Source organism: Rhipicephalus microplus, chromosome 1 (assembly GCF_043290135.1).
Source record: "Rhipicephalus microplus isolate Deutch F79 chromosome 1, USDA_Rmic, whole genome shotgun sequence".
Taxonomy (NCBI): domain Eukaryota; kingdom Metazoa; phylum Arthropoda; class Arachnida; order Ixodida; family Ixodidae; genus Rhipicephalus; species Rhipicephalus microplus.
Genome location: NC_134700.1, coordinates 191,546,485 through 191,618,573, shown reverse-complemented (window position 1 = coordinate 191,618,573; position 72,089 = coordinate 191,546,485). Strand labels below are relative to the sequence as shown.

Sequence of the window (72,089 nt, the reverse complement as noted above, 5' to 3'; positions counted from 1 at the left end):
GTGCGGTCAAAAGCAACTAGAAAAGTTGAGTCTTTTATCACCCACAATGATAAGGCTACTCTTTTGTCTGATGTCACGCCCACTTGACAAGGCGTGATGCCAAACAAGGCGTGATGTTGAGCTTTATCAGGTGTTATAAGCGCCCCAACTTTTTCCGCTACTTTCAACCGTGCATTGCTTGGAAGCCAACTTCTCAGGAGAAGCTTTAGCTCGGAAGAAACGTATTGTATGCCCACGTGACAAGGTGTGACGTCAGACAAAAGTTGACGCTTATCAGAAGTGTTAAAGGCCTCAATTTTTTCGCTGGTTTCAACAGTACATTGTAGGGATGCTAACATATCAGGCGACACTTTGCTCGGAACAAACACACAGTGCGCCCTCGTGACAAGGTGTGACGTCAGACAAAAGTTGAGCCTATCAGGGGTGATAAGGGCCTCAACATTTCTCGCTGGTTTCGACCATGGATTGCGAGGAAGCGCACTTCTCCGGAGAACCTTTAGCTCGGAACAAACGTACAGTATGCCCACGTGAGAAAATGTGACATCGGACGAAAGTTGAGCCTTACCAAGAGTGATGAGGGCCTCAAGTTTTTTCGCTAGTTTCGACCATACATTGAGAGAACGCTAAATTTTCAGGGCACACTTTAGCTCGTTACAAACGTGCAGTAAACCCACGTGACAAGGCGTGACGTCAGACAAAAGTTGAGCCTTATCAGGCGTGATAAGAGCCTCAACTTTTTCCGTTAGTTTCGACCATGCTTTGAGGAAAAGCCAACGCCTCATGGGACACTTTAGCTCGGAACAAACATACAGCACACCGACATGACAAAAGTTGAGCCTTATCAGGGATGATAAAGGCCTCAGTTTTTGTCGCTAATTTTGGCCATGCATTGCGGGGAATCCAGCACATCAGGGCAGCCCTTGCATCATGTTTCGCCCATCGTAAACACCATTGCCCCAATCGCTACACTGAAAACTTTCACTACGCTGAAAACCTTGTGTAATGGTCTATCGTTCGACATCGATGATGTGTAGGGCGTCAGCACCCAACGCAATCAACGACTTAAATTGCGTGTCCGTCCGTGTTTATGTCACCTAGAACAGATTTAAACAATAGAAAAATTAGAAAACATACTGTCTATTGTTTAATATAAAAAAGTAAACTCTCATGCAGTGTTGGGAGTCGAACCTAGCCCCTCCGCTCTGAAGGCGGGCATCTTAAGCATTAGGCTATGCGCCGGCATCTGCAGTGTGCGAACGCCTGTAAGCCAGGTAACTGCACTGTACCGGTGATAGAAATAATACCGATACTAATATTATAATGATAATGATACTTCCTGTGGTGCCTTTGTGCGTCTTGTGTTATGTACGGGCGACGGGACTGGGCCGGACAGGATGCACCGTGGTTTCTGCCGCTGTTTTTCGTTGCAGTAGACTTGCTGTCGCTTAAGCGTGCCGCGCCTTTACTCATGACTCGAAACATCGAGATGAAGAGGTACAAGTTTATGGCCCATTCACAGCGTGTAAATGGCCGTACACCAAAGCTGTCCGTGATGGTCCCTTTGCGGTATTCCTTGCATCGACCCTTAGTGCCTTTTGTAGTACCATGAACCCTTTCCTACCGTGCTGCCCCGGCTTCGTGACCATGCATTTCGGAACCTCCGCTTGCCCTCGGCCTCCACTTCAGGCAACACTACGTTTTTGGCACGGTTGCGAGCTCGGTGTGGTGTCTGGAATACGCTGCTATACATTTAAAAGAAGGAATGAAATTCTTTACTAGTGAGCTCTCAGGTGAACGCGCTAGAAGGAAGTGGTCGGTCTCCCCTTCACGGAAATCCCAATGCGTTTCTCGCCGTCTGGCCCTTCGTAACGAGCATCAGCTGGTCTTTTAGGGCGGGGCTTCAAAGCAAGATCTTCCATGGCTCTCTAAGAGAAGGGACAGCATGGGGGGGGGGGGTCGCCGTGTTGGTCTAGTGGCTAAGGTACTCGGCTGCTGACCCGCAGGTCGCAGGATGGAATCCCGGCTGCGGCGACTGCATTTCCGATGAAAGCGGAAATGTTGTAGGCCCGTGGGCTCAGATTTGGGTGCACGTTAAAGAACCCCAGATGGTCGAAATTTCCGGAGCCCTCCACTACGACGTCTCTCATATTCATATGGTGGTTTAGGGGCGTTAAACCCCACATATCAATCAATCAATCAAGCATGTTAGGAGTGGAGTGAGAAAGGAGGGGTGGCGGGTGATTTCGGTTGAATTTGCGTACCCGTATCATGAGATCTAGTGTTTCTGGTTCTTGGCACACGGGCCATTCCTGCCCGTTGTGGCTCAGCTGCGTTATTTAAAGTATTCGGGAGCGCAAGATGTTTCTGTTTCCATCTCTCTATTGCCCCTGCGAAAACTATGAATCTGAAGTGCGCGCGCTTACACCCGAACGGTCACAGCGAGATCGCCTGCCCTGCTGGATCAGCCAGTGTACTTGCTTGGAATATTTGGCGTACTCCGACTACTATATGGCTCAGGCTGGGCTCACGTGCCCGTTACGACGCTTTAGCGCATGCAAGCTTCCCACGTGCGCCCTCTCCCAACGCCTCCTAGAAAAATTATGCCTGGAACGTCGCTCTCTCTTCAATTGGGAGGCTCCTGCCAGCATGCGATCTCGGAGGCCATGCCTCCTGTCCGGTGTTGCGACCGGCCGCCGCATCAGACCGCTTGCATCCGTACCGCTTAGTCACGTGTCATAAGTACCGCTCTCACGTGACATCATGGCTGCTCGGAGGCAACTATGAGAGCATTGCTGTGTTCGCAGGGGGCGGCCGTCGGAGACGCTCGTTGCAATCCGGACTACGTATGGGAATATTGCAATAGAACAGAAGGCAGCAAAAAGGGGGGTGGGATTGGTGCATTCATACATAAGAACATGGTTTGGCGAAGAGTCAAGTAGGTATGCATGGAACATTTATGGTTAAGAGGGAAAGTAGCTTGGCAGATGACACTCCTTGGTTTGGTGTACTTGTGTACAGGAGCAGAGGCCAGAGAGGAAAAGCAGGCAATGGTAGAGTATATAACAAAGGACATTGAGGAGTTAGGAGGAGAGTGCGAAATAATTATACTAGGAGATATGAATGCGCACATAGAAGATATAGATGGGTATACCGACCCAACAGGCAAAATGATCATGGATATGTGTGAAAGGTATGATTTGATCATTTGCAACAGTACCGAGAAGTGTGAAGGGCAAATAACATGGGAGGTAGGAAGGCTGCAGTCAACAATAGATTATGCACTAATGTCACATAAGATGTATGAAAAGCTCGGGGGAATGCACGATCGTAGATGAAGGTGGCTCCAGAAGTGTGAGTAGTGATCAAAAAGTTATCAAGCTAGGTTTTGGAAGAGCAGCGAAAGTGGGAAGGAGACATGATGAGCAACTACAGGAAAATTTTCATTCAGAAAGGCAAATAGAAATTGCTACTAAACAAATTGAGAAAGTAATCACTGAGGATAACAAAACAGTGTGCACATACACAAGTCTAATTAGACTGTTTGGGCTAGAGCTTGCTAAGGCACGTGACAAGTCACCCTGGAAAGAAGAAACAAGCCCAATAGTTGGTGGGATGAGGAAGTTAAGAGAGCCACAGAAAAACGTCCGGAAGCATCTAGGGAACGCAGACATGCTATGCAGCGGGGGTGAACCGACAGATGATGTTGAAAGAAAATGGGACATATTTCTAAGCTCTAGAAGGGAAGCATCCCTCCTGATCAATGAAAAGATTAGAAGAAAGGGTGCTCAGTGGCTGGCAGAAGTACATAAAAAGGACAGAAAGGCAGCTGCGAAATTTTGGAACCCTCTAAACTCCCTAGGAAATAAAACAAGCCTAGAGCAGAGGTTTATAACTACAGCTCAAGGTGCTAGGCTGGAAGGGGACGAAGCTATTGAGTATATAAGAACAAGGGTGACAGAGAGAGAGAGAGATAAATATGCAGGAAAAGGCAGGGAGGTTAACCAGACGCACATCCGGTTTGCTACCCTGCACTGGGGAAGGGATGAAGGGGAGAAAAGAGGTTGTAGAGAGATAAGAAAGCACACACAATCACGAGCACACTCGGGGGAGCACACACAGTATACAGGCGGTCGCTCAGATTTGTTGACTTTAAGTAAAGTAGAAGTGCTTTAGTCGCTTTCCGCGCAACTGAGGCAGATGCCCAAGGTCCTAGAATCTTCTGCACACAAAATTGTCTGGAGTCAAGTTGATTCAAAACCATCCGGAGCTGGCATCGCTGTGTGTCGTAGCAAGCGCAGCTGCACAGGACGTGTTCAATGGTCTCTTCAGCTCCGCAGTAGTCGCATGTAGAGGTGTCTGCCATACCAATGCGAAAGGAGTACATCTTTGTGAATGCAACACCCAACCAAAGGTGGCATAACAGTGTCGCATCGCAGCGAGAAAGTTGTGATGGTAGCTTTATCTTGAGCAAAGGAACCAGTTCATATAATTGACACCTTTGAAAGCTGGTAGACGACCAGAACGTGCGTGTAAGATCACGAGCCAGCAAGTAAAGTTGCCTTGCTGCATCATTCCTTGATAGAGGAATCGGGACCACACGGGCTCCTTCATGGGCTGAGTGGGCTGCATCATCGGCTAATTGATTTCCGGTAGTACTGATATGTCCAGGCAGCCATTGATATATAATATCATGCCCTCGTGCTAGAGCTTCATCATGGCAATGTCTTATTTCATGTACCAATTGTTCATGATTCCTCCCACGCATGGCAGACTGCAAACTCTGAAGCGCTGCCTTCGAATCACAGAATATGACCCATTTTCCTGGATGCTTTTGAACGAGCCTGTAAAGCAGCCCTTATAGCAGCAAGCTCTGATGCCGTAGATGTAGTCATATGCGACAACTTAAATTTGATTCTCATTGCTGTAGCCGGAATTACAACGGCACCTGATGAGCTGCTGGACGAGACGGACCCATCAGTGTATATCTGCGTTTGGTCCAAGTACAACTCATGTAATAATAGCAGTGTTGCTTGCTTCAATGCTACGCTGGAGTGATTGCTTTTATTTTTGATAGCCGGATTTCTAGACGTACTTGCGGCTGGTCGAGGCACCACAAAGGACATGTCATTCTCGTTGCTGGCGTATATCCTGATGAAAGCGTGACAGAAAATTTTCAACAAAGAAGTGCCTTATGCACCACAAGAGACAAGGATGTATCAAGTGGCCCAATGGCTCCATTTTCACAACGAGAGTGGGAAAGAGCTGAGAATAGGGTTCCAAGTAGTACATCAACAGGCCCAGATGGCATTCCAATTATGCTGAGGGTCCGAAGTAGATCTAAACAGGCTTTGAGAGAGGCAGTGAGCAGAAAAATAAACGATGGTGAAGTCCCTGATGGATGGAAATTTAGCAGGATGAGCATGATTTATAAGGGAAAGGGGGTCAAAGCTGACATAAACAACTACCGTCCTATAACAGTGACATCAGTGGTCTACAGGCTGGCGATGCAGATTATAAAGGAAAGACTGCAGGCGTGGATAGAAGATGAGGGGGTGCTGGGGAAACTGCAGAATGGGTTTCGGAAACACAGGAGGTTGGAAGACAATCTGTTCTCACTGACGCAGTGCATCGAAATAGCAGAAAAGGAACACAGGCCTCTGTGACTAGCATTTTTGGATATCAAGGGAGCGTACGATAGCGTGGTTCAAGAGGAATTGTGGGGAATACTGGACACACTAAGCGTGGAACATGTAGTCACTAATCTTTTAAAGGGTATCTATAAAGGTAACAAGGTAGTTATAAAGTGGGAAAAACAGGTATCCAAGCCTGCAGAGGTAAAACTAGGGCTTAGGCAGGGGTGCCCCCTGTCACCCTTATTATTCATGATGTACCTACAAGGATTAGAGGCAAAATTAGAGGGAAGTGGACTGGGCTTCAACCTCTCTTTAGTCAAACAAGGAAAACTTATTGATCAGCCACTACCAGCATTAATGTACGCAGATGATATAGTGCTAATGGCCAACAACAAGGAAGATTTGCAGAGATTGATGGACATCTGCGGTAATGAGGGAGATAGGTTAGATTTTAGATTCAGTAAGAAAAAATCAGCAGTCATGATTTTCAATGCCAACGAAGGTAGTGAGCTTAGAATACAGGAGGTCACGCTAGAGATAACAGATAAATACAAATATCTGGGCGTATGGATAAGCAATGGGACCGAGTGCCTGAGGGAACACGAAATATACGTGACGACTAAAGGTAACAGGAATGCAGCAGTCATGAAAAATAGGGCACTGTGGAATTACAATAGGTATGATGTTGTGAGAGGAATATGGAAAGGGGTCATGGTTCCTGGGCTGACGTTTGGCAATGCGGTCTTGTGCATGAGATCAGAAGTTCAAGCAAGATTAGAAATTAAGCAACGTGGAATAAGTAGGCACCAAATCAGGGAGTACAGGGTGATATGGGATGGACATCATTTGAGGGCAGGGAAGCTAGCAGCAAGATAAAATTTGAGAAGCGATTGAGAGAAATGGGGGAGGAGCGTTGGGCTAGGAAGGTTTTCAGATACTTGTACATGAAGAATGTCGATACAAAATGGAAGAAGCCAACCAGGAAATTCAGTGGTAAATACTTAGAAAACAGCAGGTGGCCAAACCCAAAAGAACTATCGGTTAAGAAGAAAGTGAAGAAAACGGAGACTGACGTGTGGAGAATCGGCATGATTAAGAAGACCGCACTAGAGATCTATCAAACATTTAAGCAGGAAATCGCTAAGGAAAGGATCTATGATAATACTCGGGGTAGTTATATACTGTTTGAGAACAAAACGGGAGTATTGAGAACCAAGACATATCGGGCCAAATACGAAGGGGTAGACACGGTATGCAGTGCATGTGGACAGGAGGAGGAAACTGCCGAACACTTGATAATGTTCTGTAAAGGGCTTCACCCTGTAGTTCAGGATGATGGCGCAGAGTTTTTCAAAGCACTGGGGTTTATGGACAGGGAGGGCAAAATAGACTTTAAGCGGGTAGAATTAACTAGAAGGAGGTTATCTGATTGGTGGCTAAAGTCAAGGCACGAGTGAAAATTAAACCCTTCACTGCAAAGTACCAGTCCTCAACTTCACTGTTTAAAGGGAAAAAAAAGATAAATCTAGTGGTTAGTTCACTAAGTATTACGGCTAGGTGACGTTAGCCGCCGCCCGATCTAAAGGGTACAGCCACATCCATCCATCCGCCTTCGTACCGAAGGAGGAGGGTAAAATCAAAAAGTAGGGCAGCGCGTTTGCGGCTCACGTTCCAGGCATAATTTTTTAGGAGGCGTTGCCTGTCCCTTCATGTATGAACACGACGCGATGCCAAACCCACACGCCACATACGTGGACGCGTTATAACGCGTACGTGTGGCTATGACTTAATACCACTAGGCTATAAACAGGATCCACCTGTCTCTTCCAGGCAATGGAAGAGCTAGATTAACTGCAAATGTGTTAGACTGTACCTTGCTAACAGCGACACTTGAAACTAGCATAAATGAATTTCAGTGCAAATACTTACACTTCACAATTAAGTTAGTGAGGTGCCAGAGTACAGCACATATGTACGACAAAGTGAACCACTATTTCACTTTTTTTTTGTCTACACTCAATTCCGTGCAGACGGAACTTCGCTTTCCGGTTTTCACGGGGGCGGTGCCACTGACTTGATTAGTGTGTGTGTGGGGGGGGGGGGGTGCATCGGCTCTACTAAATATTATTTGCTCAGGACTACACTAAAATTCTTGCCTTGTCATGTTACGGCGAAGGAACAATTATGGGTAATTTGTTAATGCAGCGACAAGATGATACTTTTTTAATGGGTTGGTGGGGAACCCTCTTCAGGCGAGTTCATTAGAGGGGCGGGAGGGGTGCAAACAGGTACGTGGAAACGTATTGTGTTTTGAGCATGGTTTTTTTTTCGGGGCGGAATTAAGGGGAGGAAGGCAGTAAATTAGGAGGGCAGCTACCCCTAATGACGGCGCCCTGATTGGTAGCATCCATTAATTATGAAAGGCGAAGCTGCCTTTGCATAGACTTTTCCAGTGCATTCGACAATAGCTTTGAAATATTCTGGGGCATTTCAGCCCACGAAGTATTAGTTCCAGCACCTTAACTGCTTCTCAACTACTGTAGACACCATTATTGTTGTATCTTTACGAACATCACATCCTTACAAATATGAACCAACCTCAACATTTCCGCAGGTATAAAAAAAGCAGCGGGACTTCAAACATGGCCCGCAATATCTAAGTATTCAGGTACGCCCAGTCCAAAAACAGTTGTTTTTTTTTACTGCTTTGCAAGCAACCATTGTTAGATACCAGTTCTCATCACGGCAGAGATGTCAAAAATAGCGAGATCGCTGTGCATGTCAAGTTGTAAGCTCGCCCACCAAACATGTACAACTATTACTTTAAACAACAGGTGTAGAAATGGACACTTTCACACAAGAGGGTACATAGAACAAAAAAATATCGTCCTTAAACCGACATTTTGGCAGTCTTGTCCAAGTCCCCTCACCTTGCCCCTCTCCCTCCCCCATGAAGGGAAAACCATCTGTCGAAACAACTCCACCAACATGCAGTCTTGAATATTCATCTGTTGATGGCTTTATCTTCCTCCTTGTTTGAGTTGTAATCTTGTGAGCATGTTGAATATGTTGTTCCAGTGTCTAGCAAATTAATTTATGAATAAGTTGCAGAACAACGCTGTGTGCGCCGCAAGGCTTGACTTACCAGTCAACGCTGCCGACAAGCACTTGACTAGGCGAGCACCAATGAACGCTAAGTAAGACAACGTAACACAGAATCTACATTTTATTTTTATGTATTGCAGTAACCACAAAATATAAAACAAATAATGTAAACTAACACAACAGCCCAATCTCTGGACAAGCAATCTGTTCAGAAACCTGCACGTGTTGTCAGGTCTGATATGGAAGCTAAATGAGAACTCTCATTTTAAGGGGTAAGGACGGCATGTGGTGGTACTATGAATTGAATGATCTCAATTGAACAATCCATGTAAGCAGCCATATGCCTTAGCCAAAGGAAGGAAAAAAGTACTGAAATGGTAGATGCCTAAAAGTACTTGTACAATGTCGTTTATCAACTGCAAATGTAAAGAGTAGCATATAACAAGAAATAAACACATTCCTCAATACTTCTGAAAATAAGAATCTTTCACTAATATGCGCATTAAATACATCTTCGCCTTACACTATACCGACGGATGCAAGCCAACGGTATTTCTTACTGAAAGGCGAGTGCACACAAGTCAGCACCAATGGGCATGTACTCCGGCGTTCAACAAGTCAACAACCACTCACTTTTTTTTAGAGAACCGCACATAATGCAAGAGCATGCCGGACTATTTCTTTAGTCACAGGCGACCAGTGGCCGTACTTCACTTACCTTGCTGGTGCCGACACGGTCCTCTCAAGTTGTACCCGACTACATATTGATGAACAGCGTTAAAAATATATTCACCGCGTTTGTTTTTATTACAGAAACAATGGTGGGCATGTATAGCTAGAATGTAACCATCCAGGTGGCACAATTGCCTGAAAATTTCGCAAGGTTAGTTCCGCAGGCAACCTAAAACATCCTAAATCTTAGCTGGCAAAAACAGCCCCTTTCAAGAAAACCTAAATTTCACTAAGTGGCACGTACTTACGATTGCCGAATGACAATCGACATTCTAAAACTTCCCCGGGAAAAACTTCCCGAATAAGTTCACAGCATATCCGTCGAGTGAATGATGATCAGTCGGACGAAGCGTCCGTCCGTGAACTATATACGAAATGGTCAACTATGAAAAAAAACCACTAACGTCATAAAGCGATTCTATTTACAAGGACATACAGACAATGTCATCTAGTGAGCAATTCTTAAAGCTAGAGGTGGCTAAAACTGCAACGAACCACTGCAAGGGACACGACCCACACCCTAAAACCCACGACCCTCTAAAAGTCTATAAGCATTTCACGGTGCTTATTGTCTTCGGGTTCATATATTTCTTTTCTACAAAAGCATACATAGGAACACAATAACAGACTAATTAAAAAGGTTCAAGCATTACGTGTCATAGATGTCGAAACCCACTGTGAAATTTTTTTTTGTTTGTCACGAGTATGGCACGTCCCCGCATACCCTCCAGCCGCATTGTGCGTTTTTAAACATATCGATGCTCTTACTTGTTTACCGGTAAGGCAAAACCAGACGAAAGCTTGCAATGTTCACTGCCGAGTTGGAAAGTCAGTACCAGCAGAAACAGAATGAAGGATGTGGCAGTTGGGTGAATCTCGTGGACCATAACCAGGAAACTAACTGTTAGCAACGGACCATATACGAATGCTGCGAACGCTCTCTAACCAAGATACCAGAAGAAAACCGATTACAGAAAAACTAAGAAAGAAATGAATGCAGACGTCATAATGCTTCAGCTGAATGTTTTCATTGGACAAACGAGAACCGTTGGCGAGCGCCTCCGCACAAAAAGCTCCATTGATTGATATGTGGGGTTTAACGTCCCAAAACCACCATATGATTATGAGAGACGCCGTAGTGGAGGGCTCCGGAAATTTTGACCACCTGGGGTTCTTTAACGTGCACCCAAATCTGAGCACACGGGCCTACAACATTTCCGCCTCCATCGGAAATGCAGCCGCCGCAGCAGGGATTTGAACCCGCGACCTGCGGGTCAGCAGCCGAGTACCTTAGCCACTAGACCACCGCGGCGGGGCACAAAAAGCTCCAGACCGAACCTAAGCAGCACCGAGTTCACTAGTGAATGGCCAAATAGGAAGAGCGTAAGATTCGCAACGAACAGGTGCAAACACACGAAAGCACGGTGGGAACCTCCCAGTAATACAGATTTATTAGATGAATTTAGCCAAGTTGAACAGATTTCCCTGCAGTTTAAAGCAAGAAAGCATCAATATGCCACTAGATGGCACAATATGAAATGATGCCTCTATTATGGCTAGAAAAAAAACATGCAAATAGGTTGACCAATTTCACTGCAGTCGAACATGGGGGTGAAATGCAGGTATGGCAAAACGTTGCACCAAACGTTACGCTTGTGCAACTTAACACTATGAATCCAACGTCATGACAGTCAATAAAAACACTATATTCCCTGTATGGCGGCCGAACAGCGTAACATTTAGAGGTGGGACATGACCTGCAAGCCTTGATATTATCCTTGGAAGAGCACCGTACGATAACACTGACGTACACCGATGTGAGGATGTTTCGCAGCATTTAAGGGTCCCCGGGGTGGAACGGGAGGTCGCTGGCAGGTCCCGCGTGGGCAAGGCGAGATACAGCCCGTTGTCCACTCTTCATCCGTCACTGGTCACCACAGCGCAGTGATGAGCAGCGACACAGAAGGGAGTCCTTTAATTAAGTGAAGGCAGGCGGGCAAGCCACATTGATGGGCTGTGCTGTATGACGCATTCCCCAGAAGGTAAGCAAGAGGCAGGAACCTGAAGGCGACTCGTTGTGGACAAAGGGATGGCATGGGCACAGCTTTCCACAGATAATCCACTGGATGATAGTGGAGGCCGTGAAGCTGTAAGGACGCCAAGAATTCTTGTTTATGTGTTGTGCACATACACAATGTGTGCATGGTAACGCAAGATCACGGGGAACGCAATATTTGAGACAATGTCGAGTTTCTGCTTGCCTAGCCTACCAGCTGCCCAGGAATAGATGAAAGAAGGGCTTCTTTTTTTCTGTAAGTAGTAGAGCATCGGACATTATATGTGGAACGGTGGGGGGGGGGTTGAAAATCACATACAGAAAGGGACATTTTGCGTACTTCGATTCGCATATTTTTTTATTATTGAAATATAAAATAAAAGAAGGAGTTATCACATTTACTTACCGATAGCTACCCCTTTCCGCTTGATTGTTACAAATCAAGTGAAAGACTACATTGTCTTCTATGCTTTCCTTGGGCTGATTATTCAATTTATTCGGCAACATATAATAAAGAAATGAGCTTATGAAAGCAATTCTCCATTTGTTCATTTGAAGCAGGAAGCTCACCATGTGGTAGAGTTATCAACCTTCTCGAGCCAAAGTCGCGTCCCATCCTCGGGTGAAAATGTTCCGCACATGTCACCTTGTCCACAAGTGGCGCTGGCTACCACTTACATGCACAGACGCCCAAGTCATCGAGGACACTCATCCAAGTTCAATTGGTGTAGCGTTAGACGTGTGCTTTGAAGTTTGTGGGGACAGATCTCAAAAATGGAATGAGTGCTTTTTGTCCACTTTAATTCAATTTAGTTTGAATTATTACCCTGCGGTAGAGCAACTATCTTCGCCTATGCTTTCCTTGGCTTAGTTGTCTGTTCATTCATTTAGTAAGGTACACATAAAACAAGTTCACACAAGACACTACTGAAAGCGACATGTATTTAGCAACAGTAACTATTTCCAGCCTTTAAATACGCTCAAATTACAATATTCAACAGTTTAAGTTTAGTTAAGTTCCGTGTTAGAGTCCACGTCCTATAAACATGTCTCCAGGTGCACCAGTCTGATCAACTTCGACGACATAGTTTAGTAATTAAATTGCCAGTTAAACGTATTTCCCATGAAAATTTGCCCCAATGAAACACTAAGTGCAATGATAGTTGCGAGCACATACAGTCTTTGCAACATAATATACAGGAAAAAGCATGAAACATGAATTAGTACGTGACTTGATCACATGTACACAGCAGTATAATTGCTGGAGCAGCGCAAGGTACTAAATTCTTTACTGCAGGTGTAGAAAACGGTCTGTAAAATAGGGAGACTAGGTCTGGTAATGAATTGATTCTATCTTATCAGTACATATAAAGTTCTTCAAATTAGTCTCCTGGGCATAGATGAGCCACTGTGAACACGATTACCACGTTGCAAGGGCTCCCCAAAAGTGAGGTGCCGTGAATGCCATGAGGTGTCGCACAACGACATATGGCGGGAGCGTCGTTGAATCTGGCCTATCCATTAGAGATTCGTCAGCTATTATGCGATCCCGGCAATCTTCTTCCTGAAGCTCAAGTCTGAAAGGTCAGTTTCAATGTTTTCCCAGCATTCCGTGGGCTGTCACTCTGGGATCAGTCACGGCAGCCGACACAAGGAGCCTTTTTTTTTTTTTGCTACGAAATCACACTGCCAAGAGTGTACAATTGTCCAACGATACCATTTAAGAAATTATATATATATACGTGGCAATCCGATGGAAAGATCTGTCACCAGACTCCCTCGCATTATCTTAAGAGCATACCGGGTAGGTATATATGGGACAGCGGGCACTGAAATGCAGGCACATGGACATCTTTCCCCTGACACACGCACATGCTTTCGAAATTGATTACCAGTGTGAGAGTGAACAACTGGGCACCTCCACCCCTTGTCCACTTCAGGGGCGACATGCGCATACCAATGCGTAGGTTTTTAAAACTTCGTGGTTTGAAAGCTGCACTGAGTATGGTTTGAAATAGTAGGCGCAATGAATACTACAAACTAAAATGTAGACATAAATAGGGAGGCGCCCTGCGTGCGTCTTATCAAGCGTCGTTTTGCGTCTACTATATCGAACCATTCTCGGTGCCGCTTTCACACAGCGAAGTTTAAACAACATACCCATCAGCCCTCGCAGGGGCTCCCCCTTCATGAAGGCGAAGGGTCGAGTTGCCCAGCTGTTAACTCACACTGGTAATGTGCATGGGTCAGGAGAAAGATGTTCACGTGTTTGCATGCTTGTGCCCGCTGTTCATGCATATCTACCAGGTATGTCCTTGAATTAATGCGAGTAAGTCTGGTGAGGAATGCCTCGATCAAATCGGCACCTACCAAAATACTTATATGGTTTCGTTGGCCAAGGGTACACTGGTGTAAATGTAATTTCCTTGAAAAACGTTTTATCTAAAACGGTTCGAAGTAGCAGGTGCAAGGACAACGAACGAAAAGGGAGAGACACACGAGGCGCCTCCCTTTCCGAGTGTGTCTCCTATTTAGTCTGTCTTCTTCACGCATACTATTTCGAAGCATTCTTGATGCAGCTTTAACACCGTGAAGGTAGAACAACGTATACTCATAGGCGTACAGAGCGTTCTACTTTGAGGGTGAGGGGGCGTTTTGAAGGTTTGTTGTGACGATCCCTCTCCATTAAGTCAATGCATGGAGGTAGACTGTGCCCCCCCTCCCCCTCTTAGGTGATGAGGGAGGCAACCACCGTTTTGCTACCCACCCATCAGTGTGCAGGCCTATGAACTACCATAATGCTGTGGGTGTCTGGCACAGATTACAAAATTCACCCTACTCTCCTTTAACAGGACCTGCTAAGGCAGAATTCCAAGAGATGTGAGATTTAGCGCCCTAATTGAAACTACCATATGGTCATGAGAGACGCCGTAGTCGAGGACTTCGGAAATTCCGACAGCCTGGCATTCTTTATTATTCTTTAACGTGAGCCAAAATCTGAGCACACGGGCCTAAAGCATTTTCGCCTCCACCGAAAATACAGCCGCCGCCGACGGGATTCGATCCCACGACCATGATTCCAAGAGATGATCATCCGAAATGCTGCCGAATATTTTATTACATGAAGGATGACCAATCATTGGCGATATGTAAACACAGCCTGCGAAAGCAGTCACCAGAAAAAAATATTGCCCATGGCACCACCAAGCAGCGAGATCCAATACTCGTATGAAGAATGTCCGAGGAGGTTCGTGAAGCAAAGGCTGGGTGAAGTATGGCGAGGAAGTTGTCCGTTGGATGCACCAGACGCACAGGTTGGCAATCTAGAAGGGAGAGAAGCCATCCGTTAATCGCGAGGCACCTGTTTTACCAATGCACACTAGTTTTCCGATGGATCCCGCTGGCTAGTTTTGACACCAAGTGATTGTACCAGCACGTGACAGTGAGATCCATAGCAGACGCTGTTACACATTGAAAGGGAGGAAGTCTGCAGCTATACGGAGTATATAATGAACTGGATACGATTGAAATGCAGATGTCATTGTAACATCAGTAATTCATTCATTTATTATAAAATTGTAAGCAATGCTGTGTTTGGTAGTGCATTAAATTGGCAAAGTAATCGCTTACTCTAATGGAAGTGTTGGGCCAACTTCAATATCTACTTCGCCTGATTGAAAAGAACAGGGTTGCTAGTAATGTCAGCGTTGAAGTTAACAGACTTGCACGGACAAATGGGATATCTAGTAATGAACAGATTTTCTCAGCTTTTCCTTCGTTTCAAGAGAAACGGGAACAATTGCTCGAGATAGCCTTGTTCTGTCGCTTCGAATAGGCGTGCACAGGGTTTCACTTTGAGGAGGGAGAGGGGGAAGAGTTTAGAAGGTTTGTTGTGGCGCCTCCGTCACCCATTAAATCAATGCATGGAGGTGAGAACTTTACTTTTATTACTCACGGACACATGCTGTGGAAGTGTACCGGTAACGCGCAGCAGTCCCCTACGAACCCGGTAGACATGGTGGTCTCGAACCGCGAGGCGCGATGGGAGGCGGCTCTGCTCAGCCACGACCTTGCCGATCAACTGTGGGCCGTCCGGCGTTCCCAGGATGCCGCCCGGGTCCAAGGACTCGAGGCCGTCACCTAGGCCGGGGTGCTTGTAGCCCCACCCCGCTCAATGACGCCGGACATGCTCAATAAAGTTTTTACTCACTCACTCAAACGTGGTATAAAAATTCTCTAGCATAGCGTGTTGTATACGAGATTGCTCGAAATAACCACGTCATTTCCAGACGAATTTGACCTCGAAAGATAATCTTGACTTCGTCTTAAGTGTTGGAGTCGTAATGACAGCACGACTGGAACTGACAACCGGAATTGAAAGTGTGCGGTACTTAACCCTAAAATGTCCCGTTTGAAACAACGAGTAGACCACATTGGCTTACGCAGTCATCTCGGATCTTCGAGCAAATAAATGCCCATCAGAACACAGAGGGCGCTTTCAAGAGATTAAACGCTGCCTCCTGGGGAAAGCCGTCTTCAATGGCTAGCAAGGGCTGGATGGCGTAAAAGTTCTCGTGGGACTGTTTCTTGCGTATTCTAGAGGCTATGGTTCTAGGTGCGAAGATTGGCAAGCTAGAAGGAGAGTTCGCCACCTTAACGTTGATTGTTACATTAAGGTTTCAGTGTACATCGATCAAACTGATATAACGAAGTAAATGAAAAAATATTCTGGCAATACCATTATTATTACACCTTTATAAGAACTCTTCGGTTATAGCGGACTTATTTTGGTGCAAGATGCTTTTTGCTTAATGAGGTTTAAGTGTACAATCCTCCTGGGTTTAAGAGACACTGATATTTCTTGTTGCATAACGACTGCCATATGCAACTAGATAACTGCACGATTCCATTGACAATCTTGACAATACAGGAAATGCGGAGTGATGCAAGTGCTCACATCAAAATCTCATCAATGTGGCACAAACTGAGCATTGAAAACGAATGCATGCATTGCTTTGCCCTACATTGTCGCATTTGAATTCTTGTGCACTACCCTTGTAAAACTATAAAAAACAGAGTTTGGTAAGCATTTTGGAAAGTCAGAACGCTCACGGCAAACAAAGGCTTAAGAAAAGGAAACAAACGCTGCCAGAACTGTTTATAGGTGTCTTTGACAAACTCATATATTGTTTGTCAAAGAAACAAATGCTTGAAATAACCGAAGATAATTGCATAAAAAGAAGTGCAAATAACTAAGTGAGCCACTGGAAAAAAAATCAAATAATTCATTTCTGGGTGCCAGTTGATGGTCTTGCAGTTTCTGCAACATAAAGTAGGTATTCTATTGATCTCTTCTCTTTAGTCATTATTTGCGAGTTTTGCAACATCTTGCATGCACGCTCTGTACTTTTCACCAATAAACAAACTGGGAGCATCTGCTCGTCTGTCTTCCGTTGCATATATATATACTCAATGTGGATTTACTTACGCAAGCCGCCGTAGAGAGCAAAGGCAGTGGTTGACCGATGCTAAGGCCCCGCCAAGCAGAAACACCGTCTCCCGAGGGATGATCTACTAGGAACGTCTTCAGTGGAGCAATGGCTGGACGAAATACACGGAACTCTGGGACCGACCATTGCATGCACCCGATGTAGAGCTGCAAGCTAAAGCTGGCATGACTTCACGTGCTTGTTTTACCATATACACAGCGTACTCAAGGCGGTTATAAGCTGCCCATAACCCTTTTCAGCACATCGTCCTCATTTACAGACGACTTTTCTGTGCACCATTCGCAAGGAAACAACCAAAAACTTTCAGCTTACTGTGAATTGAGCATTTCTGGTGCCTAAAGTTCCTTTATAGCAGTTATGTTTAGGATAATTTGCTGCTGATACGAATGATTTAATCAAGGCAAGACGTTATTAACGAAACATTTGATACGAGCGTTTCTGCAGCATTCATTTTTTCCCCTTTTGGTAGTGCTCACTGCTGCCAAACTATTCGTGTAATTTTGCCAGTTGTTTATTTCAGTACACAAAATTATAGTTACTGAATGTACAATAAATATATTATTTACATTGTAATTGCAAATAATCGCTGTAAAATACGGTAACTTTGACTCCTCCATTTTCTTTATGGTTGAACTTGAGAACCTTATTATAAAGAAAATTTTATGCATTCATAAACAGTTAATTATGTGTCTTGCAAAGGGGTAATCACTTTGTACGTTAGTAAACTATACATGAATATAAGCTACTTCACTAAACAAAGACTGGAAGCCCGGGATAACAGGTTAAGTTACTATGCAAACTCAAGTTTGGCAGTACTAAGAAACTATGTCAAATACCAATACAGCAAATGTGCCCAGCTCTTTCCACCATATCGTGGACTCGTTTGCGCCGCTAACGAAGCTCGTAGCGATGACGGCTGCTTCGGAGAACCTTCACGAATCACTTGCGGTGTCTCTCCTTGTCAGTGGTTCCCAGCTTTGCAGTCTTGGTGTTGTCACCCCTTTGCAAAGCTGCATCGACATGTCTCGTCATTACCAAGTGGAAGTATTTAACACATATAAGGTTCTATTTTCCAAAAGCAAGGCAATATGACGCACATGTTGTACTGAGCTCTTTATTCGATGAAGTGAATTTAACAGTGCGCATCTAAGCTTACGTCAACCCAGATTTCCGTACTCTTCTTATTTTGAATGTCTGCACCTGGGCATAATTTACAGACTTACAGATTTGCTTTGTGTACAAAGTCAAGCAGAGAACGGTAGTACTTGGCTTCCAACAAAGTGCAGCTACCGTGCTTTTAGTCCTGCAGCTCGGTACGGCACGACCCCATATAACACGTCATTGGCTGCGAACGCAGTCAATGACGGGGTCAACGCCAGCACGTTTCAGCACAGTCAAGTTTTAAAGCTTCGTACAGTTTTACTGTACGAAGCTTTAAAACCCGTTTTCTGTTGTGTGAAATGGGCTATGACACTGGCATTAAATTCGTTGTTTTCAGCAAAATAAAATAAAGTAGAAGATCTATTGTGCTTTTACGTATATAAATATCGGGTTGTAAAATGATGTATCCGCGCAAATAGGACCCTGTGGTATCATTTGTAGTTCATTAGTTGAAAGCATCGAGTACGTAGCACTAATGTTGCGAGTTGCCGGCCATTAACCTCCATGAGCGCCACCAACCGCCACTTTGCCATGTCATGGGTGAAGTCGTGTGCTGCATGAAGCGCGCCGGGAGCCGTCATTTTCTAGCGATGTTGCAGGAGTTGCGAATGGTTTAATTATTACTGCCAAGCTGAGCTGTTGAAATTGTTCGATAGAATGTGCAGCTGCTTGCAGAACGAAAACCGCCAGGCTTGCGCGGAACGCGCAGTACAGTCACAGCGAAAACTGGAGAGGTGGCATTTCAGAGCCTTTTCTAAACTATGTGGAACTGCTACGAGCACACTTGCTGTGTACCCCCTACGCCAGAAATAGTGAATTTTCTTGTAGTAGTCCGATAGACACTATGCTATTCTTCGTCATTCTCTGGAAAAGCGTTGCATCCGCTACACATTTGCAATGAATATTGTGCAAGTTTTTTTTATGCAATGGCTGGCGACGAAGAAATATGCCAGAAGTGGTTATGTGCCACAGTTAATATGTGATCAAGATGAAGCTTTTGTAATGTACTGGAGCTTCGACGGCCCGCTCACTATGCATTCCCATTGTGCGACACCTGGTTGTTCCTTTGCTGTTCTAAAACGCTTTATTACTCATGCTAACACGAATTCAGGCATCAAGCCTGCAACGGAGTTTCAAGCAGTGGCGTGGCTCTGTGGCAGAATACTGGGATAGGGACCTGCCAATGCAGGGGACCTGCGTTCAAATCCGGGTGTGTCTCTGGGGTTCTTATTTAGCTTATTTCGTGGGATAGTGGTTACGGACACCGGCGGTGGCGGATAGCTGCAGCGCCGCAAGGGACCCTTCTTGCGATCTCCTAACGGCTTTGTAAAACAGGTCCCCGTAACTCATCAAAATGCAGACGCTCGCAAAGACATCACAGCTCATTAGTGCATCGGTGTTGCCCGCCTTCACTTGCGTTCATAAAACTTCAGATATCAAGTACGCGCTCGACTAAATACAAATTTCGCCAGCTTGTTTGTGAACCTAAAAAAATGAACCCTCATAGCATAGGTTGTGAAGAAAAATTGGTTGCCATGGAGCCAGGGGAAGGTTCGTATACAGAGTTGTGTAAATTTCAGGGTTGAAGGCAACTCTAACAGCATATGTATCACACAGTAAAAAAAAGAGCCTATTTGTCATGACCGAAATAACCTCCAAAACTTTTTTAAATTTGAAACAAGACTTGTGCAACTGTCTTTTTGGTTCGAAGGAAGAACCGATCTTTAATGGCAGCCGAACTTAAGTAGAATGCAAGTAGCAGCTTGCCAGCCTGAAAAGTATGTAACATTTTATTATTTAATATACTTAAACCTGCATAACAAGCTTCAAACCAAAAAGGAAGAATGGATGTGAGGGTATAATGTTCATTGAACTGTAAAGTAAGAGTTTGCGGCATGCGGATTCGTTTCTTTAGAAAGGTGTAATCGCAGTATAGCACTCCCCTCCCTTTTCCCACTACAGTGTGAGCAGCTTTACAGAGGAATTGCATGCTGAATAATATATACAGGACACTCAGTTCTTCTCGAATGTATCGAAATTTCCAATATAAATTAAAATCTAAGTGAATTTGAATACGTTATTATTTGTGCGAATATTCTAAGCGCTTGCATATACGCGCAAGCCGAGGACGAGCAGCACAACACGAACGAACAACGCAGTTGTTTACCCTCGGAGCCGCGAACAGGACATCCGGGGAGGCACACGCCTCACTGTAAAGGCCAACGTAGGTCAATATTGTGAGACTCTTTACGACCTGAGAGATGGTGAGTGCGCGGCGTGCATCTTGGAAGCCGTGTGACTCTTGATTTAGATCAAAAACTTTTATATACCATTTGTGCGTGCGTGTGCCATCTGTGAGACATTGTGAAAAACGTGTCTCGACTACAGCAGAGTGCCGCTCTAGCAGAGGGAAGTGGCCACACTGCACAGTCACTGTAATACTAATACGTCGCGCTCTCGCGCGCGTTTGTGTGCGTGCGCGCGTGTGTGAATGTGCAACAAAATATATTAATAAGCATGCACTTAGCGGTTGAAGGGCGTACTAGCGGCTATATTTCGCTATTGCGTTCAACTCTTAGGCGAAGCTTAAGGGTGCCCTATGTTTTTTTTTTTTTAATGCGAAGCATTCCTTAGCGAACTTCGGTGACATTGGGCGTATCTATCTAGCTGCCTACGCCTTTCAGCTCTCCTGGCCGCTCCAAGTACGTGCAAGAGTCCAGCAGGCTGCCACCCTGACGTGCTCATATCTCCGCAAGCAAGGTTTTTCCGTCTCAACGGAGAAATGTGCATTGGTTGCGTTTACTCGCAGGGCCATGACACAATACACCATTACCATCAATGGACAAAATATTCCATACCAGAAGAACCATCGCTTCCTGGGTGTGATTATTGACAGGGACCTTTCGTGGAGTGCCCACTGCAATTACCTGAAGAGAAGGCTAACTTCCATCGTCCATATAATGCGGTTCCTCTGCGGAAAATCTTGGGGCGCATCGATAAGATCAATGATGCAGCTATACAGGGCACTGTTTCTGGGATTTTTGCGCTACAGCTTGCCGTTACTGGCAAGTACGTGCAAGACGAACATCCGCATTCTTGAAAGTCTGCAAGGACAAGCACTACGCGTGTGCTTAGGATTGCCGCGATGCACCTCAACCTACGGGGCAATTATGATCGCAAGAGAGCATACAATTCGAACATACATCACCACTGACAATTCGAGAGCCCACATAAGACACCTCTGCCTAGTTCCTGGTCACCATGTTGCAGTGTTTCCACTTCAAAGACCACACGCGATGTTTTCAAAGATTATTTCTGCCCATAGAGAATGCCTTCCTTTTGGCTTCACTCCAGCAGCAAGACCAGCGTCACCCCCGTGGTGCATACAACAACCACAGGTATGCCTCACTATTCCGGGAATAACGAACAAGAGCCATCATTCAACAATGGTCCTACGACAGGTGAAATTGTCGCTACTCAACGAAAAATACGGCCAGAGGACCCACATTTACACCGATGGATCGGTCTCGGCTGACAGCTCCACAGGTGCTGTTGTCATCCCGGCGTACCAGGTCACTATAAAGTTCAAACTGACGCATATGACAACATCCACAGCAGCGGAGCTTACCGCCTTACGTGCTGCTATACTTTATATCGCGGAAGCCCGACCTCAAAAATGGGCTGTGTTCTGCGACTCCAAGGCATCCCTTCAGAGCTTGCAATCAGCTTTACGACAGAGGGAGCATCAACAACTAGTGAATAAAACAAGAGAAGTGATTCACGAAGTTTTATCGAAAGGACATGACTTGGTGTTCCAGTGGTTACCGGGACATTGTGGTATTGTCGGTAATGACCTTGCTGATAATGCTGCCCGATCCGCCCAAGCGGACGCCCAGACAACCCCAATTCCATTGTTGAGAACCGACGCTGCAAGGGGCCTTCACTCGTTCGCTAACACCATGTCGGAAACTTGGCTGAGCGACCCCAGTGTCAGGAACCACCGCCTACACAAATTGGACCCATCGAAAAAGCTTCAAGTTCTATCGGACCTCTCCCGCCAGGACGCCACTTTACTGTGCCGCCTGTGGTTAGGAGTAGCTTTTACAAAGGCGTACTCCTTTCGCGTAGGAATGGCGGATAGCTCCCGATGTGAATCGTGCGACACTGACGAGACAATAGAACATCTACTGTGTTCATGTGAACGTTTTGCGAGCGAACGCAACTTGCTACGCGAAACGTTAGAGACACTAGACAGTAGACCTTTTTCCGAAGAGAAGATACTTGGCTCATGGCTCTATGCGTCGCTGGCCAGCAAAGCGACGCGGGCATTGCTGAGTTTTCTAAAGACGACCGGACTACGCGACCGCTTATAAGCGTGCAATGGACAAGGTCACACCTACACACACATTGACCTCCACTTCTCTCTCTCTTCTCCTTTAATCCCATCACCCTTTCCCCCAGTGCAGGGTAGCAAACCGGACGTGCGTCTGGTTGACCTCCCTGCCTTTCATTTCTTCCCTTCCTCCTCCTCCTGGCCGTTTTGATAATGGTATCGATACCAAACTTGGTATGACATAACATGACTGTATGAAGAACACGTTTGACTAGTTATAGCATGAAAATCATGACAAAAATGTCATGATTTACATTTCATGGTCCTGAAGATCTTGCGGTGGCTTCGTTCAAATGGCATGTTGCAAAACTGGTATGACATGGCATGATTGCATGGTGAACACAGGCGACATACCCTAACATAAAAACCATGACATACTTGTCATGTAACATGACTACATGCCACGCTCATGATGCGCTCGTGGCCGTTTCGCTAGCTTCACATATGCCAAATTTGGTATTACGTGACGTCAATGGATGACGATGGTATGTGACTGCTGCAAACATGATAATAATAAGATGCGTGTCATGTGAGAACAGGACTACATCCAACAGTCAAGGCGCCAATACATTTCGACGTGACGCGGTGCGCGTGCTCGCCGGCGTTCATTTCGTCGCATCATGCCGGCGTTGCCACGCCAGGCGCTGGTCCTGCCGTATACTCATAGAGAAAGGAAAAGACCACACCAATTAGCCAACACTCAGACTTAGTGCACTCTAACACTATGGATGCCTTCCTGGTTGTTAACTGCACTATATATTTGTGTACTAGCCTCTAGCCAGGAAAGAGAACTAACGCCAAACTTGGGCGTGATTAAGTCTATCAAGTTTATTTACTGAGAACAGAAGCAAGTAGCGCTAGACACAAGACAAAACTACAGACAGCACCTTGTCTGTCGATCTATCAATGTCACTTGAATACTGTGTGTTCCCGTATTGATTAACCAATATCTGAGTTAGATGCACTCAGGCATTTACGGATCACCTGATGTTTTAAAAGAGCTAGGTTTTCTTGACGTGCCGTCTATATCTAAAAAGATGAAATATTCTATAACAAAACATGTTCACCTGCCATTGCCGTAATTATAACCGCAACACCCGTGCCTTAGCTCGTATCAGTGCAACGCCGCAGCTGCCAAATCACAATGGGTAGTGCTAGGTATACGGTCATATTCCGGCATGCCTATGGTACCTTTTCAGAGAACCATGGCAGAGATTAAATCAACTAGAAGCATTTTTGTGAGTGTGTGTATGTTCAAAACTAGTCGTGGAGATATGAGAAAGTGCTTTCTCGAGGAATTTCCACGAAGATGTCCATCACACGATCTTCTGCCGAAGTTGCACATGTGTTGAGAAGACAGAGCTCCTGGGGAGCTCTGTCTTAATGCGCTTTTAAATCCCTCGAGAAGCAACGTACACACACTCGGACGTAAATGGTGTTTTGCCGGTTCATGTGTGTAGTGGCCAAGGAAGAGCATGATAAAGGAACACCGAGCGGATCTCTAGCTGGTATGTATTAATGTTAAAAAAGTATACGCACACAAACACTCACTTAAGAGGAGTCAAAACACCAAGGCCGATTGCGATACTGCCCAACGAAAAACTTTTGTACGTCCCCGTCTTTACTTATTCTTTATTTGCTGCGTAAGACTGCAGCCAACTACAGCAGTGAAGGCATGGCTTTATTCGACGGCTCCACAAGCAAGCCACATCCCAACTCTAATGGCAAAGGTATGGCTTGCTTGCTCTGAATGCATACAACCGAAAAGAAATCGCACACGAATCTTGAATGATTTATGTGTAAATGAACGATGACGGACTGCCCAGTAATTCAATAATCACTCATTAGGATTATTCACTATACATCGATAAACGAAGCCAAATCATTTTCTGAATTGTAATAGCGAATGCATTGGAAATTGTTAGACAATTTTGCTATTTCCAGGCAGTTGGTCACAATTCGTGCGGGATTAGTGTAGAATAAAAACTCGTCAAAATAAAAAAAGAAAGGGAAACCTACAGGTTCCTTTTTGTTAGTCACAACATTAGAACTAACTCACAAGGTACATGGAAAGCATAGGGGATGTTATTTATATTGCCCATCATGTATATCTGGTAAAAGTGCACGAAAAGAACTTGCAGCTGGCAGATATCAAACCCACGCTCTTCAAATAATGCATGTTCTACCAAATTAGATACAGCGGAGAGCACCTTCTCGCCCACTTTATGGAATGGATATATGCATACAATCCTGGTAGCGTCAGTCAGCACCGCTGATAGCTACGACGCAGCTGTGAAAAAATTGCTGCCTGCTGGCATCACGAAGCTCGCAGGACGTTTACGAACTGGCAGCGCTGACCAATAATCCCCCGTATACTATAGCATAAAACATCCAGTCTACCAAAACGACACTTGCTACGAACGAAAGTAGAAATGTATGTGTTCATTTTTCTATGTTAAGCACAACATGAATTAGAACAAATAATCAGACTCGCACTAACAGCGACACGTAAGAGCTGTAAATTTAGAGGAAGAGACATTTCAGACCCGAATTCTGAGACTGCTGTTAGCCTATGAACACAACACTGAAAAAAACCTCACTCCAACATAAGAAAACCAGATGAATGTACACATTGCACAAGGATATAAAGTTTATAAAGGATATAATTGCCTACGGCCACCAGAATGTTACCTCGGCTGTGCACATTGGTAAGTAAACTGACTGAGAGTAAGGAAGGGTTATTTTTGAAGTACGGTAAGAGACCAGCATTAAGGGGACAGGCAAATTAGCGTACTTTAAAGAGTACCACGCACACTTCAGTGATAAAGTAGATTACCAAGTGGCGCACGTGGATGCAAATGAACGAGTGGCACCCAGAAACCGAAATGCTATCGACGAAATGCACGCGCCCATCTTGACCGCAGCAACCGAAAAGCCCAAGTTAGAATATGCCGATTATAGAACATGCAAATGTTATTTGGGACCCGTTTACACAGACGGACACACTAAAGTTGGAAAGAGTTCAGAGTAAAGCTGCACAACGCATATTTAATAGCTACGGTCCCTGATCTATTACGCAGTTACTTCGCCAAGCAGACTTGAAACGTATAACAGATAAAAAAAATGGCAGCGTATCCACGGGGTGAATGATGGAGAGTGGGGCGAAGCATCCGTCCGCCCATTCGTTCTTGCTTCCGTCCGTCCATGCGTCCGTCTGTGTGACCGTCCGTGCATCCATCCGCCCGTCCATGCGTGCGTCTGTTCGTGTGTCCGCACGTCCATCCGCGCGTTCGTCAATGCGCCCATCCATCCGTGCGTCCGTTCGTCCGTCTAGTCAACACTCCAAGTACCACCACCTCGCCTCTTTTCATCATATATTCCGCATATAGAAGCATCGCCATCCAGCAGACATTTCAAGGACTAAACGAGAGGTTGCACACGCACACTTTTTTATGGCTTGCGCTTCGGGTCTACTTCCCACCCTTAACCACCTCGAGTTCATGGTATATACTAGTTCACTGTTCTCATGGCACTGCGGCCCAACGCTCGCTAAACCTTTCTAAAGCCAAGGAGGTTACGCCCAGCGAGTATGACGTAGCAGCCCTTTCTTCTCAGATAGTGCTCAATGTACATGCCAATGGCTGCATAAGGGGAATGATAGACCAGCTTTTAGTTAACGCGCACGCTTCGAGTTTTTTATATTTCAACAACGATGGTGCGAAGCGCGTCTTATCAAGACCAACTACGGGCGGTCCAGAAAGTCCACGATGACGCCACAAGGCTCGGCCTGACGGTACCGACATGGACGCGGCCCGCCTCAGTCTGAAAAGACCGGGCTTCAGGACACAAATAAAGTTTTCTGAATGAATAAACAACGCACAGGAGAAATCTCCCACCGGCACTACCTTGCAGATCAAAGCGTAAGACATGTTACGCACTACTACGAGGGACGAACGGGTGCTGCTTTAAGGAGCTTCGCCTTCAAAATAAAATCGCTCACCTAAAGTCCCTGTTTAAAATTGTCAGGGACAAGCTACAAAGCCGAACATGCGACAACGTTTGATTTTTCAGAGGTTACTCTACAAGGCTACGTCACCCGTACTCATTAGTGCCATTTAAATCCGAGAATATTGTTTTTACATATTCTTATTTTTACGGAACTGTAAGTGAGCTGCATGAACTCGATAAAGATGTAGTAATGGTAGTTGATTGTGACAAATTGGAGGCTCTGCTTGAATTGTAACCCTTTATCTATTTTGTATCACGGCAAGCTTGTCTGCATTGTTTTCTATTTCTCATTGTACATACATTTGATATTTTCGTTGACACTGTGTCTTGAATTTTGTGTTGTATAAATTCACTGTGTATGTTATGAAACCTTCTTATATATTTTGTACCACCCTGCTAGAGCCCTTATCATTGTGATCAGCAGTATTGGAAATAAATTTTAAAAAATAAAGAAAGACAGTGTACTGCCCTACCCATGAAAACACGAGAGTCATGCTTACGCGATTCAATGCCTGTAGCACGTCCAGCACCTAGAGAGTCCGTCGGATAAATATGCGGAAAATACGCCGGGGAGGCACAGGGCGCGTCAGTACGTACTGCAGCAGCGCTCCTGGAACGAAAGCAAAGCTTGTGAGATGATGGAAGCGTGCGTAAAAGCAAAATAATAAACGTAGCCTTACGTATAACGCCTGAGCGCGAAGCCAGAGTTGGTCCATGTGCCAAGTCGAAGCTAAAAAAAAAGAAGAAAACCGAGGGCAAACGTTAAGACGGCAAAAGAAACACGCCAGACGCGCTAGCGGTTACCTGCCCGTAGCAGGCTCCAGACGCTACGCGTTCTGCAGACTTGAAGTTCAGATGTTATCGGGTTCTTGAATCCTCCGCGGCTACAAGCCGGCGAAGCGAACACCGGCACGACGTGTTGCAGTACGCTAAAAACCACATTACGTCCTGCGATGAGCACTGTTAAGGTGAACAGGCGAGCGCGTCGCCATGCTCCGCGCAGCGCTCATCGAAGCGTAGTGACGCACGCGCACACGGACACACGGGATCTGCCTCAAGTCGTCGGCGACATCGCTTAAAAGCGCGGCATTCCGCAGTAGACAAGCGCCGGACCAGTTTGTCTGTTATACAGCAAAAGCGACACCTCGTGTGCGCCTGCGCCACTTGGATTCAATACGCGGCCGCGCGGCTGCACTGGCGCTTCGCAATGCGCTGCCACACAGAGCCGTGTTCACCATAACAGTCATAGAGTTTCCTAATATACACCAGAGGGAACTCTGGTGCTAGTGTCTATGGAAGCTGCAACGCATGGCGCTTCAGCGAGCATGGGAATGGTGGGTAGTACACACATTTTTCTAATCTTCGTGCTTCTGGACTGCTTTTGGACCCGTGTGTGTTCGTGTGGCTTGAAGCTGTTGTCTTACGAAACAAAAGTGAGCAAATGTTCAGCGGTTGCGCTTCACCACCTTATTGTTTTAGACTTACCTTTCCAAATTTGGTCATAAAGTTCAAAAAGATTGAATATTTCTTTCAAAACAAAACTGAAACAAAGCAATAAACAAAGCCGCAAGTACGATTCACCACCCGCAAGTACGAAGACTAGGCGAATGTGTGCACTACCCATCATTCCCATGGTCGCTGAACGATCGCAGCGACAGAGTCTCCTCTAGTTAATTTAAGGAAACTCTATGCTAACAGTCCTCACGGCTGTGCCAGAAAGGCTGGCACCAAATGAAGGCCGCGAGCGCTCCACTGCCATCCGGGTCGACGGGTGAACCTCCAATGAAAACAGCCCTAACCGCAAGCTTAGCCCGACAGCTGTGTCACGCGAAGTATCGACCCGAAGTGGCAAAATAGCTCAAGGAATCCGCTCACTGGTTACACGCAACCTGGCCTTAAATTACCCGTTCAACTGCGAGGCTACAGTGAGTGGTGTTCGGTGAACATATATAGCCTCGCTCCTCACCGGCCTGTCGAGCTTGGAGGGCTTACCACTTCGAGGCCGAAGACGAAGCTATAGCAGTGGTCCTCGATGAATTCCAGGAGCCGTGGTTCCTATTAGGTAGCTCCGTATATAGGTCCAGGTAAAGTCCATACACACGAGAAAGAAAAAAATTTGAAACGCGATTTGTACAGCACGTACTACTATACCGTCGAGCGCACCGCTCCCGCACATCACGGCGAGCCATAACACGGCGCCCAAAATCCGCCGACTACAAAAATCGCAGCATGAGCAGCAGATACAAAACGAGGTCAGCCGCTCACGTGTTGCGCTATTTCACGGCGATGTATCGACACTCGCACATGCGTTGATGCAGTCCCATATCTGATCACGTCATTACGTCACGATATCGGACATCGATCGTCTCATCGGCTAAATCTGCGCGCGGTGTGCTGAGGAGCAAAGATGTCGAAGAAAGTGCAAGGTGGGAAGCGTGCGCAAGAACTAACTCCAAGGATAGCGTATGTCACGCTTGGAATGTTTCAGAAGCGCTCAAACTGCAGAGCTGAAGCGGTCCGCATTTCTTCCGTGCGGTCGCCTTTTCGCGTACAGTACACGTATATCGGCATCAAATGAAACGCGAACAGCGGAGCGCGTGGCACAAGCCTTATCAATGGCATAGTGCGTGCCATCGACCAGTCATTGGCACAGACAGGCCCGCACATCCGTTGTGGCAACACAGCGCGATCCCTCTATAGTGCACTATTTCTGCTTGTGTTCCAGCTATGGTATTTTAAAGGAAAAAAAAAACAGATGTTAAACTACTGCGGGTGAAGGCGAGTATTGTAGCACGGTTTGTCATCATGGAGTCCATCATCATGGAATTCCTGGTTAATTCTATTTAGAGTAGACAAAAGTCGGTTCATAATGGTGGCAATTTCACGCTGTTCCACTTCGTGCCGGTAAAGCGAAACAATTTGTGCTCTTCCGAAGAAACGCTCCACATTTGCAGCTGAAGTGACGCGTTTTTGGGTCGGTCTCTGAAAGAAGGCTGCAGGTGAAGCAGCTAGCGCTGGCAAACGAGATGCGACGATCGTTTGAAAATCAACCGCAAACCGATTATATTTCTCTTTTTGTTTTATTGTGCCAAGTCACCGAATGCACTGCGACGCTGAAGTAAAAGCAAGGAATTGCGAGTGATACGATCAAAAGCGCTTGGCACGCCCACGATGGTCATAATTACCACCATACGAAAACTAGAGCAGAAACGGAGATAACGAACTGTAGGCGGATCGCGCAGTGCTGCCAAACCGGATGTGCACGCCTGTCAATGGTGATGACTGGATGGTCAACACTATACTGTTTCTAATGCTTGAAACACACGCTCCGCTGTTCGGGTTTCATTTGACGCCGATAGTACAGTTCGCTCTCGAATCGCAACCCACTTACTGGCATGACTTGCAATTATGCGACTAACGTGAGCAAATAATGAAATCAGTTATATTCGGAGTCATGGCTTTAACTGTTGTCACTCGTATATTTCAAGTCCGCCGTTGTGTAACACGGCTTCGGCGCTCTGCTGATGTGCGGAAGCTCGCACGAGACCTTCAGTACATCAACAGAGCAGGGACCGAACCCGCGAGTTCGATTACGGTAGCGTATTAAATGGAGGCAAAGTGTCAGAATCCCATTTACTGCCCGATGACAGTGTGCTTGCAACACCATGCAAAATTCTGATACCCGGGGCCCTCCACTCAGGCGTGCTTCATATAGTAGTCGGCTCGTAAAACCGAAGATCTGTGTAATATTTGAAATCTTGACTCAGGTTCCCAGAGAAATATTACTCGTGGGATGGACAAAGAAAAAGAACAAAAAAGGGAAGGCAGTGTTTCACAGTTGTATTCTAGTTCATGTATTAGCTTATAACAGCTGCTTTATACTGGTTTTGATTTGGTTATTTGGCCAGGCCCACTGGATTCAAAGCACCCGTGACATGATGATCCAGGCAATAATATTTTCGCCTTATAGGACTGATTTCAGAGAAGAGGGCTCCTGAAAGGTTTTAAATGATACGAGTGGACGCCAGATATACGTATGGCGTGGTTAACAAAGGGGCCATGTGCGACGGGATAAGCTTGAATTGGACAATGAGCGTTTATTGAGACCGCGCGAGGAAGTGGATCTTGGGCTATAGCTGCTATATGCAGGGACCAGGAAGCTAAGCATGGCGTTTGTGTGTAGCGTCGCTTTCGAGGCACGTGGCGTTAAGTAAATGTCCGGACATATGTATAATAATAATAATTGATGGGGCTTCACCTCCCAAAACCACGATATTACTATGAGAGACGCTGTAGTGGAGGACACGCTGAAGGGTTCCGGAAATTTCAACTACGTGCAACTAAATCGGGGCCCGTGTACTTTGATTGCCCGATCAATGAAAGTGCTTAATTCTTTTTCAACAACAAAAATTGGAAGATCTCACGTACATTGGGAATCGATGATACGCGAAGCACGAATGATGAAGGGTGATAGGTAACTTTAAAATCAGCACGACGCTAAGAGGCGGAGGTAAATTATACCGTACATGACTTTCATGTCATGATATTTATGTTTGGACGTTTCATTTACCTTCGTCATCTATTAACGTCACCTGATACCAACTTTGGTATATACGGTGCTATCAAAACAGCCCCGAGCGTGCTACGAGCGTAGCATATGTGGACATGTTTTACACGAAGTCCATATCATGATTATCATATTTGGACGTGTCATTTACATTCACCGTCCATTCACGTCACGTAATGCCAAATTGGGTATATGTGGATAGTGAAATGGCCGCGAGAACGCTATGAGGATAGCATGTAGTCATGTTTTACATGAAACGCATATGATGATTATCAGGTTTGGACGTGTCATTTACCTTCGTCGTCTATTCACTTCCCGTGGTACCAAGTTTGGTACATGTGGAGCTAGCGCAACGGCGGCGAGCGCGTCATGGAGGCCCCAATATACTCCGACGCAACGTTGGCGCAAGCGCAGGCTGGGCGCAGCGACGCTACGCAAGCGAAACGCGAGCACTCTACTGTGCGCGTATACTTTCAACGAGAAATCATGGGTTTTCGCGCATACTTCAATCGTAGTCATATGTTATTTTGCAGATGACTCAACCTCAAAGTTGCGATTCGTATCTAAATCCATTATTAACGGTACCCACAAGGCATTATCACGCAAAATTTTAACACCTTATTTCTGTCACACTAATGCGGAAATTATTATTTTCCACGCACCTTCTCTCGCACAGTCTCTTAGTATATCTATTTCTTCTTCCTCTTCATCGCTCTTTTCACGCTAACATAGCATTGCCTCTCCATTTAGACAGCCACAGCCTTTTAATGTAGTGCTATTTTGCCCCATAAATCGCGAAAATGATCGTGTTGTCCTGCTGTATTTGTTTGTCGTAATTATTCTCCCTACAATAATAATGAAACATAGTTTATCACCGATATTGCCGCACACGCTCCTTTCTTTCTGTTTTATGTTGTCGGCCCATTGCGCGTGATACTACTTTGCTCAAGCCACGCCAGAATGTACCATTCCAGGCTATTGCATTATCATTTGTAAGGCTGAGTTTTAACGCCGAAGCATTTCTTAGCGAACTTCGACGACTTTGAGCGTATCTATCTATCTATCTATCTATCTATCTATCTATCTATCTATCTATCTATCTATCTATCTATCTATCTATCTATCTATCTATCTATCTATCTATCTATCTATCTATCTATCTATCTATCTATCTATCTATCTATCTATCTATCTATCTATCTATCTATCTATCTATCTATCTATCTATCTATCTATCTATCTATCTATCTATCTATCTATCTATCTATCTATCTATCTATCTATATATCTATCTATCTATCTATCTATCTAAGTAGCCGCTTACGTTTGCGTGCTCTCGTGGTCACCCCCTTAACTTGGCGTGAACCAAAATTAGCATGGAAGGGTAACATGGTTTGACGAATGTGACGCGCTGGTCAAGACATGAATAATGCCACAATCTCGTCGCGTGCGTCGTCAAAGACTTCTCGTCAGACAGTGGTACATACTCAACCACGGGTATATGCCGCTGGTATGCGGGTATGTGCTACAGGTGATGATAATGATAATATTTATTATTTGACGTGTAATAACTGTAAACCAAAATAAGGAGGGGACACATCTATTTGTCACTGACACTCCAGCTAAAGTGCTCCTGTCGTTCATTCTCCGTCAAAACACCATTGTACACCTCTCTACACGAACAATGTTCCTTGTATGGAATGCGCGTTTATTACAGCACCGAACGAAAGAGGTTGCAAACGTCGGAGAAATACGCACATCACCCGAACGGAACTACATCGGCTGAGCGCGACAGCTTGTGTATGGAAAGAGAGAGGGACTTTGTTTCATTGGATACGCCCGTGTAGTATACAGTAACCGTGTCTCCGGGCAGGATGCTTCAAACCACACTGCCCATGGGAGAGGGTCGGATATATGTACGGGAGGATACACGCAGCAGGCTCTGGTAACGTACAACACAGGAGGCTGGAAACCGCGCCTGTCTTCCGCGTCGTCGTTCAGAGTGGAGGACAATGGAGGTTAAATTTGCCCTCCTGCTGTGGGCCTTTGGTGCGATCACCCTTCCCTACTTGACGGCAAGTGCTGTTATAATATATTAGGTATTACAGCATTAATCATGCTATAGTTTTGACAACGTGTTTTTTTTTGTTTCCATAGCTCTTGTTGTTGCCGTAAAAAAACTCAAGTTAACCAATCGGAACGCGTTGCGGTTTCAACAGATACGAAGTGCACGAGCTAAGAAAAATACGCGAGTGAGACATTATGAGATAAAGCCATTTTCCCTAAGCACCTATCAATGTAAGTTGTAACTGATGACTGGTAATTCAAACATGGCATTGCGGCCATTACAATTTCCGTTCGTGCGTTTTTCATTACCAGAACAGTCGTATGTATTCGGTCTGTTTGTTTTCATGGCGCGAGACGCCCACGCCCACAGTTACAAACGGTGGGTCCAAGTGTCGTGCGTTTTTTACACTCTCTCATCGTTATCTTAATATCGCTGTCGTCAACAAGACGAAACTTCAGCAACTTACACATGTATCGGTTCTCTCTGAAATAAGTAACCTTGCACCAGCTCACCATTTCCATTTGCGGGCTCTCCCTCGTGCGGAAACTGCACATGTTGCTCAATGTGCCCTAAATCCTCTAGCGCAACATTTGCGAAGTGCAATCTTTATCTTTGATTTTGTTTCTTCATCTGGGTTTCCTTTTCAGAGTGAAAAGCGTGCAGAGGCTGCTCCAAGCTCCGGAGATTGCTGTGGTAGCTGCGAGTACTGCAAAGAAGCTGGGAGAGTGTACCAGGTGAGAACTATGGTATAGCCATGGACATCGAGTAACGAATAAACGGTGCTGTAAATAGAAGTAACAAGTGGTTTCTCTTTGAGTGGGCCCTCTGCTTTATGGTAAATCTTATATGTTGGTTTCGTCGAAGTCATCAACCCACAAGCTGGACATCAAATGTTACGATGTGGTAGGTGACTGTTGGCACTATGGGGACAAGAAAATTGGGAGCGCTGAGAAACAGCTTTTGCATCAGCTTAAATGAGAGAAAGAGAGGGCCGAAAAAGAAAGAAAGGGACCAGTTATTGTTTACCCACCAATGCACAAAAATTTCCCTACTCACATCAGGGGAAACTCACATTATTTCTTGGTAATGCCAACCGAGTTCATTATTAGTTAGCTTAAACAGTCCTTATATCCCTCTGATGACCAAAGGTGTAATTTTTTCGAGGCAGTTCTTTTCTGTATTATTCGAAAGTTTCATTAAATTTTAAGGTGCTGAACGTGTCCTTCCGTGGCTTATTCCATACAATCATTGTATACACCATTGTCGTATACCCAGGGAAAGGGGGGGGGGGCAGTTCAGAAGATCTCCCTTGCCCTGAAATTTTTTAATTTTGGAGTTGTGTATATACAAGCACGCACAGATAAACATGAAAAAAGTTCACCCTCGCCCCCGTTTGGTAAAAATATATACTAGCGCCTCTGGTTTACGTACTTTAACCAACCCCTTCGCATTCTCCTTACACGCGTCCTGCGGTTCACTCTCCGTGTACCGCAAGAGGCATCTCTCGCGCAGGACACATCTTTAGTGTAAGTGCAATTTTCTGCTACGCTTGAATCCCGCAGATTGGCGAGACGTGGGTCTCCAACGTGAGGCCCTGCTTCGAGGTCAAATGCGTGCGCGGTTACCGCGGTGCCGTGGAAATGCGCTACATGCCCAGGAAGTGCCCTAAACTACCATGCCATTGCGCAAGGGTAAGCTCGCCCCACGCGATAACTTTGGCACGTAAGCATACTGATATGTCGGTAATAATAGCTGAAAACCTCGTTGTGTAACCTTACAGAACAGCACAGTGTGCGATGAGACCGGATGCTGCAAAAAGTGCAACGTTAAACCAGGTGAGACGTACTTTCTATTTCCTATAAGGAAGCTTAATCGTGGTATCCTTCGTTGAACGAAGGTCGTCATTATTTTTTGACTTCCTCTGGCGAACTAGGAGTAAGATATTAGCTTCCCTGCTTTCAACTGTTCTAAATGAGCTGACGACCCGATGTATGTGTAACATGTCCGGGTTTAGGGGCTGATGTCCAGCTGTCCCGCCAGCCAGCTTGCGGGACGATGTTTCGTCCAGCTTTTGGACGAAAACCGGCTCGTACCCACAGTCCACTTGGCGGCCACCACACCGGGCCCTTTGCTCTACAGTGTACATAGCTATATATGACGTGCTTTGTTTTTCCTTCTTTGTATTACTTTCACAGTTTATTTTTTCTCTCTTTATTTCTTTTCCTTCTCTATCTCTTGCTAGTTCTCTCGTCCATACCAACGTAATTGTAGGATTCCCAACAATGCTTGTTGAGGTACTGCGCTTGGATAGCCTAGTAATTACGACACTCGCTTTCGAACTCTGGGTGCTCTGGTTTGAAAGCATTTTCAGAAAAAAAGTTATTGTGGGTTAAATTGATTCAGCTCCTGCTTCTGTCCACTTCCCACCTCCTTTCCTCTTTTTTTTTCTGCGCTCCATTCGGCCGAGCCGCACCTAGCACCCGAGCACTTAACGCTCGTGTCAGGGCTCCTTACCTTTTCCTTGTATTAGAACTCCTCGTTTCTGTAGGCTTTACTCTCTCCTACCCCAGGCTCCAACATGCTCCCCCACCGCTTTCCCTCACTCTTCTTCGCTCCACTATGTTCCTCTAATGTATTCGCTTTCTCTCGTAAACGCTGTGCTCGGTTGTGGGGCATGGTAAAATGCTGCGGTGCATACACGTTCAAGTTTTTGTGTGTATTTATCGTGCGGTGGTCGAAATATGCTTCTTTCGAGCCTACAGTTTTGAGCAATGTCTGGGAATTTCGCAATACTATCACCCCACAACCATTGTGACTCTTGTTGCTGCGTGCCTGTCCACGTGTGTCGATCCAGCAGACCCAAAACTTCGTTATCGGAGTCGCAGGAGGCAGTCACGTATTGTGCTGCGGCTCAGCGAATGAGACCTCGAGCCGAGGCGTAGGCCGCCTCGTTTCTCGCGAGCGGCACGTGGGTGTGTGCCCGTGCCACACGGGCATAGAAAACGACATTCGGTAGCGAAGGCATTCAGTTCCCGAATGATATTTTTAGATGCGGAAGCATCTTATACTCGCGCCTTGTAGTGCGCCGTCCACGCCGTCCGCGCCGTCCGCACCGCTTCTCGAACATTCGACAGCTGACGCGCGCGCATGCGCCGTCGCGCCGTCGCCCACTATCTGTGCCGCGCGCACTTCTCCTTCGAGAACATTCGACAGCTGACAGCGCATGCGCCGTCGTGCTGTATACATACTCAAGGTCGGCGCTCGCTCGCTCAGTTGCCGCTCGTCGGTTGGTTTGTACGGCGCGTCGACGTCCAAGGTCGCGGTGAAATGAATTCCAACGAATCCACAAACACAATGATCGACGTCCCTTCGACCAGCGCCGTCCTTTCGCATACGTGTGTACGTGTTCACTCATTTAACACCCCCTCCTACAACCACGTTAACCAATTTAGCCATCGACCCAAGTAAGTCGCAATTTAACACCCCATTTCACAACCACGTTACCCAATTTAGCCATCGACCCAAGTAAGTCGCACTTTAACACCCCGTTAACCAATTATATGCTCCGCATCCTCCTCAGTGTTCCCCCGAGGGAAGCTGCGGGCAATATTTTTTTATGGCGGTGCTGCTACACGTCCAAAGCGAATGACATTTGACTTGATGATGTCGATCGCAGCACATTCCTCGTGAGCATTGGGGTGAGTAGCAATACGAAAAATAAACAAGTATTTACAAGCTTCTTACACATGAGATAATAAATAAATGTATAAATAAGCACATTACGCTGCCGTTAGATTTCGTTCGTTACTTTGTTTCACGACGTTGCAACCGACCAGGTAGTAACTTCAGCCAAAGCTAGTCAGGTCCACAACGTAAAAAGAAAATGGCGCCTGTCGCATTTATTTTACAGCGTCTAGCAACTGAAGATAAGTTTTTAGCACTTTTTTAAGTGATTCGTGTAAATTAGAGACGCGAGAAGCTTCCTTCCAGTCGAATAGAATGTCGTTTTATACAATTACTTCATCAGCTGTGTCGTCGAGAGTACGCATTGCTCAGTCCAATGAGTTCTGCTGATGACGTTAGGTGACGAATGGCATTTGGGCAAATGCCATTTCGTTCATCCGTGTGGCACCGCGCGAATGACATTCAATCTGAAGGCATTAGGAGGTAAATGCCATTTTCTCTGCCCGTGCGGCACGGGACTGTCGGAATTTGAATTTGGGAGCCCGACGTCAAATCTCCACCGGCCGCCACACATTTCGAGAATGCGGGCCGCTTCCTGCATTCGAGACACGGCCGCGCACGAAACCGCAAACCACGATCGCAGCCTTCGGCACTGCGGCGAGAACCCCACGTATCCGTCGCAGCGCGTCGGCGCGAGGCTTTTTCACGCGGCGCCTGGCTACGCGAAGCCGAGTGCTCTCTCTCTCTCTCTCTCTCTCTCTCTCAGCTCGACGCTGCGTTAAAAGGACACGAGTCGACGCACTGCGCCGCGTACTTCTGGTCAGGCCCTAAGGCTATCGCGGCTTCTTCGGTCGCCTACGTGTGTCTCGTGTTTACCATGGCACTCGCGAGGCATTTGCCCGTGCGATCGACGACCACAGCTGCGTGCGAGCTTCACGGTAACCAAAAAGGAGGTGTGTCCGCTTCCTAGAATTTATGACATCATTGATTGCCGGCATTCCGCTGCCTACTTTTCATCACTGGACTTGCAATCAGGGTGTTAGCAAATGCCCATGCACCCATTCTCCCTTTCATTGGCGGAACCAGCGGGGGGGGGGGGGTGGAGGCAATCGCTTCCCCCCCCCCCAAAATCTATCAGTGCCCCTCCCCCTCAATTCAGTGCTTGTAGTCCACCTCCTCTCACCAATTGATTAAGAAAAATGAGTGAAACTACGGTGAGCACACATGACCAGTATTTGTGCTTCTCTGTTATTAAAAACAAAAAAAGTCATGGCCACGTACTTAAGCTGACCCCCCCACCCCCCACAAAAAAAAATGAGTGGCTGGATCCTCTCCTGCTCCCCTTCCCACATCTGGCGGCATCTACGAATACGACGTCATTACCCAATTGCCATACATGTTGAAAAGGTTTCTAGCACGCTCGTTACGTCACCCGACGTGGCTCGTCGGGTGCATATTCATGGGAAGCGGCGAAACAACGAAGTGTGTTATACAAAGAAAATGGACAAATGATTGATTTATATGCGGGGTTTAACGTCCCAAAACCACCATATGATTATGAGCGACGCCGTAATGGAGAACTCCGGAAGTTTCGACCACCTGGGGTTCTTTAACGTACACCCAAATCTTAGCACACAGGCCTACAGCATTTCGCCCCGCCATGGTGGTCTAGTGGCTAAGGTACTCGGATGCTGACCCGCAGGTCGCGGGATTGAATCTCGGCTGTGGCGGCTGCATTTACGATGGAGGTGGAGATGCTGTAGGCCCGTGTACTCAGATTTGGGTGCACGTTAAAGAACCTTAGGTGGTCGAAATTTCCGGAGCCCCCCACTACGGCGTCTCTCATAGTCGTATGGTGGTTTTGGGACGTTATACTCTACAGATCAACCAATCAATCCTACAGAATTTCTGATGAACAAATACACGCACACACCTTGGCATACGTACTCGTGCCCAAATACAAGCATACATGTGAATAGTTTTTTATCCTGCAACCATACACTACCTAAGACACTGTGTTAAGCGCTTTTTTTCTTCGACGCAGGTACCTGCGCGCCTTATATACTGCGCGAACAACAGACAGTTCAGTACTTCTTCCTGAGTGATCCCGAGCACGGGTTTTGCTCGAACACGGAGGTCATACCAGGTCTCGCCGAATGCCGTGGGCAGTGCAGATCGAGGGCAGTTTATGATCCGGGTAAGTTGGTGCACCTGCTATGCCCACGCTGTGATTTCATATAGCTTTCCTGTTGCGCTATATTCAAGACCCTCCCTTACCTCTGCGACGCGGACACTCTCAGCGAACTTTTGCTTATATATATATATATATATATATATATATATATATATATATATATATATATATATATATATATATATATATATATATATATATCTTTTGAATGCTAGAACGAGCGAGTGACTTCGGGAAACAAATCAGCATTTTCTGAGACATTGTGTCATTGCTCGCGTTTTTTGGAGAGACGTACATGCCGGATTTCGCTGCCTCAGAGTAAATTGCTTCGTTTCTTCTGGGCGTTGTTTGCGAGGCCGCTTCGCTTGTCTTCTCATTGTTGCCGGCTCTTTCTGCATCTGGCGCAACCGCTGCGAGGAGGTTGCAGCGGGCCGCCGCCGCCGCGCGCTCCCGATCCTAGAGCGATTCTACTCGGAGCTGCTGTCTGTTTTGTCGGAGGAGCTCTTCTTGCTCGGTGAAGAGGAATTTCTTCGGCACTGGTCTTGCCCTTTTGTGTCGGTCTGTGACGGACGAGTGAAATTTGTCTTTCGGCCGGCCTGGTATTGGTAGGCTGATGTGTCGATGCGCCGGCAGAAATGGCATGCCAACATGTATATATGCAAAATGTACTAATGCATGTTTTATTTGTGTCTCTTGTTTACCTTGAAATATTTTTTGTAGTTGTGTTTGTGTGAACCATCGAATGTACATGTTTTTTCAACGTCATCTCATATTCATGTTCATGTATATCCCTTCCCTGCCCAAATAATAAGTGCGTCATAAACTGATTCGTTTTTCTACAATTGTGTCTCTCTGTGGAGCTCTGAAGTAAACCCCAGCGTCACGAAACGAAAATGTTCACTCTTTGGCTTTCAAAATGAACCCACACATATGTGTGGGCTGGGCTGTTATTTGAGTGACTTTCTCAACAGAAAAAATAGTGGCGCATGTGGAATTTCCGCCCCTTAAAATTTCGTACGGAACATTTTGAAGCAGTTTCGGTCGCTTGTTAAACAAAGGTACACGTCGCACTTGATGCAGCGTGTGCGGCTTCTTGATGGGCACCCTGGCAGCCTGCAGCATCGCGCATTTTTGATAGCGTCAACCGTTGGGAAGTGGTCAAAACCGTCAATGCGGATGTCAACACCTGGAATTTTCGCTACCCTGATGGCTTTGTCAACATGCACATCAGTAAGGCACAGTGATTCACTGTTGTCAGACCTGCTTCTTGTAAGTGACGCACAAAGGGCTTCACCAATTGCGAGGCGGAATTGAAGGAGGTCCATCGTGTCACGTCGTTGGGCACCGTTCCTCCTGCAATCCTCACGGTACTGCATCCAGGCATTCACAATGGACAAATCTACCATGTGAAGGCTGACTTTTAGAGTCCATTTTTTTGTTTTGATGGAGATGCGGTAGTACTCTAGCAGCTGGTCGCAGACATCAACTCCTCCCATGAAGGCATTGTATCTGCGAACAACCGCTGGTGACTGAACATCAGTGTACTGCTTGGTTTTTTTGGACCATCGCTTCACGGATTCCACTGGACTCGCGCCGGTACATGTAGAGGCAATAGTAACAGACTTGCTGTCCTTCCATTTACCAATGGCAGCTTTCCCATCCGCTCTTCTGAATTCCTGGAAATCGCCTTGCTTCATCGTCGTGTCACTTTCAAAGTGAATGTTTTTGACGCGGTTTGTCATGATCGTTCCAGTAGCGTCAATCTCTGTCAATTAGTGCATGCAAAAGCGGAATGGTTGTGAAATATCTGTCAAAATAGACCGATAAGTGTTTTGGCAGCGTTTCCACCAGCCTGAGGACAACGTTTGGACCGAGGCCGAGAGCAGTATCTGCAAGTGGCGTCGATTTTCCTTGGTAGACCTCAAAATCCATCACCAGTCAAGCAAAGGTAGTCAAAACAAAGTTTTTCAAGCCAAGGGGCCTTGGCTTTCCCTTCACATATTGCCGAAGCGAGCATCTGCCGGTGAACGGAATGATTTGTTCGTCGATTGAATAACTGACAGGTGCTCTGTCCAGTTTGTGGCAGCGCTTGCGCACAGCATCAATGATTGGCTGCACTTTCCACAGCCGGTTCTCTTCTGGTTTATTTGGCGGCATTTGGGTGTCCACGAAATGAAGGCATGACCTCAGCGTTCTGAACTTTTCACGTGGCATCACGTTAGTCACTTGGTCGACTTGATAGCCCCTGCGCCAATACATGTGAACGTTCGGAAGGCGGATACATCCCATGATTATGCGCATGCCAAAAAGTTGCCGAATTTTCTGTGGAGTTGCCTTGAGTATTTTACCAGTTGTCGACATGCAGTACATGTTGGTCTTCTCTGTGGCATTTTGGAAGAAAGAGTCGTCAAAGTATTCAGAAAAATATTCAAGTGGCGTGCGCACGTTACCCGGCGGCTCACTGAGATCGTACTCGAAGGATGGGAGCGACTTTTCTTCAAAGGGCTCTTCCTTCCAGATATATTTGCCTGATGGCGCACTTTGTGTAGCGCATGCTGAAGCTTGCGCGATCGTGTTAGCATCATCATCAAGGTCTTCTTGACTTTGCTCCTCTTCGTCATCGGCAGCCGCAACATGGCGCTCTGGTAACTCCCAGTCCGGGTCATCATCGTCGCTGCTACATTCAATGTCGGATGATTCCAACATCTTCATAATTTTCTCCATGTCATCATCGTTTTCGGGGTTGAAGATTCCTGCAGTACAAATTTTTTACACAATCAATGCAAGCGAGAATTCTGCGCTTCTAAAAAAAGCGCTTGAAAACACCAGCAGCCTGCCGCCGGTAGCTGCGTTCGGGAGCGCGTTCGTAGTCACATGTGCCCAACCCACACATATGTGTGGGCTGCGCTTCGAGTACGGCTTGGGGGTTTTTTAAGCATATTTTCACCCAATTCTTTCACAGATATGTTCCATGATGACTCAAGAAAGTCAAGATGCATATTCAACAATTGCATGCCCTTCAAAAAGTGAAGTATCAATGCTAACTGGTACTTGCGTCTCGTGGCGGGCGGCCGCTTGCTTCTTTTGGTTTGCGCCATTTTGGAAATGCGATGGTGGGCCACCTGGTGGCTTGTTTGCGAACTGCCTAGATCGGTTAATTCAGTTAACCCCCACAAATGTGAGGGTTGGGCTTCAATGTTTGTGGGATTGACCGAATAGCCAAAATTAATTTCTTTGTGTACCCTCACGTTTGTGTGGGCAGGGCAGGAAAGGGCTATGCCGTCTGTTTTGTCATCATCGTTAGTGTATGTCCAAGAAGAAAATGACCTGTTTAGTGTTATTGACGTTTGTGACAATAAATTTTTCTAAACACATCCGGAAATCAACGTTGTGTGCATGTTTGTGTACTGTGATCAATATGTGTGCTTCGAGGGTAATTAAATTAAAGTTACGCTTGCGCACGGTACGGCTGTGGAAGCGGTTTTTTTTCTCAGTGGATGTAAAAATTTACTCCGATACTGACCTAAAAAAGTTCCCCTATGGATGTAAATAAGGACTCCCCTAAACCCATCCAAAAACCGCCTCCTGTTGGGGAGTAAATTTTTACTCCCTTCGGACAATGTTAATAAAGCTCCCATCGGGGCATGAGCTAGAGGACAAGTCGTTTACTCCCCCGTCGGTTTATTTCTGCTTACAGAGTACGTGACCGCCTATACTCCCGCCTTTGCCAACTGCCCACTACTTCGTCCTTGCAAACATCCCACTACGCCCCATCACCGATCCACCACTACACCAGCCATAAAGCAAATACTGTTGTGAAGTAACCAATATGAAATGCAAGATGGTCGTGTACTTATATCCAAGTGCGCGTTAAGGGACCAGATTGTCCCACTGTGTTTATCCCTCATTTGTACGTGACCACCTATAGTTCAACTTTTGCCAACTGCCCACTACTTCGTCCTTGCAAACATCCCATTATGCCCAATCACCGATCCACTACTTCACCGACCATAAAGCCGTTTTAATGAAGGTGGAACGGAAACAACGTACAGCTACAACTCACGAATAATACAACTTCTTGTACAAATATATGCAGTGTTTGTCACATCTTTCATTATGTAGTGGGTGATATTCGCGGATGGTTCACGGTTTAGCGATGAAACCCTCCAGTGCTTCGTTTCACTCATCATGCATCTTCACTCCATGCATAAGCAGTGATTTTTTTGTGTGTGTGAAAGTATGCCGAATTATAGCTTTATTCGCCTGATATATTTAAACAACACTGAAAACTAACAATGCTACTGATTTCATCGTATGTTCTTGCAGTGACGAGCAACTTCATGACGATGTGCAGCTGCTGCACGATAACGAAATCCGAGCCAAAGAAAGTGACGCTTACATGCGAGAAGAACCAGACAACGCACCGCATCCAGAAGGACTACCAGAACCCAACCGCGTGCAATTGCACCCGATGCGGCGATTGGAAGCCATCACCAACACTTGTATTGCCCATACCACTCTGATGGCACCTACACATCAGGCAGTATGCCCGAACAGCGCGGGAATGTAGCAAGTGTCCAGACTTCTATCGACACATCGACATTGCTCTTAGCTCAGCGATGGCATAGAGATCGCGTAAACATTGTCCCACATTTGTCCACGTAAATAAAATTTCAGATTTTTTGAAATAGTGTGAACAAGAGCTGGTCGACGTACAACCGGGGAGTTGCATATATGTGGTCCGCGAGAAGGTCCGTTAGCGGCCGTCGGTCATTTTTTTGGCTTCAAGGGGTTTGTCTCTCGAGAGAAAGCAGCAGACAACTGTTGACAGTGTCAGGCTTAATATAGAACGAATGTCCCTCCAATGTAATCTCCTGGTGCGAGCAGGGGAAGCAAAGGCCAAAAAAAAACTGGGATGTTAAAAATATATATATTAAAAAAGGTGTATTTAGGCAGAGAGGAAAGGAGAGATAGAGAGAGTGTGTGTATGAGTGAGGGGCTGATGCTGGAGACAAGTGAGTAAATTTGGTGGGTCTGAATGCTTTTTAAGGGATTTTAAACAATGCTAGTTTGGTGAGTATATTAGAATTTTTTGGTGATATTAGCTTAAAATGCTAAGACCGCAAACGCGCAATATTAAGGAGTAAGCACATTGGCACTTATAACACCTAGAGAAAAAAAATTCATCGATGGTTACGATACTGCCTAGTGCAAATTCTGAGTGTAGCTTCGTGTAGGGGCAAGGTCAACTGTTTGAAGTTTTGGATATCCAGAATGTATCGACCACGGGCCATAAACCATAATCTTTGTGAAGTATACACCACCCACTGAACCCGTATTCGTCTTCCTGCAAATAGGCGAGGTACCCGCTACAGATATGTAAGGTATTACATCCACCTGTTGGATGTGGCGTATGGCTGATGATGCTGAAGAATTATTGCTGAGCTCTTTGCAGTGGGTGGAAAGCATTAAACCACTGATACAGTCGAAGCCACTTACTGGTTCTGGCCTATAGGACCGGAACAAGCAGGGCCTCAGTGAAAAGTAGAGTTCAGGAGCCGGAGCTGATAAAAGGAACGTCTATTTGCACGGCTAATGGTAGCGGGATTTTTACATGACTAATAGTATAACGTGTTTTGAGCATACCCACACTCACGTTATATAGCCTTGTTCCTCCTCAGATTCCCCGTTGAGGGAGAATCATTGAGTCCAAGATAGTCCAATCAATATGTCGTCCTCATCTTCGCTCAAGCACCACCTCATTTCCAACCCAGGAGAGTGGGATGTGGTGTGTCTTAAAGATCCTGCTCCTCCGGCCTGCGATGGGAGAACACAAGATACAATAGGGCACCACCAGCATAACGGCAGTGTCGACGCATCACACATTCTTGAAAACTGGTCGTGCAGTCTGCATTCTCGATAGTGACGCTGGCGCAACTGGTGGCAAGCTATACCGGCCGAGTCACAAAGCAATAAAGGCGTTGCTTAGTGTGCTAAACGTACCAGATTAGGTAATGATCCCAGGCGCTCGCATGTCGCTAAAAACGGCCCGAAAGAAAAAGCTCACCGCTTCTTAAGAGCAGCCTTGACTGCGAAGCTCGAACAGCTCGCTTCCAGGCCACGAAACCGTCATACTCGGCTGGTTGTGTCCAAAGAGTTCGACGAGGGCACTGACAGCTTCGATGAATGGCTAGGAACACGACCGCTGTATTGTCGCCGCATCTGGTGCAAATCAGGGCAGACATAGCCGAATAATTCCTATCTTAAGTGGTGCCTAGCCGTGAAGGCCGATCATAACACCACACACTCGTTGCACACTTAGCACTGAGCGATGACTGGTTGTTCTTTTACTCTTCTGCAACGCCATATTACACAGGTTTGCGCAAATCCTTGCCCAACACACCACCTGTATTCTGTCTTTCCACAAGTGAGTTTCAAGCACCTGCGTTGCTGTGTGGTAGAAAACGTGACTGCTAGGCAGGGGGTGGGGGTGATTCTTAAGTGAAAAGAAGAGAAAAGTGAGCCCCGCATCTGTCTCTCAGGTGAAGGATACCTCAACAGTAGCTCACGAAGAATGGGGGTAAGGAGGGATTACAAGAATAGGATTAAAAGGTATAGAGATAGAGAGAAGGAAAAAGAGATAGCGTCGCGCAGGGGCAGCGACATCCGGAAGTAATGAGGATATAGGAAAGATGGACACGGTCGCAGGAGTCCGAGGACGGGACACCACTCGGCGAGAGCTTTTGTCGGCGTCAGGAGATGGCGTAGAGCTAATCCAGTCGGCCAGAGCTGCGCTATCGTTGGAGGTCACGGGGGCACAACCGGTCGGCACGAAATCCAGAGAGCGAGTCCAACTAGGCAGAGGGCGCAGGTTGAAAGTCAATTGGATCCTGAGTATCAGGGGAGAAGCTCCTTAAGCTCGAGGCTTGTCCGCTGGCGACGTTAGAGTTAGCCGTATCGTGGCCGTAGCCGAGCATGATGATAATGATGCGATGCAAGACGCGATGCAACGTTGCATCGTGTCTGGGGGAGGGAGAGAGCACTTGTGTAGCTTGGGTGAGGGCAAGTGCTGGTGAAACTTAAGGGGAGGTGCCCTTGCCGACGGCCATGTGTACGAGCCAATGAAGCACTTCTAAGGCAACCAATGATAAAAGGTCCAGAGAATGGGCAACAAACAAAAGCATGGCCTTCGAGATTGCGCACCGCCGGGTGTGTCCCCAGCCGTCTCGTGCCCCCCAGCAGAAGTGTGGTTCTTCGCGCGCCCGGATATTGAGAGAGGGTGCGGGAAACCGCCAAGGCGTAGGGTGCCTCAATGAGAGTGCCCTGGCGCGAATCGAGGCAACCTACCGAGGCGCAATCTCGGAAGCCATGCCGAAAGCATAGAGTTTCATACAGTAATGTAGACAGCAAAGTAGCGCTGCAATCGTTGTACTACTATGACAATGATGGAAACCATACAGGGTTCAAATAGGATAGCGTTAGGGAACTGTGCAGTCGTCATTTTTTAATTGAGTTCAAGTGCAAAACCATGCTCACCGGTTCAATAATGATACGCGAGCTCTCTTCTCTTGCGCACTCTGCGTTGTCTTCTTTCTCTACCTACATTCAACAATATTCAACACCATCATTACGGACTCGCATAAACAAATTGGTTCTGTTGGCTCGCTCCCATATGGAGCCAAAAATATAAGCACTGCGAATATACGATGTAGCTTTTGGAGAGTCATTCTTGAACATTGGACAATCTTCGCTACTGCTGTGGCGGGAATGTCGGTGTTAAATGCTCTTTATCGGTTTTTTCGAAGTGCCACAAACCTTTCAGAAATCGATGAAGAGCTTTCAAGCTCTCGGAACCCTCTCTCTGAAACTAGGCCGTCAACAGAATTCGAATCACTGTCTTGCCAGTTACGAAACAAACACTCACCCCTCGGACATGAAACGGCACAGGGAATGCTGCTTTCAAGTTGGGTGGCATCGTTTGAGCCAAAAATTTATGTTAAATGATTATTTACGTCTCCAGATCAAGGCTCCACGTCTAGGCTTGCAAATGAGTCTCCTCGTCTATAGACTCGCACATGCACGTCACATCGGAAGTCCGTGTGAACTTTTTACAAAAGAAGGTGTATCGTTTTTAAGGAATAGAAAAAAAAACACCTAAGATTTCCGAAGATAGATCAATTTTCACAAGGTGGCTTCCATTTTTCCGCCATGGCGCCGTCCTGCGTCTACGATGTTTCGCTGCCGTTTCTGTGCCGTTGGCGCTGCGGTGGTGTACGCAGTGATTGCGCTCAGTACACGAAGTATTTCTCTTATTCGCGGTACAGGGTCAAAACACAGCAACGCTTTGCGAGTGTGAAGGCACTAGTAAGCAATCGCTAAGCTGTCAGCTTCGAAATGGCTGAAACAAGAAGCAGCGGCGACCCACAAGACCTTCCCGCAGCAGTGACGACGATGTACAGGAGGCGAGTAGAATTTCAATGCATTTCTCGATTAAGCAGCACGTGGAAATGGGTAATTGTTTCGCATGTTTTTGTTATAGGTGGTCTTTTGGAGTTCTTGGGGTCTGCACTAGAATTAAATTTTCGGACGATTCTCGAAGTAATGAGGGAAACGTAATCCGCTCGCTGCTCTATAAAGCCTAAAGCAATACCAACGCACTTTCTTCCTCACTCCCCCTTCCCCCTCCCTTACTGTTTACACTAAGGTTTTAAAATACATATTTTCGTTAATATAGAAGCTTCTTTATGCCTTAGCTTCATTTGCTCTCAACGAGATATTTTATTGGAAGTGTCTTCGTACAAGCCTGACGTCATTAACAGTTCGTGCACTGTTTTCTTTATTTTTTTTTGGGGGGGGGACGCCGTTGAGCCATAAACTTGATCGGTGACAACTGAAAAATTTGCTCGTGGGCCACATACATGTGACTCCTTCGTCGTACGTTGTGCAGCTATTTACACGGTTTGATTCCTCCGTCTCAGTAATCGGTATAACACGAAAGTAAAACGTGTCCTGACAGAAGTATTTTAGTGCTTACTGTACATTGATATGAGAGAGCTTATACACTCTCTGTTGATGTTTGACAGTGAGAGCTAACGCACCGTTTAGTGTAAATGCATCAACGTTAACGCTTGGTGACACATCTCCGTCACGAAGAGAAACGTCTATGATTAATGATTTATTCATGATTAAACGTGTCCTTGTGAACGCCTGTGGTAGCTGTAGTAGTTAACAGTGAGAGTAGAACCAAAGAAAGTGGTGTGACAGCCAGATGAGTGTGAGTGATTGTGTACGTCCAGTGCTCAACTCGCATGTCTATAACGACGGAGCATCGCGGGCGGAACAGCACGAGCGACATCTGCAGTCCCAAATATGCTACATCTGAGCATGCGCGGCTCTAGTGACGTTCCTGCCTTGCAATACTTATCCATGTTTATCACCACGGATGTAACAACTACTTTGGCCGTCGAAAGCGCTTTGAATGATTTAGAGAAAAAAAAGCAAGCATAAAAACGAAGTTAATCGTTCTCACTGTGATATGATATTACGAAGCGAGAATAAGTTTGTAGTATAAAAGCCGCCTATCCGGGAGCCTTTTATACCACTGGTTTCTTTTCTTTTTAATTGCTATTTTTTTCTATCTTTTCTTTTGGTTCTATAATGTTGACAGTGCTTCGACGGCCAAAGCAGTCAATGCGGCCCCGGAGATAAAGTGTGGAAACTGCAGGGCAGGCACACCTTTGGCGCCGCGCATGCTCAGATGTGGCGTATTCATGACTGCAGATGTTGCTCGTGCTGTTCCGCGTGCCACGCTCCGTCGTTATATTGTTTGATTTGTGGGGTTTAACGCCCCAAAACCACCATATGATTATGAGAGACGCCGTAGTGGAGGGCTCCAGAAATTTCGACCACCTGGGGTTCTTTAACGTGCACCCAAATCTGAGTACACGGGCCTACAACATTTCCGCCTCCATCGGAAATGCAGCCGCCGCAGCTCCGTCGTTATAGACATGCGAGTTGAGCACTGTACGTCAAATGTGGGCTAAGGCTGCCTACTAGCGGCATGTCCGAGTTGAACGCCACTGAGTGATTAAAGGGATTGATTGATACGTGGGGTTTAACGTCCCAAAACCACTATATGATTATGAGAGACGCCGTAGTGAAGGGCTCCGGAGATTTAGACCACCTGGGGTTCTTTAACGTGCACCCAAATCTGAGCACACGGGCCTACAACATTTCCGCCTCCATCGGAAATGCAGCCGCCGCAGCCGGGATTCGAACCCGCGCCCTGCGGGTCAGCAACCGAGTACCTTAGCCACTAGACCACCGCGGCGGGGCGTTGTGATTAAAGGGAAACGCAACGTGCGTTGTGGCATCGCTGTTTCGCGGCCACAATTTCGCATGGCGAGGGTGAGCGGGGAACGATTCACACTTGAGAAGTGAAGCGATAACGAAAACGCCAGAGCAGCCGGAAAACCACGACCAAGCGTGTCGATATGTTCACATTCGTTCTGCCCTTGACGCCGCTGCTGGCTTAGGTATATCTTGAGAATTAATTCAATTTTGCTTGTTTTCTGAACACTAAATAACGTACCCAATTGACGCAAAGTAGGGAAAAGAAACAGTTTGCACCTTTTCAAACGTTGTTTCGGGAGATAAGCCAGCAGAAACGAGAGGAGCGAACGCACCGGAAGCAGCAGCGGTGGATTCAGCCGGCTCTGCACAAATGCGAGACACGTTCGGGCACGCCAACTCGCTGCTGCTGCACCAGCCTTCTCCATAGCATTAGGATAGGATTAGGTAGGAAAAGAGTTCCCGGTGATCGTAATCCAAATCAGGCTCTCGAAGAACGCGTCGTCGTTGAGGCCGTCGTCTTGCTGCACGGGTAGTTTGCGGTTTCAGCCGATGCGAGGCACCGCCGATTTTGCCGATGCCTTTGCCGCCATTGTGAATGGTTTTATCACGTAGTTTGAGCTATTCTATGTCACTCTATTTGAGATAACGCAGCCAAAGCCGTGAAGCGGAAACAGGATCCGCTTTAGTGTGGCGGGAAAATCGGTCTCCGACCAAATTTTTCGTGCTGGCCGTGCGCAGTAGTTTTCCCGGCCGCTTGGGCGGCGAAACGAGCCAGTTTCTGGAGAGTTTCGCCACTTACGCTCTTTTCGACGCCAAGTGTGAACGCGCCCTAAGGGAACATGGAGTTACATCAAGACGAAGTGGGCACGTTGCTCTAAGCGTTGCAGAACCATTTTTGGTATGGACGGATGCTATGAGCTACGCCGACGCTTTATGTAAGGTTACCACCTGTAAATATGCAATGTCGTCGGCAAAATTGCTTTTCCTATTGGAAACGCACCGAATATGACGGGTGCGTAGAAACGACGCGTTGATGAAAGTAATCCTGGATTGTACAGTCATGATGCATTGTTACGCTTTACCAAGAGAACTGGGAGAGATTAGTGGTAGATATAAAAGGCCTTTTATGTAATGCTCACGAAGTTTGCGAGCGTGGCGCAGTGGATAGCGTGCCCGGCAGCTGTTGTCGTCGACGAAAAGGTCATGGATTCGACTCCTGTTGGCAGAACTTTTGTCTGCTCAGGGCAATTTTCAGACCTCCTTTCTGTGACGGAAGTAAGTGACTCAAATCTTGGTGGACTCCGGCATAAAACACTTTCGTGTAAAAAAAAACTTAAACTTTATTGACGTGACAATTAAAGAACAATGTTTAGATGATCTCTATGCAGTCACTGAGCTTCAGCCCTTGCCTTCGCACCGCAAGGGCAGTGTCAATGTGTCGACGGCAATTTAGACACGTGCTAGGTTCCCCCGCTGCTCGAGGCACACTTCCTGATGGGCTGACCGCATCAGAGTGGTATGGGCACATTGATCACTCCCGTAGAAGCCTCCGCTTTGCCGCACGGGGTGCACTTGCACGCGATCGGGTTCTGGTAGTCCTTCTGGATGCGGTGCGTTCTTTGGCCCTTCTCGCACGTCAGGGTCACTTTCTTCGGCTCGGATTTCATGATCGTGCAACAGCTGCATCTCGTCGTGAAGTTGCTTGTCTCTGCAAAGAAGAAGTGTAAATTTAAGGGTGCATTTTCTTTGTTATACACAATATGAACGAGAACTAACAGACATTAGAGAGAGAGAGAGAGAGAGAGAGAGAGAGAGAGAAGCAAAGGAAAGGCAGGGAGCTCAACCAGATAGAATCCAGTTTTTTATCCTAAACGGGGAAGGGGTAATGGGGAGAACAAGACTTGAGATAGAAAGAGAGGTAAAATAGTACACTAGCACGCATAGCAGCATGTACTGCACATGCCCACAAAGTCATCAAACTCGGCCCCTTCGACTGTCTTAGATGAAGTACCCTACAATCTATGATGATAAATAAGGCTCAAGGACTGGCTACAAGGTATCCAGAACTTGTAGGGTGCTTTGAGCTGATGGTGTTGTCAATCCAGTGGGGAGTGTGCATTGTGCTCCTCGACGACTTCAACTAAGCGATGACACGTAGGTCTTCGTCGCGGAGATCCTTAGTCAAATCTTGTGTCTTGTGGACCATCACACAATATGAGAGACCATTTGACTTTTTCTTCTCAGCAGCTAACAGACAATGATGCCAAGGAAAGTATAGAGGATGCCATTAGGAGTAATTTTAATGCTGATGTGAAGAAAAAAGTAGATGAAGCGATAACTTGCCGCCGGCAAGATTCAAACCTGCAGCCTTCGAATAACGCGTCCAATGCTCCATCCAACGATTGAGCTACGGTGGTGGCCATCCCCCCCGTCCTCTTAATAAGGTATACGTGTGCATTTAAACGTGGGAGTGTCTGTCAGCATGCCTATATATACCCTATGCTTCTCTTGGCGTCATTATCCGTTAGTTTTCATTAATGTCTGCAAGAACATAGTGTGACGTAAAGAGCACGGTTAGCTTTCTGTGGTTACGTCGTATAATCAAACTATATAGGCGTCATTGCAGGCGTGCTGGACCATATCGAATCGGCCTGTGTAGGCACGAAAATCTAGCGATAGCTATATCTAGCTATATCACGAAGAGCACGCTACCAGAATAGTTTATAAATGTACGGTGAAATATATTAAGACGTATTGTATGCAGTAACATGGGCTCATACAAAGGGGACGATATATAGATATCCCAAAGTGCGTGTGAATTGTACGCAAAGCAAGTAGCATTGTTACAAATGCAAATAAAAGAGAAAAGAACTGTTTGCAAAAATTCGTTGTTTTCACGGGTATGTCAAGAGACAACTTTTTTTATATTTTTCGACCGCCCTTAAATAAAACACTGTGCGATATCGGATAGACTTAGACCATTGATCAACAACAAGCCGGGAATGTGGAAGATAAGCCAAAAGCACGAAAGATTTTCGTTCGTTGGCTTTCACATTTCGAATTTTTCCGTATCTGTCCCACTCTTTTTTGTTTTTATTCAATATTATTTATTTTTGTTTTTTGCTTCGAAGTGAGCTTAGGCACTTTCGCTCAGTCGTAGTGGACAATAAATCTCCCCATCGCAAAACAGTTGTATTGGCTCCCAATGTTCCTCTAGTATATAGCATGAATTACTAAATGTATGCACTGCGCAGAAAATCAAAGCGATAAAACGCACAACTTTCCGGGGTATCAACAGGTCAAAGCATCAAAAGCGATTCACAATAACGTTGATGTTATCGTCATTATCATCATCGTCATCGTCCTCATCATCATCCCATTGTCAGTCTGTGTTATTCCACTGTAGGATGAAGGCCTCTGCCAATGACCTCCACTTTACTTCATCTTGTGCGACATGATGCTATTTTACACCAGCGAACTTCGTAAATTCACCGCTCCCCTTAACTCTCTGCCTTCCCCGATGGCGTTTGCCATCCCTTGGTAACCACGAGAAGAAAGATGATTGACAAGAGGTTTTGAAAATGGGGTTTGGGGGTGAGCAGTGTCTCAAACAGACTATTAGCGGCCATGGAACAACAGCGGAGCTATATACACTGGCAGCAAGGGAATATCAGGCAAAACTTACCCGGACTATAAACAGTACTTGAAGTGCACTGTCCACGGCATTCGGCGAGGCCTGGTATGGTCTCCGCGTTCGAGCATAGCCCATGCTCGGGATCATTCAAGAAGAAGTACTGCGCCGTCTGCTGTTCGGGTAGTTTATAAGGTGCACAGGCGCCTGCATCGAAAAAGAGCGCCTGTTTTAATACACGGCCCTATGTAAAGGTTATGTTTTTAGCGTATGCGTGTATTTGTAGGCGTGTAGGTATACGTGAACGTGTAAGCACGTATTTGTGCATTCCCTCAGAGCACGCGCTCGCGAAAATGACAGTGAAGGAAATGCTGAATGTGAAATAGCCTTTTCAGGCGACGTCATTACTTCCGTAAAGTCACACCTCGGAACGATATTTGCATATAACTCGACTCAATCTTCTTTCGTTAAGTGGTGTAATATGCACGCATATGTATGAAACAGTGTGAGACACCACCACCCATCGCGCAGAGCCTGAGCCAGCTTTTTACGTCACACGGAGGATATGAATTCGGCCTTATAACCAGCGAACATAGCTGCTTACTGTAACGTTTCGAATGGGCTGACTGGCGGAATTTCCGGAACGTATCCACGCATAATAGAGCCAAGCATAACAGCTGTTAAGATACCATTATTAAAGGAGCAGTGACATCAAACTTCAAGATCGAGATGTGCCCATCATTCGATCACTTGGTATGCAAAGGTCTTCTTGGCCTAACTTGAATGACGTCCGTCGCGTCGAAGTTATTTTATTTCGACGGGAAAAAGCGTAGAAAAGCTAAGGAAAAAAACACGAAAAATAGACTGCCCTGCGACATCGACACTAGTGCTACGTGTTCGTTGTGATACTTTCCACAAATACCATCCCGAGTGACGATTCGCTAGTAACGATGACGTCGACAATCTTGTTTGGAGCCGACTCCCATCCATGCTCTCAACTAGTGGCTCTCCTTGCTGTGTTGAAGCGTGCGTGCGTCATCGTATCGTATCGACTGATTTGCGTTGTGCTCCACTGCGTGTGAGTATATCATTCAAAGCCACAATACGTGCCAGAATGTAGAGGAAGTGCTGCGTAGTGAGAACCTGCACGTGGAGGCACGGAAAAAGCTGGAAGTGCGTGGGGTTTCATGCCTTTCCAAGTCACGAACCTGAACGCAGCCAGTGGGTTGACTTCGTACGCGCCGTTGAACAGAGGGACTGGACGCCTGTGAAGAACAGTCGCATTTGCTCCCTTCACTTTCCGGTGAGCTGTTACAGGGTAAATCCTGTGTTGGCGAACCAGTTGAGTTTCACTGCCAGTATGAGGCCTCTTCTCGAGGCCGGGGTTATTCCTACCGTGTGCCCTGCTGCAGCTGAAAGCAGCGATTCACTCACCAAACGTCCGCGACAAGAGGAGCGTAGTTGGTGTTCCTGAGTTCTGACAGTACGCTTCCGGGGACTCATAAATACATTGCATTTAACACGGAGTTTGTCAAGCAAGGATCGTCGCGGATCGCCGCGACACCCAATGCCAGGTCGCTGTCATCATCACTTGCCGATGTTGACCGTGACGACGGCGAGAAGGACGATTTCGGCGACAGAGGCATGTTAACGCCTTCAGAGACACAGCTGGACTGACTGTACGCGCGCTCCTAGCAGACGAAACGCCAGTGGGACACCACCATTTTTTGTGAAAGCGTAATCAGCTGTGCAGCGGCCTCAACGTGGCCGCGAGGTAGCGCTGTCAGCACTACGATTTGGCGGGCTTTCCACCCATTTTGAACCGCGTTCAATAGCGAATATATTAATCAATATTACAGATTCTCAGTCGTCACAGAGATGCGTTTTAGGTCACGAATCGCTACTATGGGGTCAATAGCTACTCGTTTACGCAAAAACTTTGACATGAGTAAATTTGATGTCAGTGCTCTTCTAAGCTGGGTTGTACGCTACACCATCACTTTTTTCACTGGTATGGTCGTAAAGACCTTCCCTATTTAAAAATGGTCAACATCTGACACAAAATTGTGTGAAAGTTTTACCCTAATGCCACTGTTTCAACCATTCAGAGCGAGATCATCCGGCGGTAATCACTGCTCGCGTGCCCTTCATTTCGAACAAAGAAAATTCACAATAACACAAGTACAGTAGTTACCACTCTGGTTAAACACTCTGCCTTTTCTTTATTTCATTTTTAATTGCAACAAGACAAGTCACAGTTTCAATTGGGGTCTCACTAATAACTTCAATCTATATACTTAAAGGGTGGCGGCGATGGCGTAGTGGTTAGAGCATCCGCCTCGCATGCAAGAAGTCCGTGGTTCAAATCCCGGTGCCGCGCAGTTCCCAACCGGATTAAAAAAAAAAATCCGCGTGTTGATGGAACTGCATTAAGAGGCCTGGGGTGCGGCCTCACCGGTAACCACCGCCGGAAACGCACTCCCTCACCAGAGAAGGATTGGCCACCCTGGTGCAGTATCTGGCCATTACCTCCCACATGCATACGTCAAATAACTCACGGCCCTCAGTCCCCAGCAGCTGCAAAGCAACTGACCACGGCGGCGGTCAGATCTGCAACGCAGCAGAGGGTGCTAAGAATCTCTGGATTCGGACAGGCCGCCATTGGAACCTGAACTTGGCAACGTTTAACGCTAGAACATTATCTAGTGAGGGAAGTCTAGCTGTACTATTCGAGGAGCTAGAGGGTGTTAAATGGGATATAATAGGGCTCAGTGAGGTTAGGAGGACAGATGAGGCCTATACGGTGCTGCAGAATGGACACGTCCTTTGCTATCGGGGCTTGGGAGACAGAAGAGAACTGGGAGTGTGGTTCCTAATTCACAGAAACATAGCTGGCAACATAGAGGAATACTATAGCATTAATGAAAGGGTGGTAGGTATTGTAATTAAACTGAATAAAAGATACAAGATGAAGGTAGTACAGGCTTACGCGCCTACATCCAGTCATGATGACGCTTCAGTTGAAAGCTTCTATGAAGACGTGGAATCGGCAATGAGTAAGGTAAAAACACAGTATACTATAGTGATGGGCGACTTTAATGCAAAGGTAGGGAAGAAGCAGGCTGGATACCAGGCAGTAGGAGATTATGGCATCGGCACTAGAAACGCCAGAGGAGAGCTACTAGTAGAATTCGCAGAACGCAATAATTTGCGAATTTTGAATACGTTCTACCGAAAACGAGAAAACCGCAAGTGGACATGGAGGAGCCCTAATGGCGAAAATAAGAACGAAATAGACTTTATAATGACTGCACACCCAAGAATCGTGCAGGATGTGGAAGTCGTTGGCAAGGTACGATGCAGTGACCATAGAATGGTACGGTCTCGAATTCGCCTAGACTTGAAGAAGGAACGACAGAAACTGATACGCAAGAAGCCAATCAATGAGCTAGCACTGAGAGGGAAAGTACAGGAATTCAGAGTGTCGCTGCAGAACAGGTACTCGGCTCTTAGTGAGGAAACCAACCTTAGCGTAGATACAATGAATGATAATCTGACGAGTATCATTACGGAGTGTGCAGTGGAAGTTGGAGGCAGGGTAGTTAGACAGGACACTGGCAAGCTTTCCCAGGAAACGAAGAACCTAATTAAGAAGCGTCAAATCATGAAAGTGTCAAGCACAACAGACAAAATAGAACTGGCAGAGCTTTCGAAGTTGATTAATAGACGTAAAGTATGCGATGTAAGAAGGTATAACATGGAGAGAATTGAACACGCTCTGAAAAACGGAGGAAGCGTCAAAGCAGTGAAGAGGAAACTTGGGATAGGCAAAAGTCGGATGTATGCACTAAGGGACAAAGAAGGCAAAATAACTACCGATATGGATAGGATAGTTAAAATAGCGGAGGAGTTTTACAGAGATCTGTACAGTAGCCGAGACAACCACGACCTTAATACTATAAGAACTAGCAGTAACCCAGATGACACCCCACCAGTAATGATAGAAGAAGTCAGAAAAGCTTTGGAGAGCTTGCAAAGAGGCAAAGCTGCTGGTGAGGATCAGGTAACATCAGACCTGCTGAAAGATGGAGGACAGATTGTGTTAGAAAAACTAGCCACCCTGTTTACGAGGTGTCTCCTGACGGGAAGGGTACCAGAGTCTTGGAAGAACGCTAACATCATCTTAATACATAAGAAAGGAGATGACAAGGACTTGAAGAATTACAGGCCGATCAGCTTGCTCTCTGTAGTATACAAGCTATTTACAAAGGTAATTGCTAACAGAGTAAAGAAAACATTAGAATTCAATCAACCAAAGGAACAAGCAGGATTTCGAACAGGCTACTCAACAATTGACCTCATTCATACTATCAATCAGGTAATAGAGAAATGCTCAGAGTATAACCAACCACTATACATAGCCTTCATAGATTACGAGAAGGCGTTTGATTCAGTAGAAATATCAGCCGTCATGCAGGCACTGCGGAATCAGGGCGTAGATGAAGTATATATAAACATTCTGGAAGAAATCTACAGGGGATCAACTGCTACCATAGTGCTTCATAAAGAAAGCAACAGAATACCAATCAAGAAGGGTGTAAGGCAGGGGGACACAATCTCCCCAATGCTATTTATTGCGTGCTTACAGGAGGTTTTCAGAAGCCTAGAATGGGAACAGTTAGGGATAAGAGTTAATGGAGAATACCTTAGTAACTTGCGCTTCGCCGATGACATTGCATTGCTGAGTAACTCAGGGGACGAATTGCAACTCATGATTACGGAGTTAGACAAGGAGAGCAGAAAGGTGGGTCTTAAAATTAATCTGCAGAAAACGAAAGTAATGTACAACAACCTCGGAAAGAAGCAGCGCTTCGAGATAGGTAATAGTGCACTTGAAGTTGTAAAAGACTATGTCTACTTAGGGCAGGTAATAACCGCAGAGCCTAACCACGAGATTGAAGTAACTAGAAGAATAAGAATGGGGTGGAGCACATTCGGCAAGCACTCTCAAATTATGACAGGTAGATTGCCACTATCCCTCAAGAGGAAGGTATATAACAGCTGTATCTTGCCGGTACTTAGCTACGGAGCAGAAACCTGGAGACTTACAAAGAGGGTTCAGCTTAAATTCAGGACGACGCAGCGAGCAATGGAAAGAAAAATGGTAGGTGTAACCTTAAGAGACAAGAAAAGAGCAGAGTGGATTAGGGGACAAACGGGGGTTAAGGATATCATAGCTGAAATAAAGAAGAGGAAATGGACATGGGCCGGGCATGTAGCGCGTAGACAGGATAACCGCTGGTCATTAAAGGTAACTAACTGAATTCCCAGAGAAGGGAAGCGGGTTAGGGGGAGACAGAAGGTTAGGTGGGCAGATGAGATTAAGAAGTTTGCGGGTATAAATTGGCAGCAGCAAGCACAGGACCGGGTTAACTGGCGGAACATGGGAGAGGCCTTTGTCCTGCAGTGGACGTAGTCAGGCTGATGATGATGATGATGATGATGATGATGATGATGATGATATACTTAAAGGAGGGGGGAAGGGGAGAGGAAAAGAGTTGCTTTGTATAAGAGTGACGTTAATAAAACTCACTCTACAGTTCACGCCTTCTGTTTTTTTTTCGTTTTTTTTTTCTTTTTCTACTGACACTTGCAAGAATTTCACGGTCACTAAAGCCTGTGGTTGTAAGTCAAGTTAACAAAACAGGGCAGCAAAAAAAAAAAATGGCAGATTCCACGTATACCGAATCGACGTTATGCGAAGCATGCGGAAGGAAGGTGATCGTGTTGTAATTTTTTTGTCGAGTGACACGTTATGAAATAGCGCTAAGTAAATATAGAGAAATATTGCACGCACAGATATGTGCTGAACTCTCGTAGATGTTTGTAGAACCAGCTGTTTGTACTTGCGCAACGATGCCAACAGGAACATCAGTATTAGCAACACCAGACGCGATAAGCTGATGTGAAGAACTGGTGCTCACGAGGATGGTAGCTCTGGACGCTGCTACATAAATCAACTTCAGCAGATGGCAGCTAAGTACAAGTGAGCTTACCTCGACGTGACGGCTGTATCACAGGAGTACATATGTAATGTTTATAAAGTTGAATGGTCAGCCCTCTAACTAGAATGGACGTTTTGTGAACATTGAGGTCTATTTCAAAAGTACTGAGTTCCGAGACCTGACCTGGCTCTGTGGTTGAATACTCGATTGCCTCTAAGAATGCTGGGGTTCGATTCCTGCTGAGAGCCGGTAATTTATTTTGTGCATTCATTGTGTCAATGCTGCCGATGTGAGGCTTTTATTAACGATCACGCGTTGAAATTACCCGTTTGTATTCTCGCAATTACTCGGTATATATAGTGTGTCAATCACCTGTGGCACACACCCGCATACCAATGACACATACCCACCCACGGGTATGTGCCACTGTGTGGCGAAAAGTGTTTGATGACTTACGGGAAAATATTGTGATATTATTCATGTCACGACAAGCGCGTTGTTGTAAACCATGTTACCTCCCCATACTCATTTTGGTTCACCCCAAGTTAAGGCGATTACCACGAGAGCACCCAGATATAGGTGTCTAGATATACACGTAGATAGACGCCCAAAGTGTCTACAGTACGCAAAGCAATGCTTCGAAATTAATAAACTGTCCTCGTAAGCTGATCTTGCCATCGAAAAGCCAGCAGCTGCAAATGCGTGGACTAATTTTGCTGTCCTTCGGGAAATTGCGCCACTTATTCTGATTTAGCAAACGAAAATTCTCACTGATTTATTGGTGAATTCCAACATTATTAGTAGAAAAAAAGAAAAAAAAAACGATTTGAGAAAATATAAGAACAATCGCAAATTTGAAAGAAGTTGGCGTAAAAATGAATGCCACTGCATGAAGTCGTATTACAAATTTATCTGTGTCTTGCAGTGTCGCGTATCTAACAGTCCTCAATTTGACTGCCACGTCTCGAAACGAGAAAGATGCATACGTTAACAATCAGTTGAAAGCAGAAAGATGTCTTACTTTTCATTTGCTAGAGAGAGCAAAAAAAAAAAAGATTGCGACAGCCTTAATTGGTTAAGTGAAGGACATCACACTTGAGCTTCGTTAGAGAATAAAACAATAAAAAGGACATCTCACCTGGTGTAACCTTGCATATCTGGCAGCATCCGGTCTCATCGCGCACGATGCTGTTCTGTAAAGTTACATAACGGCGTTTTCACTGATTAATAACAACATGTTGGTGAGCATGTGCGCCATAGTTGTTGTGGTGGGGGTGCGCTTACCCTTGGGCAATTTGATGGTAGTTTAGGACACTTATTCAGCGTGTACTTCATTTCCACGGCACCGTTGTCACCACGCACGCATTTGACCTCGAAACACGGCCTGACGTTGGACACCCACGTCTCGCCGACCTGCACGATTGAAAGTGAAGCGGAAAATTGCATTTACATAACAGATGGATGGTCATACAGAGTGTAAAGCAAGATACACTCAGTGGCAAAGCAAAGAAAATTTTTAACCGAGAAAGTTAACAGCAGACACGTATACCGGGAGCACGGGCAGAAACTTTTGGCAAGGAACTTGTTGGTAAGAGGGGGGGGGGGGGGGGGAGGTGCTGTAACTACACTCTATGTGTATCCGCGCGCTTTTGTGTATGTGCTCGTGTATACACAGTTTCAACACTGAAAATTTTCGGGCAGGAGTGGTTCTAAGCTGTCCAACCCTTTCTTCTTTGGTATAAAAACGTATACCATAAAAGCATGGCACAAGCTAGAAAATGATCCATTCGACCACCAAAGAGTTAATGAACATTTTGGTCAACAGAGAAAATATCTGTTTCGAGAAAACGCCTCCTACGGCTACGCCACTCAAGGCATTAACGGGTGGTTTTCGAAAGCTTTCTTCGGCGGTTTTCTTTTCATTTTTTTAATGTCTTCCACAGATGGTTACCAACTTCTCAAGCTGTTTTTTTTTTCGACAGTCATGTCCCAATCTCATAAAAAACAGTTAAATTTACATACGCGAAAAATGGGTTGTGGTCGAATTTCCTCAATATATAAAGAAAAAAAAACGCCAGGCCTGCTTGGAAGGCGCAGCACAGTCACCGCGAAATCTAGAAGAGCGGCACATCAGGGCCTTTCAAAACACTCATTGGGTAACTGCTGCAAGCCTAATACCCACTAGTCCATTAATAATGAAATTATTGGGTAGTAGGCCGGCATTCGTTATGCTATTTTTCATCATTCTTCTGAGAAGCATCGTATTCGCTAAACACTTGCAAAGAATTTCACGCCAATTCTTCATGCTGACAACGATTAGGAATTACGGCTGAATCACATATGCGCCACAGTTAATAGGTGAACAAGAACAAGCTTTTGCAAAGGGTTGGAGCATTGGACGAGCCACTCGTTACGCTATTCGCATTGTGCGACGACTGGTTGTTCTTTCGCTGTTTTAAAACTTTATAAGCCGTATAACGCGATTGCTTTCCCGACATCAAGCCTACCTAAGGCAAGTTTGCCAATAAGTCCCTAGCACTGATGTGGCTCAGTGATAGAATACTGAGCTGACACCCAGAGTCGCACTGTGTCACTTGTGCTAGGTTTTTCTTTTCCAATTTCGCGCGATGTGGTTATGGACACCAGCGGCGGACAACTGCACGTGACCCGAGTTGTGATCTCATGAACAGCTTTCGCTGTAAAATAATGCGCGCGAACGACTCATAAACATATGTTTGCAAGCATTACGCGAATTTGCGTGAATTTTTTTTAATTTGCAACAAACTTACCAACTGTGGAACTACAATTTTTTTTTCTTTGCTCCATGCTACTTGACGTGACTCGTTCCAGGATGGGTCCAGGGTTTCAGTGGCATACAAAACTTCCGGGTAGCTAGCGTTATTATATGCGTACGCTTCAATAAGCAAGGCTTTTTCTTAAGGCTGGTGCACACTTAGGGTCGTCGGAGAGCAAAGGACTATTTCGGCTGCAGAATGGACACAGCTCGTATCATTGAGAAATATTTTGAATTTCACGCTTACGGGAATTGGGCCTTTCGCACGTGTTGAAGGGTAAATAATGACCAACCCCACCATACTGAATGTCATCTCTCCTTTTTACTCACCCCCCCCCCCCCCCCTCCTGGCTCTGTCTCTCATTTAAGTTGATATGAAAGCTGTGTATCGTTCCTGCCTGGCTTTCTGATTCCGCTGATCTACACGGTCACCGACCTAATCGTAACATTTGATATCAACCACACAGCTTGATGGCTTCTACGTACCAACATGCACCAATTAACATGTGGTAGAGGCCCCATTCGAAGAGAGACGACTTGTTACTTGCCTTTACAGTGCAATTTCGACGTTGTTATAACAGAGAGCAAATGATAGAGAAGGAAAGGTAGGGAGATTAACCAGTCCAGGTTAACAGTTTTGCTACACTACACGTTGTTCAAACGTTATTCGAAGTCTAAAGTTATACTATTGCCCTCACCTGATACAGCTTTCCTCCTTCTTCGCAGTACTCACGTACACAGCGACCACAGCAATCTCCAGAACCTGGAGTGGGCTCTACATATTTTTCACTCTGAAAAAGAAACGCAGATTAAAAAAAAAGTTGAACCAAATAGAAGTATTGCAACCTCTAAAAGTTTTGAAGTGTGCGCAAGTTGCGCTCGAATTCAAGAGGCCGCGAATGACAAGGAAGAGCTGGTGCAATGTTCCGTTTTTCAAGCAGAACTGACATTTGGATGAGTGACTGAAGTTTTGACATCTTTTTTTGACCGCGCAAGTAAGGTAAGGCCGAAAGAATGTAAAAAATATTTGACACCTCTTCCATCGTTTTAAAGCTTTTCTTTACAACATATTGTGTCCAATGTTATGCATGATTTATACTTCGACTTCTCCAAATAATTTTAAATCTGTCAAATGCACCCCATTGAGGGCCTAAACAGGAATTACTAAAGTTCGCTGAATGTTGCTTTTTATTGCAGCTAAAGTCATTCAAACCAGTTATGTAGATGCACTTAATGAAGTGTCAATGATATACTTGAACATGCGTACGATCGAACTTAGGGTTTCCTCTTTGATTACGGTGTTAATTGCAGAAACAGTGAGGTTTATTGATGTTAAATACAGTGATTGATCTTTACTCTTTTCATTGTAACCACTGCGTTTTTAAGGATTTATAGCTTTCTCCGAATAACATGGCACTGTTCTTTGCAGTTGTATTTCTTGGCTGTGCAAATTACAAGATGTCTTGAAGATGTGTATGTTCTTGTAATGTTTGGAAGACGACGCCAAAAGTTCAGCTGTTCTATATTACAGATACGAGAACAAGAAAAAAATGCATCTAGTCCCAAAAGAGCTTTTTGTTATCGTCGGCGCTCAGCCCTACGCATAACCGAGAACATGCGCGAAGCATCACATTGAGGTACCATGGTCTGTATGGAGGCGGCTAAAGCGAACAAAAATAAAAAAGAAACAACTGCGCTTTGAACGGTATGCAACAGAAAGGGACGAGAACAAATCTATTACTACATTTTATTAAAGATTATTAATGGCATGAGGATCGAGTGACACAGGCCTTGTTTCTCTCCCAAGCTCTTCACAGCACTCACTTTGGCTTTTTCAAATATCAAAGAATCCATTTTAAGAAACAAAACAGGTTCAAGACTGATAGTTCTGGTTCGAGTTAGGAGTTATAATAAATACATACATTATAATAGCACAAGTTTACTTAATAAGGTTAAGAGCCAATTAACTGTCACAAAGCTAATGTGAATTATTTGAATCAGTTCATTTTATGTGTTCCCAAATGATTTTGCTTCGAGCAGCTGGGATCTTTGCAGCACCTGTCGGAGCAGATCCCAACCACGTGCTTCTTTGTACGTGGCCTCCGAGATCGACTGCGATCCGATGCGAGCACCACTATGAAACGCCCAATTTAAAGATAAGGATTGCCTCGCGAATTTTGAATTTAAACAGTAAAGAATTACATTTGGATAAAAATTTAATTGAAATGACTCACGAGTACAGCAATTCCTTGAGTTTATGCTTACCGTTCGACAGGTGCTGTTGCAGATGTGCGCGAGCACCACTTTGACGGCTTCGCCCGTGGTGGACGACCTTTCGCAGCGGTACGAGCGGCACTTGCCTTCCTCGGGCAGCTTCCATTCTTCGCCGATTGAACGCGTCTGGCCACCGCCTCGGCACGCGGTGCGCTGCTGTTCCGGGCAGCACACCCCGAAGTTGCGCGAAGACGCCGAGTACTCGTAGTCCTGTGTGGGAGGCACAGCACGTGTCACCGGTGTTTACGCGTGCTTTTATGCGTATGTTTTTTCTTTTACTATGAGGTACACGAAGAAGCCGTTGGTTCGTGGTTTTAGCTATGAAGACTAATGCTTAAAGTGCAATTTGTTGAGCTAGTTGGTACATGCTTACTTAAATAAAAAAATAGGATCACCAAGGAAAGGTCCAACGCAGAAGGTGCAATTTCAATGCCCAATAGGAGCCATCACTTGTATACACGCACGTTCTATTAGCTTCGCACCGCACTGTGGATGTTAAGTTTTGTGGTTTGCTTTTTTTTCTTTCTTCCTCCAGGCTGCGAAGTATCGCTTCCCTAGTTTGCAATACCAGTATTGCAGCCATGTGTTTTCAGTTACGTAAACGACAAGGCTTTACAGAATCGTTTCTGTGGAGTCGTTTCTATTGGCATAATAATTCAGAACTTCACGGTACACTAAAAGCTAAGTGTAGACCTTCTTGCATTCTCGGTTAAAATAAATCCTGTTTAGCCAATAAATGAAATGCTCTAACACACACACACACATACATACACACACGCGCGCGCGCATGCACACACATGTGCGCGCTATGCAGGACAGGTACGCCTACGTGGGTAACTTTTGAGAGGCGCTTTATAAAAGCTGTAAAAGCTACGTTTTATTATTGATATTTTTTAGAGAGACATGGGAAACCTGGATGGATGTAACACACGCTCAAAAATAGGGCTGCACTGCTGGAGTGTTACGTCCATGCCAAATGCTCATACAGAGACTTCACTGACCTCACTGTCCTTCTGATGGCTTGGGCACACTTCAACTTTGCAGCTGTACTGGTACTGGTTGAAATGCTCAGTGCACGTGCAGTTGGTGCATAGGCCGTCTGTCCAGCTCGAGTCCACCTGCACGCATCCGGAAACGCAGTGAAGAATTTTCGCGAGCACTGGTGGTTTCATATACCACGGGAATGGAAGAAGGACGTTGAAAACCTGTTGTAGACTCGTACACGTATGCGAAGCACCATATACAGTCGCCAGCAAAGATGAGTATGCTCACCGGATACATCTTTTGGTAGCGCTGCTCGGGATGCAGCTGAACCTGCATGCCGTTCACAACCTTGTACTTGTGGATGTAGGCGCATTTGTTCTTGGGAACTGCAACGGCCAAAGAATCATTGGAGGAGTGAGAGCTTTGCTTGACAGTTGCGATCGGCGCAGCTTCTGTTCTAGGTAGGTTCAAAAAATTACAAACTGGAATCTTCACTTGTCTTGTCACAATCAGAATTTTCAAACGAGACAGAAAGATAGAAAGAGAAGGAATGAATAAAGATAGGGAGGTTAACTATACCACGTTTAATTTGCTACCTTACGCATGGTAAGAGGAGTAAAGGAGTAAAAGAGATAGATACAGGAGGAGATGAACATTACACACCCCGCACACAATGCAGGGTTTCAAAGTCGGTCGCTCAGTGATGTAGAAGGGATTGCGCGGCTTTCTGGGCTGATGTACCGCGACACCATGCGCCCACAATCTTTTTACGTGTAAAAGAACATGCCTGCAAGATCTTTTCCTGAGTAAAGAAGCGATCATCCAGTCTTCTCGAGGCACAATGGAGAGTCTGATGATCTTGTTCAATGTCCAACGAGATTCTTAAGAGCGTATAATGCATAGCGAAATGTGCACTGCCTATCGCTATAGCTCTATTTTATGTTTTTATACACAATGGTAGGCGCCGTCGGCATACTGAGCACTTGTAGAGACGTCACGGCGTGTAAAGTTCGTCACCGCCCTCTATGATCATGTGACAACTGGCCCAGCAGCTGCAAAGCTGCCTCCGAGCACAGCGCGCCAGGGAGCTTCGGCAGGTTCCACACAACGCCGGGAAGCTCCCCAGCACGATCGGTGGACTTTGTAAAGGTTCGGAGAGTATAACAGTGGCCATACGTAGCAGCTGCCATAGGCTCTCGACGTGATAATTAAGATTCAGGTGGTCGAAATTATCGCGACCAAGGCGTGCCAGTGCCTGGCAACGATATCGCTGTTTAGGCATGCGCATTCTCGCAGCTTGTTTAATTAGGTGCCTTAAACTTCCAACACGCCACTTTAATAGCATAGCCATGAGATGAATTTATTGAGCTAATTCTGCGAATGACTGACTGCGATAGCTAGCGCGTAATTTTTGGCAATGGGAACAAATAAACGTTAATTAGCTTTTCAATGAGTGCATTTTTCTGATCGAGAGCTCGAGCATACAGATGTCATCTTCACTGATATTATCCAGCCTGTAGCACTATATACCACGGTTATAGCGTTATTGCTCGATCTTGATTAAGCTGGTGACGGTGAACCGCTGTGAACGGGATCGAACTCACAACCTCTTGGTCAGCATACGTGCGCATCGTAACCATGATAACACCACGGTGGAATGCTGATCCAATTGAATATCCGGGAAATTGGGAAAGATAGTTACGATTCATTGCAATGGGGTAGCTATGTAGCGATAACGACGAAGACAGAGAAGTAACACTAAGTGCGAGCGCATGCTTGTCTTTTGTGAGCGTCGTGACTCTACGACAAGGTCATATAACAACCCATTATTTGACGAAGAAACGTAGCTCGATATTGTCAAGTAATACAGAACGTGTTTTACAAAGTGTACGTACCACACTTGTAGATGGTGCAGCATTCTCCGGGCGCGTTCTCCAGCTCAGTCTCGGGCGGACAAGTGGGTATTCCGGGGCAATTGTTTACGTTGCACCGCACAGACACCTTCTTGCAGCACCCCTTATCCTCTATGAATGCCTCCAATCCTGGTTCAAGGCCCACGGGCCACTGCAGTGGCGGACACCTCGTCTGGTCGCATTCTGCGAGGAAGAGAAACAAAGCAGCGACCAAATTTTCAAATTCAGGAGCAAAATTACTTTTATTCTTGTGTGAAACATCGGCTCCAACAACGAAGAAAGGTGTGATTTCTTCACGAGGATTTTTGACAATTTGAAACAACACAACGGCTGAGAAATTTGTAGTGGAGATCTTCAAGCAAACTTTACAACTCGATGATGATATATGTTGCTCAATATCGCCAGAGCGATTTGATGACCAAATAGCTTCCGCACATAATGTAGCCTTAAGATATGAGTTTTTTTTTTTAACGGAGGTCAAAAGGACGTACATTACACAGAGCTTATTGCACGTCACATCCGCCTGAACGCGACCAATTCATCACGGCAAGCCCGAAGTAAAATTCATTAACTTTAGTTCAGCGGAAAAGTTAGAAGTATCCGCTAAACAATAATGAATTCGCCGCAAAGCAGGGTATCTCGGACTCGTAAATTTTGCTCCTCGGGAAAAGTAAACGAGAAAACACACGTGTAATGTTGCGGTGGTGAATACGCGTGTTGTACGGCGCTCATGTGGCATAGGGAATGAGAAAAGAAGAACATAAAGAACAACTGCTCGTTCAATGTACAACAATGACACGTAAAGAACGGACGGAGATGAGTCCGGTACGTTCATCGGCAACTAACCGCAAACATGCGTCGGACATCCGGAGCTGTCTGTCTTGATCTTGGTTATGGCACCTGGTAGGCATACTACTGGTTCGGGTGCCTTGCAGGAGGATATCAAGTTGGCATCTGCAGAAAAGGGGAGCAATAAAATTAAGTCACCTGGGTGGAGCCGAAAGGCGCTAATATGTAAAACAAAAAGAAGAAAGCAAGGCTGCCTTATCGTGTTTTGAAATTTCATGCTGATTGTTATGAACAATGCGTAGAAATTATTCTTACGTGTCGTCGACAGGGCACATCGCAGCTGAAGGCGACGGAGGCGCTACTGTGGTTTTTAAGTAAAAACGAACTTGGACAAGCGGATAATGGCAATGATGTCGCTCACCCCCGAGGGTGATAAACTATATATGACTGACTGCGTGTGTGTGCTAAGTTATGCGATGCCTTTCTCTCTCTCTGCTCTCCGCATTTCATTCGTCCCTATCCCGTTTCCATGTGTAGGGTAACAAACTGGTTATTTTGAACTAGTTAGCTTTCCTGCCTTTCCTTGCCTACTATTTCCTCTCTTTTTCTAAACGATATAAACACTCAAGGAAAACAATGCGTTGGTTCCCGCACACAAACTGTACTACGAGAGCTCCAATGTCATCAATTTCATAATTACGGGTTGGTAACGAATAAGATCAAAGTTTTATTTTGAAACTTCGCACCAAAAAGTATGTCAGGGTGACGTTATGGATTTCAAAGTATTCTGGGTATCTAGGTGACATTAGCTCCCCGAAATTTCCTGAATCTCGGTATGTTAAGTCTACCACACCGTCTTAGTTTCTAATTATTACTGATTAGGAGCAATATATTACCTAGTAGATGCCATCAAGATGCAGGACATCGCAATATTTTGTGGAAGAATTCGAAGGGGGTGGATCCCGACAAATTCTCTTTTTTGTCTTTTTTTTCGCTTACCAAGCGCTTCCTCGCTACAAACTTTGTGACTTCAAATGGTGAAAGGGTTGTGCGCAAATATCATAAAAATGTGTTTAGTGTGCCTTTAATATGTAATACTACCGCAGAGGTAGGTCTCGCAGCAGGTCCCGTTCTGTTTGGGCAGCTGCTGCAGCTTCTCGTCGTCTCTGCACACTGGCGGCGGCGGGCAGATGATGCTGGTGCAGCGGATCTTCAGATTCTCGCCGCAGCCGCACGTCTCACAGGGGCTCACTTGCCACGATTCGCCCACCTACGGTTAGTGGTTGAAGACAAGCACGGTAAAGAATGGTACCCAAACTATACAGCACGTAGTCTACGTGGTCTTTTTTTTCCGCTTTCAGAACCCTGCAATATATTGCATCTATACATTCCTAATCTTATGGAATCAGGGCAGAGAAGCTACTTTGTGCGATAAGATCTAAGTGTTGTGAACGTAGTTTATCGTGAAATGCTCACGTGAAGGATGTTAGCACCCAGCGAGGTGAAATTACTTAGACAGCATTGATCACAAATCTTATGGCCGTTTGCCAAAGCAAAAGTTCAACGGGTACGTGGAAGTAGGAAACTTGCTAGACGTTTCCGGTTTTGAGGATATGAGAAAAAAGGCTATAAGGAATCTGCGGAAAAAATATAGTAAAACAGCTGAAAGTCTGGCGATGACAAGAAAAAACGCTTGCAATGAAGATAACCCTCTTGTTTTGAGCGGTGTAATAAGGTATTATTTACAGATTGATATATATTGGACGTGAGGATGAGTTTGGTCACACCCGCGAACGCCAGATTTCAGTAGACATCGTCATGATCTCCCGAAGCAACTCTAGAAAGCATGGGCAGGTGCTGCTATCAATGCCACCTTTCTTTCATCAACCATTCCTTGCTCTTACAAAATAGTTCTGTGCCTGCGCCACGAGCCTGCGTAGAAGCGAATTTGTAGAGTTTCACCTATCACGCGTATTCCGGTTCGAAGGTTAAACCCACGACCAACAAGAATTGAAATCAGACAACAGTTAAAGCCACAGCGAAATGAGTACTCACGAAAACATGACAGCCTAACTGCAGCGTATTTACAGGAGAATAAAGGCACTCTTGAAGTGGTATTTATTGCAGATATGCAGATAGGTAAGCTGAAACATATGAACACAATAATTTGACAGTGTTCTACGACGAAGGTCATATAACATTTATCAGAATTCCCTGCGTGAAAGAAAGAAATTAAAAGCGGATGACAAAAATGAGGGCTTACCAGGTGTCCCTGGTCGTCACAGGACTCTGAAAGTAGTAAAAGAAAAATGACAGCTTTTTGTTTGAACAAAAAAAAAATCGAAGTTTCACTGCAAGGGCAAAGCGGTGAATAAGATAACAGCAAATTGGAGTAATATACGAAGGAAGGCCGCTAACTCTTTCGGATACAAACTTGCGTATCTCTACAAAACGCTGAAGAGAATGCAACCTATCCAGAGAGAGGTGCAGTTTACGAGCTGTTAGTATCGCCTAAACACATAGCGGTGAGAGCCCATCGCGTATGCGAATCGTCTAACGATGCCTACCGAGATAGCGCGCATGCCAGCGCTCCCGACTGCTCCTTTTTTATCCATGTTCGTAGTTACAGGTTGTGCGACGCAGCTTATCTCTTCTCCCTTTCCCGACGACGCCGAAAGATGGGTGGGCAATTTCCTCTTGGCTTCGCAAGACATCAACGCCGGGCATTGCACTGTTATTGCATGTGCCCTTTGTGCGACGAAACGGCCGGCTCTTTTCACTTCAGTTTCAGTTACGCTTATCGCCAGTGCTAGTACGCAGAACATAAGCTGCGCGGGTGATGTCATTAGTTTAATTTTATACCGAGCATGACGGCGACGAAAAAAAAACACCTAGAATGACCATACAATTCCTATTGCAATGAACGAAAGATTAACTCGCATGCAAAGAACAGTTGAGAAAATGATTACTCCTTTGGCTTGTGTACAATGGTATATCGTTATTCAGCATAGTCAAGTGCAAATACGCACGTCCGCATGTTACACGCAACATGCACTTTTTCAATACCAGCTTTGCTCATAACTATATGATCCCGCTATTACAATAAACTATGGCGTACCTAGGCATTAAAAGTGTCCCCAAGACTGCAGACCTCTGTATATAAAGACCATCATGTTTGTGTGAATATCAGTATTATACTGTGAAGCTTCCCCAACCTTTTGTGCACACACTTGTACAGGATAGCCACGTTTTGCTTCATTAAAGTTGTATTTCGAGCGGTCTTCCGTGCGAACCTTCATTCGTGCAGAGACTGCTGCCCAAGACGAAGCTCATTATTCGTCCACGAAAGTGGGTACTGCTAAAAAGCTGCGCTAAACATACGTAAGCAAGAAAATTTGAGGATTGTTTTTTTCAGCTGCGATGGTCACGCATGTTTTTTGTCTTTTTCTTTGTTTTCACCAAAACACTGGATCATGATAGCTAGGGTCATGGCAGCTTGGCTATAGTGACCACACGACTTACGTATACGCTGTTGTGTCCGTGATTAGGAATGTGTATATCAAGATGTCACTAAAGATACATCGCACCCACATGTATACAAAATTATGATTTGTCCACCCTGAATATTTACGCTTGTGTTTGCGCAGTTCTGTCATCGCCTTCTAGCGCTGCGCAATAGCGTATATCGAAGAATCTCGATCTCTACGTCGCAAAAGCATAAAATGTAGTCTGCAGACGTTGCAAATGTCGTTGCTACACACTGCGGTCTTATCTTGCCCGATAGAGATAATTGTCGACAATCTTTTGTACACTTGTGTTTGTAAAATTAAGTGAACTTTCGGTCACGGAGTCATCTGTGTACAAAAAGAGTCACCTGTATTGACTTTCTAGTTACGAAGTTGCACACTTTGACGCAAAACTGTGGAAATCGCGATGTCTGTCTGGTCAGCGCGCTATCACTTTCATCAGCTGCTCACCGCAGTGCCTGGCGTCGACGCATTCGCCGTTCTTGAGGACGAAGCCACGCTTGCAGAAGCACGAGTAGGTCGGCATCACGGGACACGCGCTATCCGGCTCCTTGTAGTTGGCGCACGTCTTGGGGCAGCCGGTATCGCAGCGCAGTTCCATGTTTTTTGGGCAGCTGAAATCTGGACGCACGGGAGGAAAGAAAGTCACAACAGTTACAAACACAGGGCGTTTACAAAGAAAGATCATGTTTCTAACAAATGAAAAAT

The 72,089-nt window shown here is 45.7% G+C and overlaps 2 protein-coding genes and 1 long non-coding RNA gene across 4 annotated transcripts in view; 1 reads left to right on the top strand and 2 right to left on the bottom strand.

Annotated features, from left to right (window-relative positions):
• Nucleotides 1-14,623: 14,623 nt before the first annotated feature.
• LOC142769122 (uncharacterized) lies at nt 14,624-28,850 on the bottom strand. The gene is made up of 6 exons (XR_012885668.1): nt 28,591-28,850; nt 27,279-27,328; nt 27,099-27,208; nt 17,873-18,046; nt 17,015-17,127; nt 14,624-14,849 (listed from the first exon to the last, which is right to left on the bottom strand). It is a non-coding gene; the product is annotated as an uncharacterized LOC142769122 (long non-coding RNA).
• Nucleotides 28,851-33,071: 4,221 nt separating this feature from the next.
• Nucleotides 33,072-43,799, top strand: LOC119178258 (otogelin-like protein). The gene is made up of 6 exons (XM_075872059.1): nt 33,072-33,240; nt 33,881-33,967; nt 34,796-34,924; nt 35,014-35,068; nt 38,962-39,114; nt 43,438-43,799. The coding sequence occupies exons 1-6, from the start codon at nt 33,178-33,180 to the stop codon at nt 43,632-43,634; spliced, it is 684 nt and encodes a 227-aa protein (XP_075728174.1). The 5' UTR covers nt 33,072-33,177; the 3' UTR covers nt 43,635-43,799.
• Nucleotides 43,800-50,788: 6,989 nt separating this feature from the next.
• LOC119178529 (hemocytin) overlaps nt 50,789-72,089 on the bottom strand; it is a 159,969-nt gene continuing 138,668 nt past the window's right edge. For both annotated transcript variants that reach the window (XM_075889204.1, XM_075889212.1), the window contains 13 exons: nt 71,832-72,002; nt 70,118-70,143; nt 68,956-69,124; nt 67,912-68,019; nt 67,048-67,248; nt 65,441-65,538; nt 65,170-65,286; nt 64,160-64,378; nt 62,593-62,685; nt 60,385-60,513; nt 60,239-60,293; nt 53,150-53,302; nt 50,789-51,172 (listed from right to left, as the gene is read on the bottom strand). In XM_075889204.1, coding sequence (XP_075745319.1) covers nt 50,973-51,172; nt 53,150-53,302; nt 60,239-60,293; nt 60,385-60,513; nt 62,593-62,685; nt 64,160-64,378; nt 65,170-65,286; nt 65,441-65,538; nt 67,048-67,248; nt 67,912-68,019; nt 68,956-69,124; nt 70,118-70,143; nt 71,832-72,002 — 1,739 coding nt within the window. In that variant the 3' untranslated portion in view covers nt 50,789-50,972. The remainder of the gene's footprint in view (nt 51,173-53,149; nt 53,303-60,238; nt 60,294-60,384; nt 60,514-62,592; nt 62,686-64,159; nt 64,379-65,169; nt 65,287-65,440; nt 65,539-67,047; nt 67,249-67,911; nt 68,020-68,955; nt 69,125-70,117; nt 70,144-71,831; nt 72,003-72,089) is intronic.

Bases quoted from the DNA above. Each gene is read 5' to 3' on its own strand.
- LOC119178258 (XM_075872059.1), top strand. From the start codon at position 33,178: ATGGAGGTTAAATTTGCCCTCCTGCTGTGGGCCTTTGGTGCGATCACC. The intron at 35,069-38,961 runs GTGAGACGTACT...TCTTCGACGCAG, and splicing joins AAAGTGCAACGTTAAACCAG to GTACCTGCGCGCCTTATATA. The intron at 39,115-43,437 runs GTAAGTTGGTGC...ATGTTCTTGCAG, and splicing joins GAGGGCAGTTTATGATCCGG to TGACGAGCAACTTCATGACG.